Raw genomic sequence first — 60,948 nt, forward strand, 5'->3', positions numbered from 1 at the left:
CCTTTGAAATATAAAACCACCACTAATTAACGCAGCCTTTAAAGTTCTATATCAAATAACAACCGTTTCCAACCGTATAATTACTCAGAGTGACAAAGAGTCGTTTAAAAATGAGGCTTTGTTCATTTCTCAGTATTCAGTGTCTTATTAGTGAGCAACAGGTTGTGTATTCAAATGTACCCCCAGACTGAGGTCACTATAATCCTTCTCGTCTGGCAAGTGTGAGTGGGGGGGGGGGGGGGGGGGGGGGGGGGGCGAGGGGCATGACTGAAAGTGAAATCCTCCTCGGTAAAGACCCGTGTTAAATGTAATGGGTGTTGGCAAAGGGGTCTAATAAAGATGACAGCACACATTCATATGCATTCGTTTGTGTGCTCAGCTTGACGAAGTCTGCCCCGCAGGCTTAACAAAGGGGAGGAAGGAAGCCAGGGGCTGTGGAGAATGCCTGGGGGTGTGGGGTGGCAACACACACACACACACACACACACACACACACACACACACACACACACACACACACACACACACACACACACACACAGTTGAGCGCACACTGTGGCCCTCCAGCTTGCATCCTGCAGTCTCTCAAGTCTGAAGTTATAGCAGTGACAGCTGGGCTAGCACACTCTGCATGGGCTCATTCTCTCTTTAGCAGCCCCCCTGACACACACACACTCCACACTCCACACCCCTCACCCATGCATTGCACACACTCACACACACACACAGGATGCTCCATCCTGTTTACTGTTTACATTTCACAGTGGCCAGCCAACTTGGGAGGGCTCTACAGTGTGATCACAGGCATTACAGCTGTTTGTCAGGTAGCGGTGCAGATGGTGTGTGTGTGTGTGTGTGTGTGTAGGCTATAATGTATTTGTCCATTGTTTGGAAAGAAGATTTTTATCCTCTTCCTCAGCTGTCTTAAAGGGATAGTTCAACATTTTGGCAAATTGACCCATTGCCATAATCTCTATAGTCATAGCAGTAGGTTTGTTACCTTTTATTGTTGGTGCAAGCTGTTTTTAGAACGGCGGAACAGAGCCGAGAGCTGCTCAGAGCTACGCTACGGAGGCTAATGAGATTTCTTGGTTTCCCTCATCAAATACACACCGTAACGCTTTCGTGGACAAGTTGTGACCTGCACATTCACCACGCTATGAGATAATAATGGAACGTTACGAGATGGAGTTGTTTTTTGAGGTAAATTCATGCAAAACAGCTGATGCGTGTTCCTGTCAGGGGCAGTTTTCCGGCAAGCAGTCTCTGCATTTGCCTAAAAAACAAATAGGGATTATGGCAATGGGCCAATTTGCCAAAATGTTGAACCATCCCTTTACGTAACGTAAAACAGTACGTTTTTCTGGGCACCTTATCCTTATTTTGGCTTTGTTTAAAAAAAAAAAAAAAAAGGTGTTTCAGTAACCTCTCATGCATGTTGCCAGAAAAGTTGAGGCTGAGAGTTCATCTGAGCATTGAGAGCAAGTAGAAGGTCTTGTGATACAACTGAAAGCTCTGAAACAGCGAAGTTCAAAAGTCTCCTATATGAAAATCAAGAAGAAGAAGAAGAAGAAAATTCCAGTTGGGACAGAAAAACAAGTGGCACCCACCGATTGTGGTGTTAAGATTTTAAGTATGCTGCAGAGGGGATAAGTTGTCCCTCAGCTGCTCGCCCACATTATGTGAGTTAGTCTGCGACTCGGCACTGTGACGCTGCTGAGTCAAGGTCTGTGCTGTAACGACCACAACTGTTGAGAGGAGGACCAGGGAGGAGCGGGGAGCGCGACTGGCCGTGTGGTCCACAACAATCAGATCATTATTTGGCCAAAAGGGCACCTGCTTTGTTTGAGGTAGGCCTGGACTCAGGAGGTGGTGACACCAGACAGCTGAACAATGCGGCACAAACAGGACATAGTTTATCTTCTGAAATTCAACTTTTCATTCCTTTTGCTAAAATCGAAAATCTATGAAAGCTGTTGGCATTTATTAATGGTGGCATGAGAGGCCTAGACTGCTTTGTGTCTGATGGAGGTAGAAAGCAGTTATACCACAAGGAGACCAACAGAGGTCCTTCTTGTTAAGACAATATACTTCAGTCTCCAGCTGCCCCCAAGTGACAGCAAACAGTCAGGGACATTAAATAGCCTACAGCTGACTGGAGCCTCAGATTAAATATAATGAGTTAGAGCAATTAACACATCGCTGGGAAAGTTCATTTTTAACAAACAGTTTGAAGTGTTTAAATGTGATCTTTTCCATTTTGTGTAGGTCTTTTAACGTGAGCTTTACAGATCAGTCCATAAAGTCCACCTCTTGTCCATGTTGAAGTTTCTCACCTGGTCTAATCTAATGGGCAAAGGTCCCAGAGGCCAAGGTGTCGGCGGCGTTGTAAACATACTGCAATCACAAAAGGGACAAAATGATCACAAAGAGAGGGAGATATACAATCACAGAGAGAGATGTCTCACTTTCAGTCAGGAAGTTTTGCTCCTTTAGTTTCTTATGTGAAAATATCAAAATTTAAGAATGAACCTGAGGTCAGCGAAGTCAGGTCATGACAGACTCATCTCAGTCATTTTTTTTATTTATTTATTTTCTTCTTCCTTGTTGTTTTTGTAAACTGTACTTATGTTTTAATGTTTTTTATCTTGTCTGTATTGCCTTTTACTGTACCATTCTTTTACCCTGTAAAGCACTTTGGGCTGCACTTTGTGCATGAAAGGTGCTATTCAAATAATGAGAAGTTTTAGATTTGACATTGACTGAACCCAGTTGGGTCTATTTAGATTATATTTAATTACATTATTTACATCATATTAGTTTTATTTTATTCATATTTATCTTATTTATTCTATTTATACGGCCAGTTTATGAGCAACCAGGAGACATTTCACCTACATGTTACTCTGTATGTGACAAATAAAATTATCTTGTTATCTTGTGTTTCTGGAAATGCAAGTACAACGAGACCATTCTGTAATTATTACACTTTGTGCCTCCTAAGCTACGGATCTGAACCTTATATAGACTTATCCTGCCTTTGTACACACACACACACACACACACACACACACACACACACACACACACACACACACACACACACACACACACACACACACACACACACACACACACACACTTGACTGTAACATCCGAGTAGGATCAAGTCACGTGACTGTTGCAGGAAGCGGGGTTTAAAGGTGGAGTGTGCGCGCTTCATGGCTCCACGGAGCAGGTTCGTATCCTGTTAACTTTCTACGTTTCTGTCTCCGTGTCCTCCGGCCGTAGTTCAGTCCTGTCCACTCGTGTCGGCGACATTACGAGAGCAGGTTTAACTTAACGATCATAGAGAACTGTGTGTGATGTGTGTGCAGTGTGGTGTGTGTGCAGTGTAACAGCTAGCAGGTGAATCGCCGTGTGTTAGTCACTCGTGAAGCTGCTCCATCTCACTCCTGCATGTGGATCATCTGGTCCCGTCGCGTGTCAACAGCCTGCTGCTCCTGTCACTGTGTCAGGATCATAGACTGTGGTCAGGATCAGTGGAGGCTGATTTTGTGTTGTTTCGTTTCTGGTCGACCACAGGAAGTAGCTAGAAGACACATTTTGTTAGGGGTGCAGGATTTAGCGCAACACGTGTGAAGCCGTAGAGACAAACCAGGTCCATTCACACCGGCCGGGTGGGTCCAAAACACACAGTGTCTGACCCAGACCGACAAGTGTGTGTGTGTTTCATGAGAGACACTCAGGTCAGTTCAGACGTTGGTGAATAAAACCTGGATGTTTGATCTGATGTGTGTTGTGAGCAAAGTTTCTGTGTGCTCCTCTACAGTGGTGAACTCCTGCACACACTCAGATGGCAGTTTATCACACGTTGATAAGCAAATCCAGTTTAAACAGCAGCAAAGCAGCAGTTTTGACATGAATCCTAGCTACCACCCTGAATGGGACGGACCCAGTGATGAGAACAGCTCTCTTTATAATAATATAGCTAATATAATAGCCTACTATATTCACATTCAACAGCATCATGATCTGTGCATAATAAACAAAAAACATAATATTGTTACTTATATGGGCAGAATTCAATAGAAAATAGAATTGATGCTATGATGCATGTCCCTTTTGTATTATTAGGATATGATAAGTTGGCCAGGGAGCAACACAGCACTGATGGTGCTAATAACACACAACAATGCTGTGACACATTTTACAGTTATACATTTTAATATCACACTTGACCATATGATTTCGATTACATTGTGATAAATTGAGCTTCACTAGTTTAAACTCATTCTGATCATCAGGGAAGATTCATTACAGGACTGATATAATGTGTAATGTATAATAGACTGCATGTAATGTATAATAGACTGCATTAGTTTTAACTAGTGGGTGTTTCTTTTCTTTTTTTCTCAAATATGTTTATTGAGCTTTTTTATATATTAACATAACAATAACGATTCAACAACAACGCTCAGTACAACATTGGTCTAGACAGCCTGTACATACATCTCACATGCACCTGACCAGTACAATGAAAAGGCCTTCCCTGTGGAAAAAAAAGGACTAGACAGATAAAATAGTTAAATTAATTAATTAAAATCAAATCAAATCAAAATTAAATTAAATAAAACACCCCAGATCACAATTCTGGAAGTTTCAAATGACCAGGTTGTATTATGAGCAAGATGCAGGAAAAGAGCCAAAGGCTAAGGACAACACTCAAAAGCACTGAAGCCACTGTAGAGTTGGAAAAGTGAAGATATAGAGTCCAAATGTTCATAAACTGTCCTTCTGAAGAGTGAAGCAGACAGGTCAGGTACTCAAGGGGAAAACATTCCATAAATTATCTTATGCCAGTGTGATTTAGTGAGGTTTGTCACTTATCCAAGACAAAAAGATGTTCTTTCTTGCTGCGTATGTGAGGATGCAGTCTGGTAGAGTTAGCATCCACAATAGTATCTGGGGTAACCCAGGATTAAGAAAGTAATAAAATAACTAGGCTATAGACTGCCTGTTGCCTGTGCATGTGCACATCCCCTTGTTAGTGTTGTAAGAAAAATATCCCCATGTTAGGCAACAAGAAAACTGTTTCCACTTCTCCCCTGTTAATATTTACATAGTCTTACTGTATGTGAATCTTCCACCACTGAACTATACATGAAGCCAGTGACTTGATGATTAGTTAAGTTAGTTAATTAAAAGTTAGTATCTATTTCACCTTTGGAGATTTGCATGGATGTCAGTGTGTTTGACTGTCACTCACATTCGTAGTGAAGTTACTGTTCAACTGCCACACTGTATGCTCCCAAAGTACACAAAAAATGATTAGAGGACTACATAAAAATGAGACAATGACAACGTTTCGAGCATTAAGCTCTTCGTCAGGTCAATTAGGGCCCTAATGCTCCAATCCTTATCAGAAAATGTATAAGGATTGGCTGCTTTCCTTTTACAGTTTATTCAATGATAGTAAAGTGACTTGATGATTAGTAGTGATGCAGTGAAGATGAAAAGCCTCATCTGTTTTTTTATGACAGCCAGTGGAGAGTGGTAACATCCTTGCCGTAATGTCTGAGGACGACGTGCAAATGTTTTTTCCTGTATAGACCACTGGGCTGTGACAAACAGGACACAGACATGTCTCTGTAGCGTCGTCTCCAGTCATGAAGGAAGGTGAACATGTGGACAGTTTGTCCTGCTGTGCTGTCTTCTCTGATGAGTCCTCCTTAGAAAGAGTACCAGGAAGTTGTGTGGTCTGTTCTGTGTGGTGAGAGATCATTAAACAGAGGATGCCTTTGCTAACTGCTTATGGCAAATTTAATGGATCCATGATATGAGTCGATTTTGGAGCATGAACATGAGGAGGGCAGATTCTCTATGGTAAAGCAGAAGCCCCTCGTGACAGGGGGGGAATCATGTGTCGAAATAAACCGGGAAATTTCTTTGGTGCAGTTGCAGAGGAATAATGTCAAATCCTGAATGAAGATAGTGTCTCTTCAGATAATACACCACTTTATTGATTCTTCTGGGGGGAAATCAGCAGGGTAAGTAAAAGCTTTAGGAGTTAACAGAGGAAAAAGATTAGAAGAGTTCCAAAAGTTAATCAGTTTCAAAAGCGTAATTAAGTAAAATATAACGGGTATAGTGTCACTTCCCACTAGTGTGAGCTTTTAATCTTTGGTGGCTAAGTATAAAAAGTGAAAAGTCTTATTTCCCATTATTAAAATAGTAATAGCAGAGGTCAGCAGTCAGCTTTCAGGAGGTGGCCTTTGCTGTTTGCGATGTCACTGTGTAAACATGAATGTGGAACACAGCGAGCCCAGATGTTACACTCAGCCATAAAAGTATCTCGATGCTGTGTCCTGTTCACTTGGTAATATTGTGAATCAAATTAAAGTACAACTGCAGGTTTAATTCATCAGAATCAGTGTAGACTTATAACAAAGGTCAGTGAGAACGGTGAAGATGTCACCTCTACTACTACTACTATCAAGACATTGACTATCTGATATGTCCCTCTGCATTATATTGGGACTTTATATTCTACTCTGTGGTGAGCGGAAGATGTAGAAGTGGGGACATTAAGGAGATTTTGACTTCCCATTAGAATGCACGTGACAGATGTTAATACAATTTTATAAAAAAGCCAAATTTCCACCAAAAAATGCATGAAGTTAAACAAGATTTAAGAAGAAATACTCAAGTTAAAAGTCTGAAAGTCCTTCTAATTTCTCCTCTAGCTTTTCTAAATAAATGATCTTGGGTGCTTGCAAAATCATCAATGAATTGGTCAGACTTTCCCGGTAGCTTCTGTCAACAGAATTCTTGAAGCTCAACGCCCTTGAGCAAAGTGCAAAGTCTACCGAGCTGCTGCTCCAGTATCCAGCAGTCACTACGCTCATGAGCGTATCACTGCAGCACAGCGCTCAGTGATTCTGAGGAGGAGCGGCCGACAGAGACTCTGCTAAGTAATTCATCGCCTATCTATTTATTATGGGTGTCAGTGTGTTTAACTGTTGCTCGCATTTGTAGTGAAGTTACTGTTCAACTGTCTTGATGGTTAGATATTTAAGTTTGCCTTTTAAGTTTAGTTGTATTAACTTGTGTGGTTGTTGTATGACAAATGAGGACTTATACTTTTGACATTGTTGAGTGAGACTGCTGTCATTTAGGCGAGCTTTTCTCAGAGGGCAAAGTAAAGATATGTTTTCATTATGTATGTAGCTTTTGAAACGGAGAAACTGTCATGTTTAGTAGCTTTTGACAAACTGAAAAGATTAGTTTATTATTCGATTTGTCAAATCGATAGACTGTTTATTATAGTGATGATGGAGTTATTGTGTCATTTTTAAGAACGTTTGCCAGAAAATGTATAAGGATTGGCTGCTTTTCTTCATTCAGTGATAGTAAAGTGAACACCTTTGGGACAGAACATCACGTCTGAACTTAATACATTTCATTTCTGACATTTTATAGGTTGAGCAAGCAGCTGTGGTAGGCCTATTGATTATCAGCTGGATGGTTGATAATGAAAATAATCCCATATAGAGCTGCAACAATTCATTGATTAATCGAACAATAATCATTATGATTGATGATTATCAATCATAAATTATTAAATTAATCATCAACTATTTTGATAATCTAATAATCGGTTTGAGTAGTTTTTTTTTTTAAAGAAAAAAAGTCCAAATTCTCAGATTTCAGCTTCTTAAATGTGAATATTTCTGGTTTCTTTGTTTCTTTATGACAATAAACTGAATATCTCTTTGGTTTGTGGACAAAAAAAAACAAACGTTTGAGGATGTCGTCTTGTGGTTTGGGAAACAATGATTGACATTTTTCAACATTTTTTTGACCAAACAACTAATCAATTAAATAATCAACAGATTAATCGATAATGAAAACAATAGTTAGTTGCAGCCCTAATCCTGTATTTAGATTTGATTTGATTCCCTGGTTGCTCGCTGATCCTTGTTATTCCGTATTTATATAAAAAAAAATTCTGCTTGCTTTTGTCCTTCAGGAGTTTGGACGGTTAAAACCAGAGGATGACTGCAACGGTGTTCCTCCTCCTGGTCGCTCTGTGTGCCCAGGGAGGATATGGAAAGGAGAAGGAGGAGGCGCAGAGACCCGGCCATGTTTCCGTAGTGATAGTGGGGGGCACCGGTGACCTGGCGAAGAAGTACTTGTGGCACGGCTTCTTCCAGCTGTACGTCAACCAGCTCAGCAGCGGAAACACTTTCTCCTTCTACGGCGGAGGACTGTCGCCCCCCGACACGGCCACGCCCGTCCTCTTTGAGATCCTCAAGGCGGTGTCGTGCTCCAAGGACGTTCCTCAGGAGCGCTGCGCTCTTCTGAAGGACCAGTTCCTCCGACTCTCACAGTACCGGCAGCTGAAATCCCCGGAGGACTACCAGGAGCTGGCCAAGCACATTGGGAATAAAGTACAGCAAGAGGGGATGACAGAGGCAGGGAGACTGTTCTACCTGTCGGTGCCAGCTTTCGCATACGCGGACGTCGCTGATAAGATCAACAGCAGCTGCAGGCCGGCCGCCAGGGGGGCGTGGCTGAGGGTGGTGCTGGAGAAACCTTTCGGCCACGACTTCAGGAGCGCTCAGGTGCTGTCGTCTCAGCTCGAGGGCTTCTTGAAGGATGAAGAGATGTACAGAATTGACCATTACTTGGGAAAGCAGGTGAGGACATAATATCCTCCACAGTGAGGGTGTGTGTGTGTGTGTGTGTGTCTTTCTCCTGTGAATCTGTGATTGAGATGTCTGATTCCATGTGTCTCTGCTTTTGTGAGAAGGTGGTTGCCAAGATCCTTCCATTCAGAGCAGAGAACAAGAAGTTTCTGGATCCCATCTGGAACAAGCACCACATGGAGAGGGTGGAGATTGTGTTGAAAGAGACCCTGGATGTTAAAGGTAGGAAATGGAACCTGTCCACTTTCAAGTGTCTGAAAACAACTAGATATTTTATATGTTGCTTATTATGTACAGTCATGTGTCCTCTGTTCTGGTGTCCAAATAATTCAATTTTAGACTAATCTGTCCAAAGAACATAATTCCAGAAGTCTTTGTCTACGTTCTGTCTGGCAAAACTTCAGTCTGGCCTTCATGTTTCTCTTAGAGAACAAAGTTTTCCTCCTTGCACTCCCATGCAAGTTACACTATTGTTCAGTCTCTTTATGATCATAAAGACATGCACTTTCACATCAACAGTAGCAACAGCCTGCTCCTTTTAGCATCTTGCGTTCTGCTCTTGGGGTGAACTTGCGCAGACGGCCAGACCTGGGCATGTTGGCAGTTGTTTTGAATGTCCTCCATTTGTAGACTATTTTCTGGACAGTGGAATTGCAGACTCACATAGTTTTGAGACCTTTTTGAAAACCTTACCAGACTCATAAGCTGCTACAATCTTCTCTCTGAAGGCTTCAGGCAGCTCTTTCCATCTCCCCATGGGGTTCACTCTCAGTTTTGAGGTTTTTTTTTTTTTCATTTTAAATTGTTTAGCTATATAACTTGAATCTCCCAGTATTGTTAAAAGTGATATTAAATATCCCGGATCATATGTCTAAATTATTAAACAACACAGGCTTTCATAGGGTGTCCTTATTTTTTTCATATGACTGTAGAATTATGGACATTATCCCAAATGTTTCCATCATGGCCATGGTCCCTTTCATTTGATTGCCTATGAACATTTACTAACTTAAAAAAAAAACTTTCTTCAAGTTTTAATCTCATGGTCTGTTTATACAGGAATGGGCTGATGCAGATAATTCAATTCTACTGAAGAACCTCCCAAACATCTGAATCATGACTTACCGTATCAGAGAAAAACGCCGTAATCTTATCCGTATCCACTGCAGCTGATTGATTTTTAGTTTGTTTTAGAGATGAGGATGATGAGCTCACAGCCCCGTCATGATTATAATTTACATGGTCCAGCTCCATTCAGTGTTTTCACCAGGTTTAATCACCTGGTCAGCAACTGACACTGAAGGATCTTCAATGAACTGGGAGAAGCTAACCACACTGACAGCAGTGGTTGTGAAGACACATGCTGCTGTGTGTTTATTAAAGGTGGTCAACATGTCTTCAGCACTCTTGGGTGTGCTATAAGATGTGAAAAAGTCAAGTTTGAATTCCAAAGAAAGCTCATTTTCCCCTTGTTTTCATCCTCAAGGTCGTATCGCCTTCTACGATCAGTATGGGGTGATCAGAGATGTGCTACAGAACCACCTGACTGAGGTCATGACGCTGCTGACCATGAAGATTCCCATGAATATGAGCAGCAACGAGGAAGTCACGGAAAACAAGCTGCGCATCATCAGCTCTCTGCTGCCCTTAGGGAAGAGTCAAGCTGTGATTGGCCAGTACCAAGCATACATGTCAGAGGTTCAGCAAGAGCTGAATAAAACCAAAGGTCACCTCACCTTCACACCGACATTTGCAGGTGAGAATATGATGGCTCTTCATTTGAACTGTTCTGGTTTAATGCATCCTTCTTTGTAGAAGGATTCCTCCAAAAAAAGTTCGGAAACCTTTTTTCAGTCAATCGTTTCTCCCCTTTAGTAATACCAATTGGTGTTGTATTTTACTTCGTTGGAATGCCTGATTAGTCACCTTTACCACCAGGTACAATTTGTAAGGATCATGCATTCGTGGAATGAGCAACACAGCTAAACGTGTGGGTAGTGACCCCCAAAAAATGTGCCAAAATCCCCAAAACAGAACATCTCATCACTGAAGGCAATCTCAATGCAGTAAGATATCTGAATGAGATTCTGGAGCCAGTGGCGATCCCATATCTCCAGGATCTGGGACCTACCTCCAGAACCATGATCATCACAGAGTACCTCCACAGTTTGGGAGTGGAGAGGATAGAGTGGCCTGTTGTGAGTCCAGACCTCAACCCAATTGAACACTTTTGGGATTAGCCTGGGTGTGTTGATTGACCTTCAACAACTCCTGGTTGGTCCCTGACAGTGTCAAATGAAGAAAGTTGTACTTCATTGTAAAGGTGACTAATCAGGCTTTCCAACGAAATAAAATACAACACCAATTGGTATTGTTAAGGGGAGAAATGATTGACTGAAAAAACCTTTTCCGAACCTTTTTGAGGAGTGTATAGTTGATAAGCTAATGAGGGATTGTGTTTGTGTATTTCAGCTGTGTTGGCTCACCTTGACGAGGCTCGGTACGAAGGTGTGCCCATTGTTTTAACCTCAGGGAAGATGTTAGATGAACGGGTGGGGTACGCTCGCATACTCTTCAAGAACGACGTGTTTTGTCTTCAGAACCACAACAGCGTCCACTGCAAGCCCAAACAGATAGTTTTCTATTTCGGTCACGGCAGCCTTGAATATCCAGCCATTCTTGTCAGTAAGAACTTGTTCAAGCCGGCTTTAATGGATGGTGAATGGAAGGAGGTGACGGAGCCAGCCGATATCAGTGTTTTAGGTTTGCCTCTGTCCGACTACTATGTGCAGACTCCAACAGAGGAGAGGGAAGCTTATGCAGAGTTGATTTCTCACATCTTCGCCGGACATAAGAACAGTTTTATCAGCACTGAGAACCTGTTGGCCTCCTGGGGCATGTGGACGCCGCTGCTCAACAGCCTGTCCAACGCTTTTCCCCGCATCTACCCCGGTGGGGAAGATAACGGGGACATGCTGGACGTTCGTCTCAAAGGGAAGGACGTCAGCTTCAACAGCGAGGTGGTGATTATCAGCCCCGATCAGATGGGCGGCACGTCGGCCAGAGATTTCCAAGTGATGCAGGGTAAGTTTCGCACTCATAGCATGGTGTCGGCCTGGGCTGAGCAGCTGGTGGAGCAGCTGGCCGCTGACGTGCAGGAGGCGGCGGAAGTGGCCGTGCGCGAGAACGGCGTTTTCCACCTCGCCCTCTCCGGCGGGTCCACACCCCTGGCTCTGTTCCACAGGTTGGCCCTGCACCACTTCACCTTCCCCTGGACGGAAACCCACGTGTGGATGGTGGATGAGCGCTGCGTGCCGCTCACTGAGCTGGACTCCAACTTCTACCTGCTGCACGGCCACCTGCTGCAGTTCATAAGGATTCCCTACTTCAACATCCACCCCATGCCAGTGCAGCTCAACCAGCGTCTATGTGTGGAGGAGGATGGCGGAGCACAGCTGTATGAGAAAGAGATCAGACACTTGGTGAACGGCTCCAGCTTCCACTTTGTGCTGCTGGGAGTCGGCCAGGACAGCCACACGGCCTCTCTGTTCCCCGGCGTTAAGGTGGAGGAACTCGGGGACAGACTGGTGGCCCTCACTGAAAGCCCTGACAAACCTCACCAGCGAATGAGCCTCACGTTCACTGCCATTAATCAAGCCCAGAAAGTGGCTCTCCTAGTGATGGGTAAGAGCAAGCACGAGATGATCACCCAGCTGAGCCGAGTGAAGGACGACCCCCAGAAATGGCCTGTCACCGGTGTAAAGCCCACTAAAGGCAAACTGGTGTGGTACATCGACTATGATGCACTTTTAGGATAGAGGCTGTAATCCCAGCTCTCAATTAGACAAATATCTTCGAAGCTGGATAAAGAATGTATGAGCACCAGTAGTTTTACATATTTCTGCTTATTGATTAAATGGATTGTTCACCATTTTGGCAAATTGGCCCATTGCCATAATCCCTATAGTCATAGCAGTAGGTTTGTTACCTTTATTTGTCGGTGCAAGCTGATTTTAGAACGAAAGTCCACCAGAGCATTTTGGAGTTGTTGGATTGTGTATTTGATGAATTTGATGTGTGAAACCAAGCAATCCCATTAGCCTCCGTAGCGTAGCTCTGTGCAGCTCATGGCTCTGCTCCGCCGTTCTAAAAATAGCTTGCACCGACAAATAAAAGTAACGAACCTACTGCTTTGACTATAGTGATTATGGCAATGGGCCAATGTGTCAAAATGTTGAACTATCCCTTTAAATACTGATCATTCATGCTGCATTCTTTTGAAGTATTTCAGCAGGTTTCTGAGTGATGTCCTACACTCCAACCTGCCATCTGTTAAAGTAGGTACAGTGGCATACAAACATTTGGGCACCACTGGTCCAAATTTCTGTTGTGAACAGTTCAGCAAGTGGAAGATGAAATGATCTCCAAAAAGCATAAAGTTAAACATGAAACACTCTTTTGCAATATTTTAAGCAATATCAGTGAATTATTTTTGTTTTCTACAGTTTTAGAGTGAAAAAGGGAAATAAAGCAGCAACCTGCAGGAGACTTGAGCTCTCAGATAACTTTGACCATGGTATTACACATTGTGATAGTTTCCAGCTCCTAACTATGGACCTAAAGCTTTGCTGCATGCCATTTTCCTTTTCTGTCATTTTGAAAATGTAAAACAAGAGAAAAAAAAGTTTAAAATGTAAAGGGAATGTGTTATCTGTAACTTTATGCCTTTTGGAGATTATTTCATCTTCCACTTGCTTAACTGTTAATATTAACAGAGATTTGACCAGGGGTGCCCAAACCTTTGCATGCCACTGTACAAAGATGATCTTTAATCAGAATGAGAGCTCCATTATATCTATCATTCTGTGGTATGGCAGCTGAAAGGAGGAAACTGTTTTTACACAACAGTCTGTTCTTGGTTTTCTTATGGAGGCTCCGTGCTGAGGGCATCATGCAGTTTGTGGTTTCTCACATTTAAAGAGAAGATGATTTCCTGCACATGATTTCTCCTGCAAGAGAGCGTTGCAATTACGAAAACTTGCAGTCAGGAATGGTTTGAAGTCTAATTAACACGGTTTGAAAACAATAGGTATGGTCCTTTTTACTGAAAGGTGTGTGTGTGAGAGTGTTAAATGAAGTTGGTGGTTTATCTAAGGCTAATTCAGTGTGAGATGAGTGAAAATCTAGACCAATATATGAAGTACAGACAGCAGTTTACAGTTTACAGGGTGCAGAGTATAACTGTAGCACTCTACGGACATCTGATGTTGTAAAATATGTGGTGCCAAAAGACAAATTTCATATGTGCACTTAATATAATCAAGGATGATTGTATGTTTGAATTCAATCAGATCTCAGGTGATTTTTCTTTTCTTTTCTTTTTTTACTGTGTAATCTACACTTCTTGATTGTACGTTTCATATTGACAGTGAACCCCTTAAAAGAAACAAATGAAAATGACACTGGTTCCATAAATAATTTATTTTGTTTAAGAAATAATGGAATTGAAATATTTAGTATAATTTCTTATACATGGTGCTTGACCAATGAAAACACATTCCCAACCCCAACACACATTCACATTCCACTTAGGGAAGTCAGGTCTTTTTTTTTTTTGATTTATTTCAATTTGGTGTCACAGCAGTCATTTTGTTGTCCATGTGTTTGATCCATACAAGAAGACTGCAGGCATCTGTTATGTACAATATATACCCCTTTTCTATGCATTGTACGCAGGGCACACTCTACACATCACACAGGCACCACATGACCTCCTCATGTGCTGCCACAGGTTTAGGGGATCATTTTCAATATGTTTGCATCTATAAGTGATTTGAATTTTCTTTCCACAACTTTATAACTTCAACTTATTAGATGTGAAAGTTGCAGTGATTTGTGGTGAATTCATACAAAATTAACTCTGGTTTTATGGACATAGGGATCAGTTGCATTATATGGGTATTTGTGAGAATAGAAAATATCAGGTAAAACATAATCACATGATTTTGCAGTTTATTCATGAGCAATAATTTGTCGTCACCAAAGCCAGCTAGTGACCTTTTTATAAGACCACTCAGATGATGAGGTTCACTTGTGTTTTGGTACAGAATCTGCATTTTTTATTTTTTTATTTCACAATTCAACCTGAAGTGCAGTGCTCAGTGTAACGCTTTACTTTTCCAATGAGCCAAATATCACCATCAGTACTGTATACAATTTTCACATGTGTATTTTCATGTGTATAAATATACACAGAACCTACTGTGTAAACACATATTTATTATCTTCCTATTACCAGCTGTTACATGATGCCAATTAACAAAATAAAGGTGAACTGTTGTGATAATCAAGACAAACATCTGCTTTTGTGATTCTTCTCTGAAGTGACGGAGCTTTAAACCTTAGAGGGATTAGGTCACTTTCCCTTTTTTTTTTTTTGTTGTTCCCATGGTGTTCAGTTCCCAGCTGCTGGTGGCATGGAAACCACATGAAATCTTAATATGTGTAGTGTCAGATATCAGCGTGGGACAGCTGGGCTGTTTTATCGCTCATTGTTCCTGCTCTGCTCCGTCACAGGCCGCCTCTCAGTCAGCCACATTCCTCCCCTCACTATGAAAAAACCTTGAACAGACACAAGCAGGTGTTATTTCCTTTGAACCGCGTATGAGCGGTCCCGTACAGTAGCTATTCATACGTTCAGAGGAATTGTGTTTCACCTGTGCTGAAAATAGAGGCGACGGTCAGAATAAGAGACATGTAGTACAGCTCTGGAGTGGTTTCAGCCTGTGAATGCACACACGTATACTAAATCATCTTGATGGACTTATCCTATTGAACCAAATGAGCTCTAATACTCCTGTCATTTTCTTACACATGCTGCTGCTGTTAGAGTCAGGATGACAGTGCACAGTCCTTGTCCACATGACAGTAGCCCAAACACGTGATAGGAAGCCCACAGGCTCTGGGGGACTGGGTCTAACAATGTGAATATCACTGAAAAGCCTAGAGAGAGAGTTGAACAAGTTATAGTCACAATATTATCATTAAACACTGTGTGCACAATTATTAGTCAAGTGAGTATTTTGACCATATCATCATTTTTGTACATATTTTCCATAGTTTGTTGGATTTAAGCATAATGGGGGTGTGGCCTAAAGTGATCAACACCCTATTTTAAAGGGATAGTTCAACATTTTGGCAAATTGGCCCATTGCTATAATCCCTATAGTTTTAGGAGTAGGTTCATTACTTTTAATTGTCAGTGCAACCTATTTATAGAACAGCGGAGCAGAGCCGCGAGCAGCCCAGAGCTACACTACGGAGGCTAATGGGATTTCTTGGTTTCCCTCATCAAAATCATCAAATACACAATCCAACAACTCCAAAACGCTCTGGTGGACAAGTTGTGACCTGCACATTCACCACGCTATGAGATAATAACGGAACGTTACGAGACGGAGTTGTTTTTCGAGGCAAATGCAGAGACTGCTTGCTGAAAAACTGCCTCCAATGGGAACGTGCATCAGCAGTTTTTGCATGAATTTGTGTAAAAAGTATAAAATGACTTTCAGAGCAAACGTTTTGTTGCAAATAGTCAACAGGAATGTGAGGAGGACAGCATCAACAGCTGCAACATTTTACAATTTTTGACTTTTCAGAGTCAGTTGAATCTCTTTTTTGGCCCATTTTGTCTGAAGTAAAGATATTGCCTAACAATTATTCACACCTTAAAATGGGTTGTTGATCACTTTTGGCCACATCCCTCCTCATTACACAAATCCACATTACCCCATTATGCTTAAAACCAAAAAACATTCAAGTTAACATAGCTTGGAGGAAAATATGTATAAAAGTGATGATAAAGTCAAAACACTCCTAATTCCATTCCTAACAACTGTGCATGCAGTGTAATTCTCATTTCTATCTATTCATCTTTTGCTGTTTTTTTTAACCTGTGGAAGGAGGATTTTTGTCAAATCCAGTCCATGCATGTGTTGTGAGAGCTGTGTGGTTTACCTGAAGCGATGAAGGACAAGGCAATGGAGGCTGACAGGTTGTTCAGCAGAGGCTGTCGGCAGTATCTTGATGATTTAGGCCTTGGAACAAAACAGATGTGTGTATTAATACTACATGGCCCATGATCTGTATGGCTCCATGCCATTGCCTCTGTCCTAATTACCTTTCCATGACAAAGAACTGAGGAACCAGAACAATAGCCATGAAGACTGCATTCACTATCTGACTGCAAAAAAAAATTAAGCAAAATACATTAATTTAAATCATATAAAGATGTTTTTTACATTATTTATAGCAGAAATATGAATAGTTGTAATATCTCGCTTACAATTTCAGCCTCTTATCCCTTGGTATCCATCTGCTGCTATGATATGCCATGAAGATTAGCATGTAGAGAAACATAGATGTTAGTCATCCGGCTCACAGGCGTGTGCCGTAACACTACTCCTGGAGCAGGGAGGACGTGTTCAGATGAAGAGGTGACCGCAGCTCCACATGCGAGTGGGAGGAAGGATTGTGTTTCACGCAGCACAAGCACAGAAAGACATTTGCCCCATATTGTTTCCCCCGAAGGCTTAACTTCAGCACACAGACCTCAGCTGCAGGGCGAGGGTGAGGGTGTAGGTAAAGGTGCAATAGTTTAATGTGTTTTTAGAATAACATCCTGTCGAGAGCCTTACCCTTAACAGGAACAGAAGAGTTTCCTCATATTGTAAAAAAAAAATTAAAAAAAAAGGTCCAGCCTACAGTGCTCCTCCGTGTGTGTGTGCGTATGTGTGTGTGTGTTTGTGCAGAAGAGCAGCAGCATATCACCCCTGCCCCATATTGACACATAATGAAGCATCCCACCTCGAGGGCTTAAAGTCTGCTCCCTCCTGCTCCTCATGCCTGTTGAGTCTTCCAGAGAGACAGAGAGACGTCCAGGATGCCTGTGGACTACAGTGGGACGTGGGACATGGTCAGCAATGTCAATTTTGAGGGATACATGGTTTCACTTGGTAAGTGCCAGTGCTTATTAACTCTTATTTATAGGAACATGCTGGCGCTCAACTGGAGCGTCGAGTTAAAAGTTATGACACAGGGGAAATCTGTGTGTACAGTCAACTGAGAAGTTTAGATGGTGGGAATATGACAGCATCATTTATGTAGAACATCTATTTAGACGTATAAGCAGCACCATCATCCATCATCTGCATACTTGTTTGATGTCTTGTGAAAGTAAATGTTCATGTAGCCTGATGTCCTGCTGATATGAGAGCGGGGTGGGTTTTTCTAACAGAGGCTTACGTATCATTTCCACACACAGGCATTGATTTTGCAACACGCAAGGTTGCCTCCATGTTGAAGCCTCAGAAAGTGATTAAGCAAGATGGAGACTGTTTCACAATCAAGACGTTCACCACCTTCAGAAATTACGACGTTTCATTCAAAATTGGAGAAGAGTTCAAAGAGATGACGAAAGGATTGGACAACCGCTCGTGTCAGGTAGCTACACTTCTTAATCACAACGTTGAAACGTGTGTCAAATGTTGCTGTGATCACAATGGCACAACATAAGAAAATAAAGCCATGCAAAAAAAAAAAAAATCACATATTATTGAAGGGTTATGGTCTATTTCTGATTTCATCCTACATTAGACTGTGGTGAACTGGGACAAGGACAAGCTGGTGTGTGTTCAGAAAGGGGAGAAGAAGAACAGAGGATGGGTTCACTGGATTCAGGGAGATGAGCTTCACTTGGTATGACTCTGCAGTTCTTCTCCTGGAGACTCTTCCAGTTAGTGTCTGATATCTTATGATGCTTATTACCATGTTTTTGTACATTCACATTTTTCCATCCAAAAGGTAAAGTACATACGACCCGATCACTCAATTCATTGTCACTATTACAATGTGACAGTTATATACTGTGGTACACCCCCCCCCCCCCCCCCCCCCCCCCCTTTTTTCCATACTGTAAAACTTATTTTATCTTATGATACATAGATTTATTTATTTATTTATTATTGGAAATATATCTTTAGTATTTTGTTTTTTATTCTATGCATACGTTTGCACTGAAGGAGCTGCTCTTAATCTCATGTGTATAGTGACAATAAAGGCATTCTATTCTATTCTTTCCAGGAAATTACCTGTGAGGACCAAGTCTGCAAGCAAATCTATAAAAGGGCCATGTGATGGATTGTATATGAATCTAGTGTATCACCATTAAATGACTTCAGCCACACAATGCTGTTATAGTAAATATAGCTATAATATGGCTTTCTGTGGTAAGGAAAAAAAGTCTTTATACCAATCCAACAGTGTATTATTGTTCTTTTATATAATTTCAGTTCATTAATAGGCTACTAATACATAAACAAACAGCAGGATCCCCAGTGCCAAAAGATGTGTTATGTTAAAAACTTTGAAAAATAATTTATGCTGTATGGAAATGAATGACCTGTATCAGTATATAAGCATCAGTATGTGACACGTGTAATTAATATGTGATATCTGAATCATCTTGGAAACAACACGTTTTTGTTCATACCAATAAAGCCATTTGAATTTAATTAAACTGTAGTTTGTCAGCCTTTGTAGACTTCTTTATGTTTGAATCATATGAGATTCTGAATGTAAACATGCAGAGTAGAGGAGGAAATGAGCGGTCCAAGACAAACATCCAAGGAGTGATTTCATTCTACATATACTGGGACATCATTAGACGGCAGCTGTCATCCAGCTGTAAACTCACCACAGATCCCAAGACACAGGGAGAGAAGAACAGAGCTCCCTGAGAGGAAGTGGAGAAACTGAGGGCTTCATACCAAGACCCTCTGAGGTTTGAAGCTGAGGTCACTGGCACCAGACAGTGGGGCTGTGAACAAGAAACATCTGAGCAGGAGCGGGTCCTGAAGAGACCGAGCTGAGAACTCAGCTCGACACTCAGATCTCATGAAATCCTGAGCTGAGCGAGAGTCTGAAACACCAGCCTCCAAGAGAGGGCCAGAGGCCAGGAGAGCCAGCAGGGGGAGTCTGAGGAGGAGTCAACATCAGCCAAAGGACCGTCCTTTCCAGCCTCCAGACTCTCAAGTCTTTATTTTTTTCTATATCAATAATAAACTTAAAAGCAATTACAGTCTTGAAGATGTTCCGGTGTATATTGATGTTGTAGGCCTATTTTAAAGTTTTAACCTTTTTTTTTTTGTCAAATGTGGGGCCTATTATAGCTGTTCTTTACTTCAGTGTGTATGATTTCCTGTGAGGTCTCAGCATCTTCGTTCATGTGATAGAAAGAACAAACACACATACGGTAGGACTCCAAACAGAGTCAAAAATGTAATCATCATTCCCTGAATTTATTTAATTCACCATGGTACAGTCACATGACCACTTCAATTATGGGTGCCTGGGTGGGAAAAAATATACTTTAAAAAAAAATGCCGCATGAAACCTTGGGTCAGCAGGGTTACAGGTAACAATACCCACTGAAAGAAGAAGAAATATGAAGGGGTATCAAATGGGAATATTTGATAAAGGCACAATTATTATTATTATTATTTTTACCGGTATATTGTATTAAAGTAAATGTACAAAGTTACTTTACTCAGATAGAGCAGAGAGTGCACGTCACTTGATGTTAACGATTGGCTGACGTTGTAGTACCTCCGCCACGCCACAAGATGGCGCTATACAAATATACATATTTTAAAAATGAGACCAACTCGACAGTTGTTGGTTTGTTTGGTAAATTTATGCCGCGAGATTTCTTTTCCAGCGAACAATCGCCACACAGCAAACACACTGGGAATGTGTCGTTTTTGTGTCGTATTTTAATTGTGTGAGACTTCCCCTGCGTCGTTCCTTTGTGTTTGTGTTGTGAAGTGTCAAGTCGCTGTTGCTCCAGTGGTTTGTTCAGGTTTCCACGTAAAAAATGTCAGTGGACAACGAGGAAACGCTTCAGGTAAGAACAGTTTTAGACACACAGGGTGGTGTTAACTAGCTAGGTTTTAACTTGAAGTTGTGGAGACTCGTGGTGGGACGCTCATAATGTGCTGATTTTGTACAGTAACTTACTTCAAATATTGATGAAGTTCTCATTGTGGTCTGTGTAAAAGAGCAGTGTCTACCCAGAATCAACTCACCATCAACCCACATTAGTTTGCTATGACACTGCTGCCTGTGGTGGAAAAAGTATTTGTTACAGTGTATTACAGTTATTTTGTGTAGTTCTTCAGATTATAAATATGTGTAATGTGTATAAATGTGTTGGGAATGTCAGAACATGGCTTATTTTGCAATATCTTCCACAAAAACTAAATAAACAAATCACAAACAAAAAAGAAAAGGGGGGAATAAAAGTAGCACCATTTAGTTTTTGTTTTGTTTTTACTACAGTCAACCCCACTTAGTAAAATGAATCTAATAACCAACGGGTCCCTGATCATGCATCTATAAAAGTCCCGCACTCCTCATGCACATGGGACCCCAGACTGTTAGAAAATCATTTCATTGTCATTTTTTGACCAGTTTCAGTCATAGTGTCTGTGATAGTTTCTGTAAACCATACATGCATGGGCTCACATCTCATTAAATTATTCAATTAAATATACAACTTGTATAATACTACATGTGTTTATGTACAGTAAAATGTAAAATAAATTAGGCTTTTTTTCAATGTTTGACTGCTGTTAAAGTGAAAGTTATTGAATTGCTTTTAATCGCGTGGAATCAGATTTGGTGAACACTGTGGAAACCCTGAAAATGTCTGTTACATCATCCTTGTGTGCATTTTTAATGTGTAATTTCAGAGGTTGAAGGCAGCAGTGCACTACACCGTGGGTCGCGTCTGTCAGCAGACGGGAGAGGAACACCGGAGAGAGTTCAGCCCTCAAGTCATAGCAGCGATCACTGAGACAACATTCAGACAATGTGGTGAGTGTGTGGGCTGCCCTTCATCAGGTGTCATCCTGCCCTAGAGGGAAATTATTTTAAAACTCACTAAATGAGTTTTGATACATACAATTTTTACAATTTTATTAAAAGAGAATCTTTGATAATAGTTTTACAAATTGAGGGACTCAATTATTTCTATTAACCAAAGAGTGTATAATATTACTTGTTAGGGCCCTTTTACTTTATACCCATGACCCCCGACTTGATAGTTTGGAGTTGGTTCTCTAATAAATGGCAGCTCCATCCAGTCCAAATGAATGGCTAAGTACTTAATGATACAAGTGTTAGAAAATGTTTATAAAGCCATTAATGACAGGTTATAAAGCAACCAGCAGTTTCAGTCACTAGAGTCAAAAAAGTTTTCAGTGTATTGTTTACATTTGTAAGAGACAGACTAATGACATGTAACACCTTTAAAATTAAAATCAATTAATAGGTTTTTTTTTTTTTTTTTTTGGAACAGTGTTTCTTCATTGTAATTTTGGTGGTCACAGTGTTGTCACATGAATTGAATCATTTCCTGTTAACACAGTTCTCTATCAGCATGCAACATAACAAAAATTTTGATCATGATATTTGATCAATCACAAATCAGTATCTGATTGTTGGCATTCACTTTTTTTCCCAGATGTATTTGCTAAAGACCTGGAGGCCTTTTCAAGGTGAATTTTTTTTTCTCCCTCATATACATATCAACAGTGCTGACCTACAAGTTGAAATATCTGGTTAGGTCTTTTGTCCCTTTGTGTAACGCCATCCAAGTAAAACTGGTGTCATCTCATAACTTTTTCAGGCATGCTAAAAGAAGCACAGTGACTGCAGAGGATGTGAAGCTGGCAGCCCGTCGCAGCAATGCGTTGGTGAGTTATTCCCACTGAACTGTCACAGGGGAAGTATACACCACTTAAATTGTGTGTGCTCTTTACATGTGCTAACCAAGTCAGAATGTTGGATGCTCAATAACAGTGCAGTAGTGCAGTTTCTTCTATGCAATGCAGTGTAACTGTGTAGTGTATATATTCTACAGCAGACAGCAAACTGAATGTTTAATTTGCCTTTATTCATTTCAGTACATCCACATACAAAATAAAAGTGAAGAACTGAACCAGGAGCAGGAATTGAAAAAGAAGAATACTGCAAAGAGGAAGAGCAGAGACACTGAGGAGGAAAGCAGAGAATAAGGACAAGACACAGGCAGGCCTGCAGTGTCTCACTTGTGCCCAACATTCAAATAAACATGAAGACTGACTAATACATCACAGTACGTTCAGTTCATCAAAAGTGCCACAGTCATTCTTCTATGGTTGTAATTTGAATATTTTACAGTACATCTCTGTACACTTTCTAAACATTTAGACTTAACTTGAGACTTTTGTTTTTGAGACTGATGAAAATGACCAATGCCAAACAACTGATCTAACAGTTTTGAGCATGGCCCAAGTGGAACATACTACAGACTGTAAAGTTTACTTAATAATCTTGGATTAAAAATGATTTACTTGTTTACCTAAAAATGTTATCAATGTGTCGTCTTGCACTTAAGGACAGCGTGACACAGTCAAGACTATCAGGCAATTCTCCATAACGTACAAGGCCATCTACAAATCCCCATCACCAAGTACAAGGTTCAGCTATGAGTCACTACTTCTTACAGCCAAATTAGGGACAAATATCACTTGGAGAGGTGATGCTACTTCTGAGTTAATCTACTGTGGTTAAAAAGAAGACAAACACCCCTTGATCCCAAAGAAGATCCCCTCTAACCCTAAATATAGCTGTGAATAATGTAGAAGAATATTCACTCTGCCAAGCCATTGAAAGCAGCAAAAAGACAGGTACTACCCCATGTCATGTCTGAGAAGGCCACACACTGAAAGTGTTGGAACTTCCGTCTTCGTCCTTCAGTACAGACTTCAGTCAGGGTTCAAACGGAGACCTCGACCAGCAGAGCCCAAGGTCCCTAGATATGTGAATCGAATTAGATTTGTTTTTTTATTTGACAAATTGACTCAAGTAATATCAACTAAGCATCTATTCAAATGAACTTTATTAGAGAACTCCCTTCATTTGACATGTTTTTAAACACCCCACAAACAACAAGAGCTACTGGGAACCATTGGACACACCACTCCACGTTCTCACACTATCACTCGCGTCCCCCAGAGTCTTCAGCAGGTGTCATCCACATCAAGTACACACTTACAGATCAGTTCGGTAACATGAAAGCACACACCATACAGCATTCAAATCAGATAATATAAGCAATACAAATATTCATCACAACATTCCACTACATTTTGATATTTCTGCACTTGATCGACATACTTAAGAATAAGGAAAAACTTGCAAAGATTAAAAAAAAAATCTTGAAGTACTAATTAAAGAATGTCCATGTTAGGGGAGGCGCTCGTAGCATCTGCAGCTTCCACTCACACACTCAAAAAGCAGTCAAATTGGGCTCTTTCACCGCACAACCAGTCCGTTTCACGCGTCTCTCCGTTCGCTCACTCATCGCTTCACTCTTCGCCACAAGCCATCCTCAATCGCACTCATCAGTTCTTAAAATGTCAGTTGCGCAGTTCTTTCCATTTAAAAGTGGATAAAAGTGAAAACACCCACCGTCTCTTAGAACATGCGGAGTGAAGCCGTTCTTTGATGGCATAGCATTTACAGGTGGGAAGAGGGAGAATGATACCGATATCACCCCAAGAATGCTGCCAAAGAGGAGCTTCCTCACAGGAAAATGGAAGAGAGGTGAACTGCAGAAGAGATTTCAATGAAGGCTTTTCCACAGAACTTGACTGCAAATAAAGTTGCACTTAAAACATTTAGGTTTCAACCAGATTCTTCTCAATGCAAGATTGCCTTTTAGGTCGATGACAAAGCCGGATAATGGTGACTCACAAACATTCATGCATTTTTCAAAATGGTTATATCACATTTCACAATACATGCATTAGAGAATCCAGTTGAAATGGATACAAACAAATGAGACATCAAAAATAGCACTTTAGTCGGACATCCTGGTAAACAACTCACTTCAACACTTTCTAAATTAGATCTTTAGCATTTTTTCCGAATGTACAAAACATCTTCCACAAAAAGTGTTAAGTTTTCAGATACGCATCAACACCAGAAATAAATTTTGAAAAGACTCATCTTTCTCACAATACTTACCATACAAACACTTAACTTACATACCCCACCCAGATGACTTTGACTCCATACTGGAACCAAAACCTGAGCTAAACCCACTACCACTGGTTGTAGAGTTTGACCCTGTTCCCCAGCCGAGACTGGCCGAGCTGGTGCCGTAGTTGCTGTTGCCTGTACTGAAAGACTGACTCTGGTCCCTACTGGAGCTTGTTCCACTGGACGTGCTGCCTGAGGTCGATGTTTGCTGCTGGCTAGCCAGCATACCCATCATCCCCCAACTACTCTGCAGGGCAGCCTGAGCAGCAGCCATCATGGCAGGGTTCAGACTGAAGGAGCCAAAATTTGCCAGACTACTGTTAGTGCTGCTCCCTAACCCACTACGGCTGCTACCAAATGCTTGCGCTCCAAAACCATTTCCAAACCGTGTTGTGCGGTCAAACTGCCTATTGCCGTGTTTGGGTTCAGCATTTGAGATGTGAACGCTGACACCTTTGATTATTAAGTCCTCTCCGCAGAGAGACTGGGCCACCTGTGAGAAAAAAGACATGTATCAGATCATGTGGAGATGGGTACCGCCACGGCAAGAGGCCACTTTCTACTACACGCTCTACCATACCTGATCGTCCGCAAATGTGACAAAGGCAAAAGCTCGGAATGGCTTGGGAATGAAGACGTCTGTGACTTCTCCATACTGCATAAAAAACTGCCTTAGGTCATCTGTGGTCATGTCTTCTGTGCAACGGCCTACAAACACTTTGCGGCTCCTCAGGGGCTCGTCCGGGCCCTGCTGTGAAGAAGAGATGGAAAAAAACAACAATAACTGGTTATACTGTGCTAAAGACAACATTAACTCGGTGTACATTCCCATGAGTGTGGGTATCTGCATGGACATTACCATATCTACCTTCGAGTTAGGGAGCTTGCAGTCGCACCATCTCCCGTCGATCATGTGGCGCTGGGAGATCACCTTTTCTTGAGCCTCGTATTCAGTGAACCTCACAAAACCAAAGCCTTTAGAGTTTCCAGTCTTGGCGTCTCGTTTCACCTGAAGAATAAATAAATACACAAACAGCATCATTCGTTACTACATGCCACCCAGACAAATGGATAATATATGCAGGCAATATTTGAGATGTTATACCTGAACCATGATGACTTCTCCAAATGTACTGAAGTAATCCTTTAGGTCCTGCTCAGTTGTTTTCCAAGGTAGACCCAGTACAATCAGGTCAGATGTCTTCATATCGCCCCTCTTCATTTTTACAGCAGAGGAGGCATCTATTTCCTCCATTTTCCTTTTATTGTCTACATGATCAACAGAGAGAAATTAATTTATAGATTTTAACCTTTCCCCTTAGCGCTTTGACCAGATTACAGAGGCTGTAGCTGGCAGTGCTAATTAATCGTCTGACTTTGTTAAGTGTTCAGTAATGTTCTGAATAACATAATTTAATACACTTCAGCTATACCAACAACTACTGTCCTGTTCAATTACCAGGAAGCTAAATCCAAACATCTCAGTAAGTTTCAACTAAACATAACCTCTGTGAAGGTAGTGTTTATGGCATATCTCTAGGTTTCAGCAAGTTAAATTTAAAACATTTTTTTTGACAAATGCATTTTTATAGCCATTTCTTAAACTTAAAAGTACATAGGATATGAAAGAACACTAGTAGAGGTTATTGAGGCCTTGATTTTAATGCATGAATTTAAATATATATATTTTTTAATTATATCATGTGGCAGTACTTCACCTTCGTATGCACTATTTATTTGTAATGATATAATTAATGAATCAGATCTGGGTACGCAGTAAAATGTTAATAGTATCGAGATCCGTGTGTTTTTTTTTAACATATGGTCAATCGATACAATCAATAACCTACGCTAGGCTTAGAAAACACTCCAAAGCTCTGTAAGTAAATACAATTTACAAAACCGCATGGACACTAATTCACTGGAGTTCTGCTGTATTTACTTGGTCAAGATGTGGATAGCAGGCACGTTGATCTTGTTTTGTTTCCTACGTGAATGAATTTAGCGCCTCAGAGCGCACTTCTGTGGGCGTGGGCAAACTACGCGTCAAGTCATTCTCTTCTATTTTCAGGATACTGAGGCTACATCATGAATTATAAATAACATTACATCTGACCACCTGTTCGGACAAAGGATCTAGTCGGATTAAATGTCCACAAAGTACCCATATCTACCTTTTGGATAGTTGACGACATAGACGACATTGCCCCATCCGTTCTCCGGTGCGTGCAGGACCCCTTCCACAAGACGCACTCCCCGCATGCACTGAGACACGGGGCTCCTGAACCGCAGGCCGCACGCTCCTGGAAACTGAGCCGCCACAGTGGAGAGCAGGACGGTACCGTCATCCTCGGACGGGATCTCCATGGGTTCTTCATTCTCCTCCTCCGCTACTCGAATGTACACTTCGGCCATTTTCCCAGAAATAAAACTCACTGTTTGATTCAGTGCTGAAGTTAGCCGTTAGCTCGCTACTTGTCCACAATTGCGGCTAACTTTAGCCGATGTTGCTAATAGGACCAAATGAGTCCGGGTAACTGGTTGTTGTTGTTTTAAATGGAGACGTCAGGAGTCGAAGTGCCGTGACAAAACTTCGCGGACATAAATCTAAATTATTTCCTAGATATTGTTTCCCCGGTAGAGTTACCAACGTGCATCGGCCTTACTGTTCCTTTGTTCGCTGGGACGGGGATCTGTGTCGTCAACACGGGACGACGACACTTCAAACGTGATTCTCAACCAAAACTGCGCACAGTCTCGCCCAAAAAACGATTTCTTCAAAATGGCTAGCGCCGACCTAATAAGTTCTACAACTTCAACAAAGCGCTCTACTCGTCCTCAATGCAAAGCTTAGAAAAATGTTTTTCAACACGAGGTGAAAAATGAAAGCGCCTTGCCAGGCCTACAAAGATGGCATTATCTAAGCACGGACGGAACTACGTCATTAGTTTGGACGGGTTCATTTAGTGGCGGTTAATGTGTGCAAGGCGCGACGTAAGAGAAGGAAGAAACCAAATCAGTTTTCTGGGTGAATTTGTAAAATCAACATTGCTATTACATTATGTGTTTATCCCTGTGTGCAATATAACACAACTCGTTTAATTCTAATAAAGAATAATACAATTTGTCTGGCAATCTCCCCCCTGAGGAAGCACGGTCGGTCGGGTTTGGTACATCCACGACAGCAGCTTCCGCGACTTGCTACATCTGTTGGCAAAGATGGGAAGATGGCGGTCCGCGGGAGAGCACTGAATCAATGGAAAATTGTAACGCCGCATCCATAGCCTGTTACGTTTATATTATACATTTTAAGGGTTTACCTCTAATTTCAAACATTATAGGGTCGGAAGGGGACCATCACCGTCAACCGCTGCATCATAGTAGCGGTGCAACTGCCAGGTGCATGTTAATGTTCAATAATTGAATCAACTTATTAGTTGAAAAAAATTACTGTTATTGTTACAGTAACTCGGGTCAGACGCAATGCCACATTTTCACACTACCTCGTTTTACTACATTGTGTCGTTGCAGGACTGGTTCAGTCTATGGGTTTACCTCAATAATACATTACTCACTCAGCCTATATTCAGTCAAGTATTAATACTACAGTTTTCTCAATAGCAACCCTAAACGTTTGAAATATTTGAGACAAATAATCCAATTGTTACAAAAAAAAACACTTACAAGAAGAAACAAAAAATAAAGGCAAAGCTGAGTTAAGTCCAAGAAGTTAAATTGATCCAGTGCTATCCAGGAAGATTAGTTTGTCATCTGAAACCACATTGATGTCCTTTTTGATTAGAGAATTGCAGAAAATATACCTAATCAACACTTGTGAAAGCATATTGTAATGCAAGTGCCATGCCTGCTGCAAGAGATCAACACTACTCATCTATAATTTGGTATATAACCATTTCATACTGTACTGTTGTAAATAGCTAGTTGGTTTCTATTTTTAAATTTGGCCTGTGCCGCTGGCCTCACTTAAAACCTTGTCGTCCTACCTTAACAATACTGAAACAAGTATTTCTGCACAACTATTGATAGTCACTGGTCAAAGATGAGAGGAGTGGAATCTTAATTACACATTAATACGATGAGGGGTATGTTATAAGCTTTACAAAACAGCCAAGCATCCACTGCAGCTTTCGGATTCAACTCAACAACAAAAAGAGATCTCAAACAGCTTTTTATTACATTTTTCAATCAATAACAGTACAATTTAGTACAGTATCTATCTTGCATCCAGCTCACCGTGGAACACCAACAGACTGAAATGAAATACAAAAAGTGAAAAGGTACATAAGGGTGCAGAGCTCTATAATAGTAATGGAAAGAGAAAAGGGAATCCATCTCAGTTGAATTGCATTTTCACTTGTGGCCACACACGAATACATCACATTTATTGTACATCATCGCAGAAAAAAGAAAAGTGAAAATATGTCACAACTTTAACAAAAGTGCTTCTGTATACAGTGAAATGTTGTCATTCAGATGCTCTGATTTTCAATTTAAGACCAAGAAAAAAATGTACAAAAGTTTTAGAATGGACAGTATGTGAGGACATTATTGTTCCATTGAGTGTGAAGATTTGAAGGAGAGAAAAGGACTTCTCAAGGATAGAATTCTCACAATGATTGTTATAATTATTACAAAAATTGGCATCAATAGAACTGGTAAGCATAATTTACACTAAGTATGCAGTCAATGTTAAGTCTTTCTCCATTCTTGCTCACTCTGGTGCATAGCATTACCAGTATTAGTACATGATGTATGCAGAGTTTGAGCCAAAAAAAATTGGCTTCTATTAAGTTCAATCAATAGGTTACTCTCCTTTTCAGAAACAAAAGAAAATCTAGGATTTTTGCACCATTGAAAGCAAGTCTACAGCATGCACATCTAAATTAACTCATGGCAGACAAAATTAAATGTCTTAACTTAAAACATCAGACCATTATTTTCAGACATTGATTTGTACATTTCATTCACAGAGTTGCAACTGCAGTCCCAAGCAAAGGAAGTGTCTATTTAGTCAGGTGAGGTGTTTCACTCAAAGTGGATACTAAACACAATCCCCCATCCATATAATAAAATTCAGCCATGCCCAAATGATCTCAGCACCTACCTTGCTACCCCACCCCTTCCCACCCAAAGGCATGTCCAAGAATTAAGGGGGTTAACTGGATAAGTTACTCGTAATAACTCCTTTTGTACTGGAATGAGCATTCATAATTTATAGCATGTGCTTGGTTAGTTAACATAGTATTAGTTGAGAGGCAAAGCTTCTTCATGTGCAAAAGGCTGTGATGAAACAAAAACAGCTAGTATATAAATACATCATGGACATTTTGAAAGCTGCTCGTGTAATATCCAAGTGATCCAAGCTTTTACTTCTGCATGTTTTCTTTCATCTGTCTTATATGATTTAACTGGATTAGAAAGACAAGCTGTAATTCAAACATATCTAAAACCACTAAAGAAATATGACAAAAAAAAGAAAGCCATCAAGAATAACAAACCATCAGAATAGAATTCTTTAAAAAAAGAAAAAAAAAAAGAAAAAAAAAGTTAAATAATTTGTACAATTACACTCCAACATTTGCTTTCAAAGACGCACACATTTGCATGGGATGATAGTGTTGTTTTCTCTTTCAAGGTAACATAAAATGGTCCAAGAAGGAATGCGCAAGTTTCTGATTTGATACCACAGGAGATCCTTTCTTAACTAGGTGATAAACAATTGTGCTCTTCTTTGTGTAGGAAAGGCATTGGTTTCCCTTCGTTTTTGTGGTGTCCAAGTCAGTTTAAACAGTGTTGAAGAAGATGCTGTGAACATTCTGAAGTTGTAATGGTCTTCCAGTCAACTTTGGAGTTAAAAGAACATCTGGGAAGCAAAGACAAATGAAATTTAGAATTTAACTACTCTAACCTGATCTACAGTTGAGATCATTTTTGTCTCCTGTCAAGTGTAAATTTAAGACCTTGTGGGCAAAGTTCTATCAAAACGCTTTCTGATTACATGGACTGACATAAGAATGCAGAAGGCTGCTTGTGTTCATTCTACACACATATCCGACAAGCTGCAGTGTTTGGCCTTTTGTGAAGCCTGCAAAATGTAATATTTACAATGAGTCCTCACTTCTAGAATTCAGTGTAACAACAACAAAAAAGAGTTAAAACCATGTGTCATTGTCGAATGTTTCTTAATAGGATTCTTAGGGCAGTGGCGTCATTACAGCAACAAACCTCAACTCATTTAAATCTACTATCATCTGAGTTTAGCTTGAAGTGACTGAATGGCTAACAATCAATGCCTTTCTGAAGTGTGCTAAATGGCCGCTGTAATACAGTACGTGTATATTCATCGGATGGGTTTGTTTTCTGTAGGCCTACTGCCTGTATATCCTGTATAGAAAAACATTACGCTTAAACTAATGCTAGAAGTAGTTGAAGTTGCCCTGACGTTTATCGAGTGTACTGTTAAAGTAGGGGCAAGAATGTTTTGTTGATCACGAGAGTCAAAGGAAAATGCAAAGATCCATTCAAGCTAACAGTGCAGACCAGCAAAAGAAACAGAAAGACATTTCACTGAACCCACAACTCTTTTAAAACCTGTAAGGCAACTAAAGTAGCACAATCAGCACATCACCTTCTACTCTAGCCAGGCAAAAGATGAGGCTATGGCAGACGTGCAACTACAGGTTTTTTTTTTTGTTGTTGTTTTTTTTACGAGGAATAGCTTTAAGTACAAATGTAGGAAAATGTGAAACAATATAAAAAAAGAAAAAGAAAAGGAAAAAAAGAAGAACCTTCAGGCTTCAATTCCAGATCTTCAGAAAACTGTCCCAGGATCCCGTTGCAACTGCCATGCCATCATCAGTAACTCCCAGGCAGCTAACGCGGTTGTCATGTCCAGCCAACACACCTGGGAAAAAAGAACCACCATTATTACTTACTCTTCAGGCCTGCAAATAAGTAAATAATCTTTGTTGCTTTCTATGTCAGAGGATTTTTGTCACATGACACAAATGGAGCTGCTGTTTGGCTTCATGGTTCAATTACTAACCAGCACGGTCAGCTTTTAGTGTGTCCCACACGTTACAGTTGAAGTCATCATATCCAGCCAGAAGGAGACGGCCACTCTTTGAGAATGCAACAGAGGTGATGCCACATATGATATTGTCGTGGGAGTAGATCATTAATTCCTGATCAGCACGCAGATCGAACAGCCTGCAGGTGGCATCGTCGGAGCCCGTGGCAAAGGCGTTGCCATTAGGGAAGAACTAAAAATGACAGAAGAGAGATCATTCATTTAAAACAAAGGAACTGCACAAAAATGTGCATTTACAAAAAAAATAGTCATTAAAAAGAATAACATTTCAAGTACAGTCCTGAATTTTGTTAATAACTTACACAGATGGCGTTGATGTCGGACTCATGGCCGGTAAATGTCTGTCTGCACATGCCCTCTCGAACATCCCAGAGTTTAGCAGAGGCATCACAAGCACCAGAGACAAATAACCGAGAGTCGGGGGCCAACGACAGGCTCATGACATCGCCTGTGTGCCCAGCAAATGTGGTCGTCTGCTGGCCAGTCTCAATGTCCCAAAGTGCACTGTAAAATGAAATGTAATTAAAACATCTGTCTGGCATATTACCAACTTCCTCACTTTGGCACAAAAATGTTGATTAAATAACCAACACAGCAAAGCAACTAAACATTAGCTATTCTTTTCCTTACCAAGTGGTATCTCCAGAGCTTGTAACAATCTGGTTGTCATCGAGGAAGCGACAACAGGACAGGTATCCTGATATTCAAAGAAACAACAGATACGTTTGTTAATATGCAACTTTGTATCAGACATTTACTACTCAAACAAGTTAATACTAGTAACTGACGTATTTAACTGCAATTTGGGCAGTGCAAGTTATGTAGTTTTAAGTATTGCTCTCTGTCTTAACTTCATTTACTTTTGGCATCAACAAATGAGAGATTAGGTTTTAAAAAGGTCAAATATCATTATTTAACTACATATAGAGGGTGCTTATAAAGACATTCGGAAATTAGGTTTAACCAATGACCCACTCATTCTATTTGTGAATTTTAAGTGTTCATTTGTGACATATAGCACGCCTGCATGTTGAACTGAAACTCTAGTTTTGCAATCCATATTAGCCACATGTAAAGTGACAACCAAACCCAATCAAACGTGCTTAAAAAACAATGTCAACACAGTGTGTACATCATTTACCTGTATGTCCTGCAAGCTCACGGCTCACACGTACATTCCCCTCACGGGTTTTCAGGTTGTAAATGGAACAGATGTTGTCTAAGCCACCACAGGCCACATAATTTCCTGAAGGTGCATACGCGCAAGTCATGACCCAGGAAGATCGAAGAGGAATGGCATGAACCTGTGTAGGAAAGGTGACAACACAAACACATTTGTTAACTCACTTTTTTTTCCAAGCAAAACATAGAAATTTTACATCTATCTTTCTCTCTATCCATCATATAAATTAGAAAAGGTTTAACTAAATTCTATTGATAGACATGTGATTTCGACACCCACAAGCTCAAAATCAGAGTGACGTCCAGGCCAAGTTACAAAGTGACGCGCCCATGACTAAAGTAACAAGAGCAAGTCAACTGAGAGCAGAGTCTACAGTGTGCTCCTTAGGCACTGGACAACATTGTGTGGAATCATTATGCCCATATCATTTCCATTTTGATTGAAACATGATAGTATGCATCAGTCAATATGCTGCTACTTACTGCTACTGATAGACAGCATAAGATGGCAGCTTCATTTAACAAAGGCTAAAACTAATAGTGTTTCTATTTGTGAGCCCCTATGCGCATTAAGGTATCCCATATACATTTCTGACCTCAATCTGGCCTGCAATCTTCTCAGTAGGTCTACAGATAGATTGGAAGAATGACCCTTTAATCTTTTAATTGGACTTACTGTCAGCTGTATCATTCAATGTAAATGTTTCTTTGTGTCACCACATAAAAAGTCTTCCATATTCTAACACCTAACAGCACAATTCACCATTTATAATTTTCTGCCTGTGATGAGGAGTTCAAATTACTTTACTAGACAAACTGCGCTCCACTTCCACCCACCCCCCACCAACTACACACCAAACACATCGGGCCCAAGGCCACAAATGCCTCTCTCTCAGCTGATATGCAGCCCTTTTGAATGTATTCCAAATGAAAGCAGCATGGACGGAGCTAGTTAGTTTCTTGTTCTAATTCTAATACAACTGTATGACTTCCACAAGAATAGGCACAAGTCTTAAAATATAAAGCAGCAGACAAATATGGAACTCTTAGAAGGTGTTACTGATGCAAGGCACAAGAAACGAAGTACACATCATTCATTTCTATCTTGGTCAAACTTTTTTCCTTTCAACCATAAGTACATAAAGCAGCTTCTAAAAAAGACAACTTACCTTATTCGTTGTATAGCTGTCCCAAATAATGAGTTTGCCATCTTGAGAGGCACTGACCAAGAGCCTACAAAAATAACAACAGCAATATAAACACCGCCACAACAATCGCAGTTGTCACACTAAATCTATTTTTATCTCTAATCATAAGCCAAAATCTGAGGAGGAAGGAATGCAGGCTAAAGATGCTCCTCAAACTGCTCCATAAAAATCATGACGCAGTATGACTTATCCATGTTAACAACTAACTTTTTCAAAATTCGACATCAAGCAAGAACAAAATGCAACTTCAATTCAAACCATAATCCATTCAGTTTACCTGGAATCTGTTCCCCAATGCATGGCATAGATTTTAGCCAAATGACCCCGCAGCGTTCGTCTTGTACGCATCTGGATTCGTCCAACGGGGTCAATATTAGCTGTAATCTGGAAAGATATGAATTTAAAAAATTAAGCATTCTAGTGACTTTCAGACCAAATGCTTATTAACCTAAGAGAAAGATTCTCATGTTACCTGTGATAGTGTGGCATCTGCGCATGCTTTCCTGGCATCCTAAAAGGAAGAAAAGTCAGATCTGTGTTACAAGTGTTTAATTTTCAGATATGTAAGTACTTCACTTGTAAATGGTATTTTTAATTACTGGTAGCATGGCACATAGGAGAATTGTTACTCACTCTGATCTGATTTTTGAGCTGCTCTGCCTCTTGGCGTAACTGGTCCAGTTCACTCATTTTAGCCTGCTTTTTCAATTACCTTACTCCAGCTACGGGGGCACTTGTTGATCTAAAAAAGAATGAAAAGAAGCACTTAAATTAATCACAGATCATTTTCAATTTAAAATCAAGGTCATATTTTTAATGAAATGCAATATAGATCTGAACCCATCTTAGACAACAGATTTTTCCATTGACTTAGCCATTTACCTACGATATGCAGTCTGTGGTTCAACCTTACTTTCCCACCTCAATGTCACTAACATAATCCTGACACACAATTTAGATTGCCAGACAAATCCTGTTAAGGCATGACTTTCCAATGATCCGAAAAGCGGTCATTATCCTGTTGACCTCAATCCCAGGGATAGTCAGAATTTTAGCCAAGTGATCAATAAGCCACTTATATTAATACAGAGCCTTAAACACACTCAAAGTTCATCTAACAAAATATGCTGAATAAATAAGTGATAAAGGTAGAATGTTCCCAATGTTAGAAATGCATCTTGAACTACACCAAGGCAATTAATATAGAGAAGCCACCCCCAGCTATGATTACCTGCCCTATGCATGGCAATGACATCATCTGTACTGTGATGTCAGAATAAAAAACAATCGATTACCAACAAGACATCCCAAAACAAACAAAAAAAGCAAATTGATGCAATATTTCAGCCCCTTTATTTAAAACAACACAAAATCTATGTTTTTGGAAAAGTATCAATGCAACAATACAGTGGTGTCCATGAATGGCTTCAGTAGTTGTCAACATAGTCATTGTTAGTTTACCGACTCCTGTTATCCTTAAAAATGGATCCTGTGTCAGATCTATCCCATTAATAATTCAAGTGCATTGAACAGGAACACATTAGCAAATAAATGTCTATTCATGCCCTGAATGTGTGTGTGTGTCTTTATAATGGTACACATTTTTGTGGTAAACCACAGTCATTTCTAACTACTGGCGCCTGATTAAAATTGAGCAGTAAAGCACAATTTAGACCCTAAACAACATCTATTAGAATTTTCTACGGATTACGAGTTACATTAAGACCCTTATTGAATCAACTCAAAACTTGACAGTGGAAGGGTGAAGCTCAGGGACCACATTCTTAAATAGTGCCATGCATCACATGCTATGTGTATACTCATGTCTATGCAAGCTGTCTCCTATGAGACCCTTGTTAAAAAATTTTAAAAAACACAAGACGATAAATCTTTGCTACAACAAAACTACAACATAATACTGTAAAAGCTCTTGGCAGACCGAGCTCTTAAAGGAAACTTCTAATTTAATGCAGATTTAAAATTGTTTGTAAATTGTACCATTCAGTTTTAACAACCTCGCCTTCCCAGTCTTACCTGGTGCGTTTCAGTCAGTAAGCCTATGTCACAGGAGGTTTCAGGACAAGACTGAAACTCTTCTCTACCTGACTACGTTGTCCTTAAGGTCCTCTGACTGGTTGACCTTTTTAACGCAGGTTATCCTCTTACACCCATTAATCTAATAATAAACGTGTCATGGAATGTAATTATCAACAACATACAGCAGAAAGCCATTCTCACCTTGAAACCTCTGAAAATATACTTCACAATTTTTTAATATTATCAAAAGCTAAACTGTGATTTAATAGTAAAATATATTCAATTGTTGTTGTGATTGATGAAATGCAGGGCTTTTGATTTAAACCTCACAGATTTATGTCACCTCTTAGTGGTGAATTTATAAAATGTATAAAATGCTCTACGGTGACATGAAGGTAATACTTTGTAATACTCTTAATCAAATTACAACATGATGCAACCAACTTGGATTTTTTTTTTACTTCTCCTAGCCGAACTCTAAAACTGTAATGATAAATCAAAAAGGTGCAGTGAGTTTAAATGTGTAAGCTTTAAATATTCAAAATTCTGAAATATCATTTCCCATTGACCTCTGTGGATGCTTACAGTTAAGGAGTTCCTCTCCCTCATCACTTCTCCTTTCCAAGCGCCTGATCAGGGTCAGCTGACTGCATGATAAACAATGAGCAGTGGCAAACAGCCTGGAGTTGTAGCTCACTGGCTGTTCTCAGGTCCCTTAAGTGCAGTCTGTTCCTGCTACTTTCAAAAGGTGGCTTCTAGACTTTCAGTCAAAATCCAAAGAACTGTATCTTTCTCCGCACTAGTTAAGGATACATATGTTCTCAAAAGAACAAGTTGGCTCTGATCTGCGCTGTTAAACAATGATAAATGCAGTGTTTCACGGCTAAAGCTGGATCATAGAAAAAGCCATAACCAGCAATATCACTGAGCAACTCCATAATCCTAAAAGCTAAAATCCTCAGTCAATGAGTCTCTAATCCTATCCATGTCCACTAACATAAACAGCTGGCAAAGCCATCCCCAGCATTAGAAATGTGTTTTCCCAATCATAAAAGGATGAGTTTAATCTTATTTCTTTTACACACAACATGCTTAGAGCAAGTGCCTGGATTTCCACATCGGCAGTGAAATCCCAAGCTTGATACGGCGCTCTTGTCTAGTGTGACCAGCAACTAGGATGAAGCTGTAAAGTACATAAAATATATATAAAATCATTGAATCATTCCTAACATACGTTTCCTTGTGATTTGTCTGCACAGGTTTACACAAACACTATGTGGTGTACTAATATTTGACTTAGCGGCTGTGTGCGTTACTGTGATTTGCCTTCAACAGTAGGATGGTTTGCATTGCATTTGAATAGCAGGCAGATAGATGTTTTTAGTCAGGCTGTGGCTGCAATTTGTTTATTAGGTTCGTCTACAGAGGTTACATACATTTAGAGAAATTTCATTCCAATTCAGCCCCATGATGAAGCAAAATAGTATGGGTTTGAAGTATTGGTATCTGACAAAGTGTAATCTAATTTGTATATTTACTGAACGCTGCAGTGTGTAACGATAATATGACTTGCACTGATAGAAATCTGAGAAGATGCAGCTAAACGCCATCTTGCAGACTGCTGTCCGCTAGTTAGCTTGCTAGCAGGCTTGATAGTGTAGGCCTACAGGCAGGGCAGAGCTAGTACTCAAGAAAGCAGAGTACTCAGTCACCGCGTTAGCAACAAAATTCACTAGTGATTTAACAATAATCAAACGAACAACTAAACTGATCCAATTGAAGAACCGCTGAATTTCTTGACACATCGACTTAATAGTTGTCTACATCCTTATAAAATAACGTAACCACAGCTACTTTTGGGGTAGACTCTGCTGCTCTTCCGCAATTACATGGGAGTGCTGCTATGTAGTTAGCTTTTAAGCCAACAGTGGTTAAACCTGGAACCTCGCTGGCGGCTCGGCATCCAGAAATCCACTTACTTACATACTAACAATCTCATTAAACCCGACGGTGACTAACTGATTTGATTACGGTGTATCAGTATATTTATCAGACTGCCCGGTCCTTCAGTGGACCGGAGCCTGTAAAATCTGCAAGGTCGGGCGGCGATGGCCTGTTTGACTTCAGTTAAGCAACAAATGCAATAGATGCGGGTAATTTTTTCACAAGGCAGATGATCATCCATCATCCGTCGCTAACTTACATACCTGACAATTAGTCCGCTGATAATAAATAACTAACCTTACTAACCCAAGTTGAAGTCGGCTGCACCGGCGCGGCCGTTTCGTTGCAGGAAGGCAGCAATATGCTAACTTATTAGTTCGGCTTGTAAAAAAAAAAAAAAAAAAAAAAAAAAAAAGGGTGTCAACGCGGCTACAATAACTCGCGCAAATAAAGTGCATCTGTTACGTGTATATTTATATCATGTGCAATGTTGAAGTTCACTAGGGGTGTTGGATGCTCTACTGTTGCCAATAACCAATATTTGCTGTTAATTTGTTTACGGGACGTTTATTGTTCCAGCCCAACCCAGTGTGTCATCATCAACTGACAGCAACATTTTTAAATGTAAGATTTCGAGTAGGCCAACAAAGCCACTCGACACTAACTACCAAGCTCCGGGGGTTTACATTTTCATCACAGTCAGCCTAAGCAGTAATTAACTATCCACGACTTTACACACTGTATTTTAGGCCGTGGAGCACCTCCGCTGGGCCATCCCTGGCACCAAGCCTCCCTGGCCAATATTAACGTTACTTCTCCGCCAGGCAGAAGCTCTGCTAGCACTAACAGTAGTTAACCCAACTCAATCGACTGGATGTTACGTTATATGCGAGTTATGAGTACATAAGTTTTGTAGTAATCTGATTATCAAACGCAAACAGTGAGCGACACGGGCCACTGCTGCAGTTGTTCTTGTGCGTTAGCTGCTTGTATTTGCTTATCATAAAACAGGCAAGTTAACGTTAGCTCACCGCTGCTAACTAAACGGCCAGGAAGGTAGCCATCGCTCACTACCCCACCCCCGGGCAGTTCGATTCTTCCACAATTCAGCCGCTAATGCTATTAATAGATAATGTGAAAGATATAAAAGTAACGTGGTCGTCGATTTATTTCACCTTACCTTATTCAATTTGCGTTTGTTTTTGCGTTTTGGCATTGACTGGAAAACAAGACGGCGTATATCTCCGATCCACGCATCAACGAGCACCACAGCGCTAGCTTTCTAACTAGCTAGCCAGCTAGCGTTAGTTTTCCGAGGAGCAGCCCTTCCCGAACGCAGGCTACAGCTAGGGAGCTTGACAACCTCCGTCAACCAACCGGAGAGGGAGGGGGAGGTGGTGGTGGTGGAGAGAGAGGGGGGGGGGGTCACACCCACTAGCCTTGTACTGGAGACACTGCCCAGGCGGACAAAAACGCTAATCTTCAAAGTTCCTACAACTCAACGCGACAGTCTATTCTGTCTTTTTCTGTTGTCAAGCTTAACATCTGTCCTTTCCGTAGTGACACTCTCGTGCGGCCATCGAACGCCGAGATGGGCGCGGTAACCCTGCAGTTAGCACCGGGAAACCCCACGCTGCAGCGATCGGAAGAGAATCAACGATAGGTGTTTCATGTACAGTTGGATATGCTCTCGTTATCAGTCACTTTAAACATAGCCCGTTGGCACTATGCATTTGATTTATGGCCATTTAGGACAGGTACGGTAGACTAAATGCTTATTATGGTGTTCGGTGAGCTGCCCCCCTATCGGCAATACAGTCTGAGTGAAAGGCTGAGTCAGTCGGGCCCCAACTCGGCTTCTAAAGTAGGAAGTGGTATACGTTAAGCTATTAATGATTTCAGCAGGGTTCTCTGTTATAGCAGTGGAAACAACACAAAATGTCCATAGCTAATCAGGACAGTGTAAGCCTATTTAGATATTAATGCGTGTTCCCTGTGGGATTTTTTCACAATCACAAATTATTTAGTGTTTCAATCATACAAGCACTGATCTTTTTTCAAAAGCACCACTCCCTTCAGCACCTCACTGGCTCACAGGCTATTAGTAATTTTTGTGGTTCAGTTCCTGTAAGCTGATGCAGTTAGACCGAGTACGATTGAGACATTAGCTTTTCCATTTTTTAATATTGCAAAAAAAAAACAACTATACACTGAAAATAAGTGACTTTTCATATGCTGTTTAATTTATTTCTATACTAAGTTATTATTGATGAATACCATTTATTATTTGTTTATTTTTTCCACAATCAGGTCATAAACATGAGTTGCATTTTTAACATTGTCCCGTCTCAACCATACCCCACGTGTACAGTTGAGACGGTCCTACCATGGTGAGACACCTATGACTGAACATCAATTGTAAATGCAATAAAATTTAAATTTGACAAGATATTTCAATGTAAATTCCTCTTTATTAAAATAAAAAACAATGGAATATTATTGTATTATAAATATTATATCATAATTATATAACATTAAATTATATTATTAATAGTATAACACTGTTCAGGTATCACAAATATTAGGTTGTTTTTTTTTTCATTTTCTTTGTTTTTTTGGTCTTCTTATGACTTATAACATGTTATTGTTAGCCTACACTGCACAACTTAACAGTGATGTGATGTAATAGAATTCTATCAGGGTACATTGTGTCTCAACTGTAGCCTACCTCGCTGACCACTTTGTGTATTCCTCTAGATTGTGCAGTGACCTAACAGGATAGCATGAAATATGTGAGTTTTTAGGGCACAAAATAATGTTTGCAATGATGTAAGTTATGTTTGATTTGTCACAAAAGGATAATAAGCTATTCATTGTGGAAGGGACATGGTAAAGTTAAATTCTTACCTTAGTAAAAAAGACCTTTGCTGATATCTTTGGACTGGAGTCTGGAGATGCTAAAACTCTTCAAATTTCCCACAACCAAAGAGGATGCTAATATGCATGTGCTGACTCTGAGTAAAAATGGTGGCTCAGCCTTGCAGCACGGGCAAGATATTAAGTGTGTTTCAACTGTCTCAACTATACTCACTCACTCCACCCCAACCATTCCACTGGCATACCACTTAACAATTAAACATTATCAGTATGCAGTACAGTTACTTATGGCTGTTAAGAAGTTGAATAGATATAGGCCTACTGCAGCCTTTTTGAGTAATTGTCTGAACCAGAAGAACTTCTTACATATAGCCTATTCACACATGTACATCTTGTCACAGGTCAAGTCACAGTTTAATTGTATTTTCTGGAAACATAGGCTATGCCTATCATTAACCACAACCTACTTGTCTCAGCCTTATGCTAAATTTATCCTATTCCCAACCTTAATGACCAAACATCACCCCACTCTTTTCCCACTTGGATAATCTTGGGTCAAATGCTGTTTAGGTGTCATTTGTGATTGAGAAGATGTGGGACTGAGATCATGGAAACAAGCAGTTGGTTAAACAAACCCACCATAAGACTTGATAGTAAGATGTAGAGAAGTAGCTACATGCAGGATATATAATTTTGAGTGTAGCCTAAACATATTTGAATAATAAATGGAAAATCTTTACAATGGCTTGGTGCCAGTCCTCTCATTAGTAGGGCTTGTCAGTGGATTTTTGATAACCATTTGACTCTATGACATGTGAATTAATTTGGTTGCCAACATGCAGAAGCAGGAGGAAAACTATATATTCTTAAGTACACATACTACATATATGATCCAAATTTGCTTTATTTTGTCATGGCTAACTGGTCAGGCAGTACAGTAGGTCATCCTCACTTTCATACTGAACGTTTTTCAGTCATACTATGTCATATTTTTTGATGAAAAAAGTTCAGTTTTGTCATGGCTACACAACAACAACAACAAAAAAGATGAAAAGTATTTCTATTTTTTTTATTGAATAGTTAGTCCTCTGAAAATTAGTTAATGTAAATTAAAATAGTGTAAAATCCAAAGTAAGGTAAAGTAAAAAAAAAAAAAAAGAGAAATTGTAGTTGCACATTATTTTTCCTGTATCTCCCTTCAAACTCTGTGGACTGAGGATCATTTCAGACATATGGCGTACAGAGAGTCATAGCTCTTCCCCTTGCAAACAAATGTGAAATTCTTAATATTCCCATTGCAATGTTGGAAATAACTTCTTGGAGTTAAGTACCTCCTTATTTGGTTGTCTGCTTTCATGAGATACACTGGGGGCTGCACAAACACCTGCTAATGGCTTGCAGTAAGCTAATTGCATCTCCCATAAGTGTTGAGGTCACAGAAAATCTCATTGTTTACATTTCTTCCATCTTGTCTTTATAGGCCCTCCAATTTAGCTAGTTTGAGAATAACAATATGGCATGGTAAATACATTTTATAATTTAATCTTATGATATTATCTAGTTTAGCTACTAAACCCTCGCCTTTCACAGTTCCAATGTAAGTGTGCTGTCTACGTTTTGTTGGTTGAGATCAGTGTCCAAATATTCCTCGTCCATGATTAGAAAGCCCATCCTCTAAGTGCCATAAAAGGTCTTGAAGAAGGCCTTTCTGAACTCTGGGGAAAGAGCATTAGAAGAGCAGAAATGATGAAGCTGAGACATCCTCTCATTCTGTAGTAACTGTTGTCAGAGAGCTTGTCCTCAGCTTGTGCTACCAGCAAAGACATGGTGAGTACCTCAAGATAAAGTAGCCAACTTCCCATTCTAAAATGTTCTAATATACAGTATGTTGTTAACATTTAATTCAATGTGAAGTAATTCCACATGCTTTCATGTGTTGATTTCTACAAATTTTCATACACCCTGCCAAAGGAAATACTGCAACCCCTTTATTTTCTTCTAGGCCAGCAAGCTGACGCAAGAGCTGATCAAAGAGTATAAAGGAGTTTTTGAGATGTTTGATGAAGAGGGAAATGGAGATGTGAAGACGCAGGAGCTGGAGAGACTGATGAGCTTAATGGGAATCAATCCGACAAAGAGAGAGCTCAGCCAGATGGCCAAAGATGTGGACAAAGATGGTGAGTATAAGCAATGGCTGTAAACCAAAATGAGCCTAAATATAACTGTACATACATCTAGCTAAAAACACACCAATGGTTTTACAGACGTACACACCAGTGACTCAGAAAGCCTATGTCTGCAAAGTAAAATATAATCCAGTACAATAATAACCATGCCATACCTTTTTGAAGCACATTATATTATTTTGGCCAGACAGCAGCTGATTCAACTTTCATTTTGCAACATTATGGAGTATTTGACTGTAATAAGTTGTGTCTATTAAAATACACGAGCAACTGCATCAATATGTCTTTAAGTAATGTTCTGTATGCATGATATGCACCTGACATTACATTGATGAATTGCATCTGTTCTGTTCTATTGTTGAATATGGTTGTAATGGTTGTATGGTTCATACAGTAGAGCCATGTGCAACTTTCCAAGGGAATAATGCCTTCTTCCAAAATGCATTATGAAAGAGCATAACATTATCTAATACTGCAGTATTCTGTTACTGTAAGTGAAGGAATTCAAATTCATCACTAGATGGCAGCATTTCACCGTACAGTAAGTTTTATGTACAGTGGGATTTATAAAAGGACTGTTGGCATTTCCCAGTCACTTTCACACACACGCACATGAACTGTCACTTGAATCTATCATCTACATCTATGACAAATTATCTATGACTCTAGTATCACTATTTCTTGTCTGAATTCCTGCACGCACAATTATGCTGTAACAATCATTACAATAATACAGTAATAAATGTAAAAAATGATGACACAGAGAAGTTATAAAACTAAGCTACTTTTTAAGAGATGACAAATTATAGTAATGTTTGTATTATTTCATTTATTATGCCCAAGGATATAATTGCCTTTATATCTACTAGAGATATGTTTCCTTATTCCCGATAGTTTAGCTAGAATTTCCATCTCCAGTCTCATTTATCCAAATGTAAAACCAACCTGCAACTTTGAAAAAACTTCTTGAATGTTTTATTGAATATTTGCAGTTGAATCAATATGTTCATGCTAATTGTCATTAACCATTAAAAGTTGAAGTTGATTGCCTTCCTTTTACTACATGTATGTTGTTCTTTTTCTCTGCATAGAGTCCACTGTCAAATGTCACCCTGTCAAACTAAAGAACATTATTTCTGTGACATTTCAGGTAAAGGGATATTCAACTGTGACAGCTTCCTAGGTCTGATGGCACTATATCACGAAAGGACAAAAAACCAGGATGCTGAACTGAGAGCTGCTTTTAAAGTGTTTGACAAAGAAGCCAAGGGATATATTGACTGGAACACACTCAAGTAAGAATAACATTTATGTTAAAAAGACAGAAATACATTTTCTCCCTCAGTAAATGAGTGAGTGAATTATTTGTCATTTCTTATGTTGACCTACTGCTGAATTGCACTGCACAATAGAAATAAATGCTTATTTACCTTTTTTTTTTAAAATGCACTATATATAAAGCAAACATGACTGCCCCTAGAGTTTGTCTTCACTTAATTCTAATATGAATTACCAATCATGACCTTTCAGTGTTTCTTGTTTATTTAACATGAATCCCCAGATATGTACTGATGAATGCAGGAGAACCACTCAGTGAGACTGAAGCGGAACAGATGATGAAGGAGGCAGACAGAGATGGAGATGGAACCATCGATTATGAAGGTAATATTTATGTTAAGATATTAAACCACTGTTATTGGGAAATGTCTCGGAGCATAATGTAGTATCAATGTTTTTTTTTAAATCATTTTGTTGTTTGATCATTTTTTATTTAAATAATGTTTTTCCTTGTTCTTTCTTGACAGTTTCAGTTTGTCAGAATCAGAGCTGTTCATATGAAAACGCGTTTTTTAACAAGATTATTTCAACAAAATCAGTGAAGAATGAACCCTGCAGAATTGATTATAAATTCTATTTTTCATCTAAAATGTACATCATTTGTCTTTGCTGACATTCTAGCTTGATTGCAGAACTCATTATTAACCCGTCGGTAGTTTTTGTAGGCTATGTGAAAAAAAAAAAGAATTAGCAGAATTTTGTGCATTTCATTGATATTTCACTTGAATCTCCAAATACACAAGAATATTCAAAAATGTGTCCTTAGATGCCAAGAAAATGAAAAAATATATATATTATGTGTATTTATTGATTATTTTCATTCTTTCAGAATTTGTGGCCATGATGACTGGGAACTTGTTCAAAATGAGCTGAGGGAACACAGTTGACTTTAAACCTTGGGGATACTCTGCTTAATTAAGTTCATACTCCTGTAACAAGAGGACTGTTATTTTTAATCCATCATATTTGCAGAAATTCAAATGGAAATGTGTACAATCACATAACAAATAATTGTAGAATCCCTTCAGAGAAAAATAAAAAAAATAAATTGTTTGAATAAAGATTTAAAGTTATCGCTCCTTTATTTCCTTTTTGGTCCTACGTGTTTCCGATCAAACAAATTCAAGCCACTGAGGGTCAGAGGAAAGACAGTATAGGGTTAATATCCTCAGACTTGCCACCCGGATGCAGTCATTCACATGGGTCTGACAGCATCTGGTGTGCAGAGCCATTAAATCCCATTCTCATCCCTGCAAAACCAGATGGACAGCCCAGGGAGCCAATCGTATCTATCCTCTTGAAGCCGGTGGACCAATTGCAGAGTGAGAAGGGAGGGCCCCTGCCGCACTGATCTCTGTTTGCAGCATCCCTAGAGCTTCCTCTGTTGTGTGAAATATAAGAAAGGGCAAGACGGAGAGGGGGGGAGTAGATTCTTGGAGGCAATCATAGAACGGAAAAGGGATCTCCTGGAGGCTGCTGGGATAGGGTTACGTCGGTGCGCGGAGTCCATCTTCAGAGAAGATGGCTGTTTTGTCAATGTAAACAGCCTGTGCAGTACCTGCATTGCTAAAGGGGGAAGCAGAAGAGGAGGAGGAGGAGAGGGAGGAGGAGGAGGGACAGACACTGGAGGAAATGCTGCCTCTTCCAATGAAAATTTCCCTTCTCTAGCTAGCCCCAGCCTGCTGCAGCTCACCTCTGAACTCATGCATGTTACATGTTAAGGTACGTCTGTATCTCTAATCTAAAGAGGACACATGGAGCAGGAGCTGGTCACGTTGGCAGGATTAGCAGTTCAGCTGTTTGTGCAGGACAGCTGAGATACAGCGCATCTTGACTAAAAATAACATGTTATGTATCAGTAACACACAGCAATCAGACCATGAACTGATTGAGATGAGCATGTAAAAATGTTGCACGCCGCTCTCTTTGTGCAGTGCAGGGATTATTAAACGGACAAGAGCAAATGACTGGATCCAAGCCTTAGGTTTTCATTGGTTGTTTGCTTCAGCTGCACATGTTCCTCATTAAGAGCACAAGCAGACAGGATCCACTAAGGAGAGAGGAACGAATCATGTGTCTATTTTCACATTTTCACTGCCTTCCTGTGTCACCGTATAACACCGGTTTAAAATAGAAAGCATATTTATGTGTTTCCTTTTCAAACTCCTCATATGTATGTGAATCTTCCGGGAGAAATTGCTCTTCACTCTCGTGGGATGTGCTCAGTATGTGTGTGGGTGGGAGGCACATGTACCGAGTCTTTGGATGCAGTGGATATTTATGGAACCTGTGTGTGTGTGTGTGTGTGTGTGTGTGTGTGTGTGTGTGTGTGTGTGTGTGTGTGTGTGTGTGTGTGTGTGTGTGTGTGTGTGTGTGTGTGTGTGTGTGTGTGTGTGTGTGGGTATATGTTTGATTTTGACGTTTGAGCTCACTACCAACACATTTCCTCACAGTGCACGTTACAGTTTGAGTGGTTAGTATTCCTCTGTATTTTATCAAGTTTCCTCCTGTGCCTTTGCTACCCACATCCTGCCCAAAACACCTACCACAACCCTGCTGCCACAGCCAGCTATGGTTAGAATGAAATCGAGGGTGGGATATGCCAAAACTGAAATGTTTCAAAGGATTTAGGCAAATCATTAGTCCTCAGAAACAAAAAAGTAGACATAGAATATTACCATATAACACCTTAGGTACAGTAAAAGTTTTATTTTCTTTGGGTTTTTTTTTTGGCAAAAAACACAATTTGCTGTCTTTCTGTTTTGTCCTAATTTTAGCTTTTGTTCTTCACCAAAGTTTCAACAGTTGCCCAGCAGACCCCAGACCAGAGGGAGGACATCTTTTTCAAACATGAGGCGCATTAAAGACTGAGCGGCACAGCAACATCCAGAAAAAATTTAAAAAATACATCATTTAGTGGAAACGGTTACACCTGACCATGGCCGTAACTGCAGCCAAGACGACGACGAGCTTTGTCTCATCAGCTGCCACCACCACCACCACCATCCCCTTCCTCTCGATGAGCACGAGCGCTAGAGACAATGTCACAGCCAGGACAACATTAATGACTGTTACTATAACAACAAACGAGACCAGCTTCAACGCCACCGCCTTTCCAGAGGAAATGATCGAGGGCTCGGGGATGGGAATGGTGCTCGTGCCCTTTGGCATCATCACCGTCATCGGCTTAGCAGTGGCAATAGTAAAGAATCATTCATATATTGTCTGCTCATATTCTACCAGTATCCTGTTTAGTTTCTTCAGTCTCTTCCTGAACACCTCAGAGATTGTTGCACTGCATTATTTAACTTGGACAACACTGCTTGTTTCTTTTTCTGATCATATCTGTCTTTCTCCATCCCAGATGCTCTATATCCGGAAACGGAAGCGGTAAGTTTATCATGACTTTATTTTCTGATCTTAAAGAATCAGGCAAAGCAGGATTATTAACCAGGAAAGGCATGCAACCATGACCCAGAGTTCACTGCCTGTCTATTGGTTTTGATAATTTGATTTTTTGCAAATTTGCAAGGAAATGTACACTAGTAAAATATACTATCATTTAAACACATCCTGCATTGTTAGATCATTTTATGGCCACACGTAGAAGATTCCCATATTAAAATGCAGTTAAGGGTTAGTAGGAGCCAAACATCTTTTTTTTGCCCATTTTCTACCACATAATGTATAATTCTCAGCTCTGATCTCTCTCATGAAGGCTGGAGAAGCTGAGGCACCAGCTTATGCCCATGTACAACTTTGACCCAGCCGAAGAACAAGATGACCTGCTGGAACAGGAACTACTGGACCATGGTCGGGAAGGCAGCCTCACAGGTCCCAATGCCAAGGTAGGCCAGAGGGCACCGACAGTTATACTGGATGATCTGATAATCATACAAGCCACAATAACCTAATCTTATATTGATTATTGTTCTTAAATTGACATAAAGAAAATTGAGCAGAGACTTGAGTCTAGACAGTGTTTTCCCATCACCAACAACACAAACTTCTACTAGTGTGAAAAGTGGGATGTAACATTTATAATAGGCTACTGTCTTATGCCCCAGTGGTCAGTGTTATATTTTACATATTATTGTTATTGTGATAAAGTGTCTTCTTTAGTTGTATTATAATACATTCATGTAATTTGCGTTGTTAAAACTTTCCTAGGTCACAATGATAATTGATCCTTTTTTTTTTTTTTTTACTTTATTTTCCTAAAGTTTTGACTATGGCGTAACAGTAAAAGGCAAACATGGTAAAGTATTACCTGTGTGACTCTTGGACCATCTCTCTAAACCTCTTTTTTCCCCCACTATCCTCGTATTGTCACCCTATCATTTTCTCTGTATCTCAAACGAAAACCTCATCGTTTAGTCATTTACTGTTAACACTAAAATTGTCATTTTTTATATTAACTTATCTGTCTCACAGTGGACAGACACCAGCACACTGAAAGTCTTACATTAGTCTTGTCTTATTTCCATCCTTTCCTTTGTGATCCTGAAACTTAATACTTACACAATACATATTTCAGAGGCCACATGTATAGCCAGCACACAAGCATAAATTGTCCATTATCTTTTAAAAATGAAAATACTATTACATTTAAAGAATTTCAGGGGGCAGAGTCTCAGTGGAGTCTTATTATTTTTTTCTAAAGTCAACATGGGAAAAAAATAGTGCATTCACAGTTGTTGTTTTTTCAATGCTTTAAACTGCTACTAAGTAAATTTGCTGATATGGTTATAAGTTTAAAAAAATGTCAGTATAAGTTGACCTTTGAAGTTATAAAGTTATAGGTTTAATTTTTTCATTAAATCCCTATTTCTAATATGCATTGCATTGTGGGACAAAGTGTAAATCAACCAATTTTAGCGTCAGGTTGACATTTTTTAAACATACTATGATTTTCACCACATATACTTCCTATATCAGTTGTTCTTGTTTTATACATATGGCCTCTGGTTTCAGTAGTTGCTTAAAAGTTAAGCTGATGCAGCTGCTCTAATTGTTCTGAAAACATCAAGTTGCACAGGCAGTCATGTTAAACCAGGACAACAATCATGTTTCTTCTTTCTACGTACTTGGGTTGGAGTCACTAAGTGATCTTAACGTCACTAACAGGCTTATCTCTTATCTGCCCCGCTGCCTATCTCCTCTGCAGACTCTCACAACCTCCCAGGGGACCACGCAGAGGCCCAGTCGTCTGGTCTTCACAGATGTAGCCAAAGCTCTCAACGCTTAACAGCTCTCTTCCATTAGTTTATTTCAGTTTGCGAGGGGTGGGGGCCCACTGGCCTCATCAAGACACAGACTGACGCTCAGGAAGGAAAACAAAGGGAAAACTGGACTGTGTTTTGGGAACAACTGGAGCTTTGGTGAACATTTTTTTTATCACCAGGGTTTTTGTCGGTGGTTTTTCAAACTTTGAGGAAAAAAAGTAGGGTGCATGTTTGATAAGAGAGTATAATGGGAAGCATCACATATGATCTTGCACTGTTATCATTTGGCACACAAAATGCAGTGTGATGCACTTTTCTTAAACTCATGTTGTGTCATTGTCGTTAAAATGTTCAGTAGCTTGTCAGTGAAGCTCTTCAGAGCTTTGATATCTACTTCCATGTTTGATATAAGAGGAGTGTAAATTTGTGTTATACTGATTTTGTGGTCTTACGTCTGACAAGCTTGAACACTGGATGTGTTTCCATCCTTAAGTGAACTGTCCCTCTCCGTTTTGTTTCTTCTTTATTGAGTAATGGAGGATTGATTCTGTCTGTATACATTAAAACTATTTAAACCAATTTGTGTTTTGCTGAACAGATCTGTAACAAAAGAGAGTTGGTACGTGTGATATTTTATTGATAAGCGATTAAGAAGCAGAATAACATAAATCACATGGTAAAGAATCATAACAAAATATATATCACAGGTTTGTGAGTTCTATTAATGAAGTGGATGAGGACACGTCAATAATATAACTACAAAGGGGTGTTAAAGGTAAGGCATAAAATATGATTTCTCAAGTTACACTTCAACTTTTCAATAGTTGAAAATGGATCAAGTACTGTATGTAACTATATCACTATCAGTAAGATCACATAAAAATGTTGTCCCCATATAGACTAAATATCCAGACACAGCTTGTGTAAAAATAACAAACATTGACTGAGCTGTAGTTAAATTAAGAGGCACCCTTCAGGTTGATTTCCATTCATTTATGGTTATATGAATGTAGTGAGATGAGATGAGTGGACTACGACAGTACGGGTTTGACAGTTAGTTCAAGAGTTCATCCACATCGCCTGCAGGTCTGACGGAACTACAGTATTTTCGAGTACATGTGACCAAAAAAAAACCTTCCTCACAGACGACCCAGGCTCGTATGTTTTCAGAGGTAGTCCAGAGGGCAAAAGAAGAATGTAAAGTCAATGCAGCTGAACAAGAGAACATACATGTGTGTAATTCAACTGAACTCATCTGGCAGCAATTTAGTAAACAATGCTGAAATACATACAATTATTGGGATACAACATATCATCAGTGATAAAATGAGAACATGTTAGTGAAACAACACTTGATATATACAGTAAATGATGGGTGGTGATATTCAAGTCATGTAAGTGATATGTAGTCCATGTATGACCACACACGGACAGAATCTTAGGAAGTTTAAGTTTTTAAGTGCTGAAATCCTGACCAACAAAGTCCTACATTAGAAGCTGGAAACCTTTTTAGCTTTGATTTTTTTTTTTTTTTTTTTTACAACAAAACAATTTGGTAACAACATTCCTCCAAAATACCAATTACTATATATGATGAAGTTATTATTATTATTACTGATAAAACAGACATTTTTTAATTAGTTAGCTCTAGTGGTAGTTTTTTTGATCAATCTTCAAACCTGATCAAATGAAACTACAGCTGGGTACCACTGGAGGTTAGTGAGGAAACACTGTGTGTTTTTACATTTTACACCTTGAGCGGACCTTTTAGAATAAGACCATGTAACTTTCATAAAAAACTGCACAAATGAAAAGTTAAATTAATTATCAATTAAAAATAAAGTTCCCTTAGTTCAATACACTCTGTTTTTTTTTTCTACCACAGCCACTCTTGGTCTGGTGTGATGGGTTCGCTGACTGTAAAACAGCATCCTACTTGAGCTACTGTTATGCTTTATTTTAGTATTCAACATTTACTCATTACTGTCACATTGTGGCCACAGTGGTGTTTGTTCACCAAATGTTACTGTTAGGAAGGTAGGGCGGTCAGACAGAGATGGGGTTACTGATGCAGTGTTGAGTATTTACTGTAATTACCCAGAATTTATTTAGCAGTTTAAATACAAGATGAGTGTGTTTGTTGTTTTCCATAACTGTCATGTATTTCAACACTGTGTGGTTATTTGCTGCCCTTCCGTTCAAATCACATGAAGTACGAGTGTCACACATACAATTTACAGTGTATGAATCTGAAAATACATGATGTAGTAAAAATGAGAGAGGAGTATCAGACCCAAAAAATGAACATCAAAAAAACAAAACAACTAAATATAACAGAACAAACAACAAACAGAAAAAAACAAGTATTTCATACTGAACTACATCCTAAAAAGCAAGTATTTCATCAAGTTGTTGTAAACTATTGGCTGCATTTTACTTCCCCGGAGAACATACCAAGTCTCTTTTAGCTTTTAACAAATACAGTTTTTTTTTATTTTAATAAATGACATTGATGCTTTTATCTGTACACCGATAGTATAAAATCCTACGTGTGTGTGTTTGCTTGTGTGTTGTCCTGAAAGCCCTTTTGCCTGTCTGTGTTGTATATCTGCGTATGAACCTGTGTGTGCGTTTATGCTAAGTGTGTATGTGTGTGTGTGTGTGTGTGTGTGTGTGTGTGTGTGTGTGTGTGTGTGTGTGTGTGTGTGTGTGTGTGTGTGTGTGTGTGTGTGTGTGTGTGTGTTACTGCTGACGGAGTGGAGAATTACTTTGTTGGAGATCTTCTGTCTTTTGTGTTACTGAGGTAGAATGAGAGATTAAGAAAGTGAGGGTAACTGAGGTTTAAATGAGGTCTTTGTGTCAAGGCATACTGGTAATGTCAAATACAGATCAGAAATGCACAACAAACACAGCACAATAATTATTACTGAGTAGAATGACAACATGTTCCTGAATAGTTTTGTACCTGAGGTTTCAATATGGTGTAAAAAGCACTGTAATAGTGAAATCCTGAGTGTGGTAGAATGACTTGTCAACACTGTCGTTGACTACAGTATATGTGAAGGACCTTGTTTCCAAAGTGACATATCCATTTAAACCTTTGGATTATTATTTTTTTCATAAAATCAGCTGCTGGTTGGAAGGACACAAAAAAAAAAAAAAAAAAAAGCATTTCACTGAGGTTATTACATTGACATTTGAGCTATTTTATTCAATGACCCCCCTCCCCCGTCCCCCCCTCCAAAGTTGGATATTTCATATTGGAGTGAAACCTATCACACCTACTTTAATACTAATGACTTCAGCGCACCATGTTTAGATTGTGACGTCACTAAAAATGTCACCGTCTTGCTCCCATTTCGTTTCATATGAGGATTCATGACACTAGAGTCAGAAACATGTTTTCAGTTTGGTTCCTTTTTTTGTTTGTTTTTTTCTTTACCCCCCGCCCCACCCCTCACCCCCTGCTCATTTTAAACTTCAAACCTGCCCCCTCCTCACAGAACCAGCACACACACACTCACTCATGCACACAGACACACTCATGCTGAGGGGTTCAGGAAAGCAGGTATCCTCAGAGGAACAGATTGGGAAATATTCTCCTTAGTTTTCTTGCAGAGCATTTGAGCGCATTTCCCAAAATGTAAAAACGGTACCACTTTAGATTAGGGAACACATATTCACCATTAACCAGGTGCTTATTAATATGCATATAAGTAGCTTACTACTGTAGCTCCTTATTAGTAATTATTAAGCACATATTAACACCTTATTCTACTACTATTACACCATGAATTAAGATTTTTACTGATATTAACTCCTAATTATCGCTTATTCATTGTAAATAAATGCATTGTTGTTTCTGAATAATGATGTGAATTGGGGCCTTGTACAGGGGCAGTAGCACAAGAACAGTAAATCTTCACTCTGAGTCAGTATAGCATTAATGCATTAATTTACAATGAATAAGCGATAATTAGGAGTTAATATCAGGAAAAATCTTAATTCATGGTATAATATAGGTAGAATAAGGCTATGTAGAATAAGGTGTTAATACGTGCTTAATTATTACTAATAAGGAGCTAGTAAGCTACTTATATGCATATTAATAAGCATATAAGTTAATGGTGAATATGTGTTCCCTAATCTAAAGTGTTACTGTAAAAACTATTACATTAAAAAAAAGAAGGAAAAAAAAGCCCCATCAATTCTTTCAATGTAACACAGATGTTCAACTAACTCTAGTAGCAAACGAACAAATCCAAGTTTGAGTAATCCATTTGAGAAGAAACCACTTTCTGCAATGATTTTGGATGTGTGTGTACAAATGTGTGTGTGTGTGTGTGTGTGTGTGTGTGTCTGCGTGTGTGTTCCTGAATCCCCATCACAGATAGGAGTCAGACTGTGCCCCTGTTTGTTTGAGGCCAAACCTTGAGGTAGGTAGAGAGGTGTCCCATCTACTCCCCTTCCTCCTGCGCTGGAACCTGAGATGACGAGGGCTGTGAGGGCCCCTCCTCAGCCTCCTCAGCCTCTTCTGAAGGACCCTGGGACAGACAGGGGACCAAAACCAGTTTCTCTGTTATTGTCTGACTTAAGCTCAGTGACTCATTATGCGCAAAGGTTCTGAATCAACGCTAGATAAGAACACGAGAGTACAAGAATGAGTGTAAAAAAATGTCATTAAGCGATTGCGTGCGGGGAAGTAGGTCCAGCTGTCAGACCTAGAAATGTGAGGAAGATGACGGTTATGTCAGGAAACCAAGAAGACAGAGGAAGAGAGCAGTTAGATCAGGTTTCCCCTCTCTACATTGACTCATTCTTCCCCTTCATGTGCGTGAGTCTGAGAAAGGGAGTCTGTCTCAACGGTTTCAGTTCTTGAAGCATCTTAACCCCTTTGACAAACTGCTCGGTGGAGAGGATGCGATAAGGCAGACGAGAGGGGCATCATAGAGAACCGGCCCGCTTTGGTGGCAACTGTTGTGCAATGTCTTTTTTTTTTTTTTTGAAAAAGTGAGCAAGATGGCTACGTTTCTGAGAAAAAAAAAAACACTCCGAGTGCGCGCGTTCACCAACAACTGGATGCCATGAAAGGATGTTTGGAGGTGTCTCTGGGGAATTCAACGCGGCCATCTGTGCGTTTCCAAGAATTCGTCATATCCTCATGAAGTCAGTTTACACAAAGCAAACTGAACATGTGCACCGGTAGTTTTGTGTTTACCACAAATGTACCGACGCAACAGATATTTGAGCAATTTCACGCATTCTTTGCCTTTATATTGATCAGTATCAGAGTTCAGAGCTACGCAAGTAATAAATGTGGCCCAATGCAATGAGCCATGTGCGTAAAGACTGAAGACATAAATGAATGCATAAATGCAATAAATGAAGATTAAAAAAATTCTAATGAAGTACTCTGTATTGTTGTTTTTCTCACTTGTAAAGTACTCGTACTAACATAGAATTCTGGTCAAGGCTAACGGAATGAAGATGAGGATTGGACTTATGGGAAATATGAAAAAAAGAACTTTTAAAGAACTTAAAGCAAGTAAAATTGTATATAATATACATCTCCTCTGTGTTTGTTAAGTTTGTGTTTGTATGTATGTATATGTCAAATAAAAAATAAGTTAAAAAAAATTCTAATGAATTCAAAAGGGTAAAAATGCACATACGCGACAGCAAGCATGGAGGACAAAGTTTCTCTGCAGATACTTATATACGTTACGTACACACTCAGTTGTATGTTACCACTACACTTTCCTCTCTATTAATAACAGATAAAGTATAATTGTCAAATAAATAATATTTATAATCTTCTATATTTGTTGAAACTGTTGAAGAGCGGTGCTGATGGAGCTTCACGCTAATTTTGGAGACGTATATTTATATTCTGAGAACCGTTTCCATCATTTAGTCCATTGCATTACATCAGTTAGGGCAGACTAAATACACACTGCATAGTTTTTAGCCAGGTAGAGCTAATATAGTTGGCAGCTGTGTGTACACTCCAGCGGGGATCAGTTGTGAGTTGGTTTGTTCACTGCGACCTCACTGTCATATGTACAAACAAGTGTGTGACCATATAGCTTAGGTCTGATGCTGAGCGTAAGCCCTGTGCTTTACACCAGCTTATGATACTCAGAGGAGATCAACTGTGCAGATCAACACTGCTTTTACAAGTCACACACTATAGATGCAACTGCCATTAGTCAAAAAGGTAAACCTGTGACACAGAATGAGGTTTCTGTGGAACTGCAGCAGACACGGCACCAACTCTCACACTCACAGTGAAGATCGGTTTGATGTAATAGTAAGATCATTATAAATACAGAATCACTTAAAGGTGATAATAATTTGGCAAATCTGCAGTGAAGGAGCATTACATTGTACAAACACACAAAGCTTCATAATGATTTTGAGATTGAACAAACCCACTGCTCAGTTTATTAGATTCTGAGCCATTTGATATGAATGTTACTTAATAGGGAGCGTGGCTGTGAAAGTTCAGTATTTCACTTTGTTTCTCAGCTCAACATAAAAATATCTCAAGCGTCTCCTCAGGCACAGATCATACTTCAGACATTTAAAGCCTCATCTGAATCGGCACAGTTGGTTTTCAGTTGAGTAGAGGAAACCTGTGGCCTCAAGTGCTGCATGAAAACAAAACTGGACCACCCTTTCTGCCTTTTAAAGATTTCGTTTTCCTCACCTGCTGCTCTTCAGTTACTTCTTGAACTACTTTCTGAGGCTGTGGAGAGAAAGAGGCGACAAACTTAATTAAACACAGTAGCCCTTTAGGACCCCGGAGACATATATTTTTGAACAATTAACTCCGTGAAGTCTGCAAGCAACTGTGATTGCTCCATACCCATTTCCTCGGTCGCCCACGTGGTCGCCTCTCTCCAACGGGCTCTACTTTCTGAGGAAGAACAGAAAGAAAAGACTGGTTCATATATAGTATTTTAACAACTTTTCTTTTGAATAATGCAATTTCTACATCAGGATTTATTCTCTAAATAATTGTAGCAATAACGACTAAAAATAAGTTGTGGTGCTGCCAACCACTGCATCATTATTTTTTTCTCCATTTTAAATCATCATATAAAATAACAATATGGTCCAAAGTTATTAATCTCTATTTTCAGGTTCATGCATGAAATACCTCCCGTGGCTGTAACAAGTTCTGCAAGTTCAGTTGCTTGACAATAATTGTTTCTCAGGAACAAGTGATGAAAATTTAAAAAAAAAAAAAAAAAAAATGACAGCCAGGTTTACCTTGTGAGTGTCCTCTACGCCTCTCTCTCAACAAAACAAACAAATGAGAGACGTGTGTGTAAGAAGGCCGCTTGGTTTACTGGGTTACACTGTGCATCTACAACATGTTACGAATGCAGACACGGTTCCTGCCAATCTTGTGATTTGAGTGGAAAGCTGCCAGCAGGGGCAGTGCGACAAGTCCCGAGCGCATGTTTCACAACCTCTGAGTGGTCGATCATTTGATCAGCAGTGACTTTGATTGATTTGATACTTTGATTTGTTGTTAAAGTGATTTTTACTTCCTAACTGTAACTATTTGGGTCTTCCCTTAGTTGTATTTAATAGTAAATTAAAGGTACTGTAAATCAGTTGAGTTTAGGAGCGCTGGTAAACCTTAACCTGGAATTTGTAACTATTTTCTGGCATTTTACAGACTAAATGATGAACTATTTGACTGAGAAAATAAACAATTAAAAACATTTTTAGTTGCAGCACTTAAGTAAATCTATCTAGTATAAATAACTGACACAGAAATGAGTGACAGCAGTGACAGGGTAAGAATTTACAACATCAGTACAACAGTGCTTGTTTATACTATTGGATAATTATTACTGATGCATTCATGTGTACGCAGCATTTTAATGTTATAATTGGCTCAGGTGGAGCCAGTTTTAACTGGTAAATATGTTTCTGATATACAGCATGACATCTCAGAAGGATCAAATGTTTTATGGTAGACTGCAAAGTAGCTAGTAGCTACATCTTTAACACTATAAAAAGTGGAAAAAGAATAAAGTAGTAAATGTAAATGTGAGTAAAGTACAAGTAACTCCACAATGTCTGAGTAAATGTACTTTCCATCACTGTGCAGCAGACATGGTTTGTTTTAATGGTGTTATAGTGACAGTGCTATATTATTCTATTTCTGTATAAGTCAATCTTTCATTGGTCAGAATAATAATAGCTACCTCTGCACTGACCAGTCCATCTGTGAGCACTGACTAACAGCTTGTCTTTTCTCTATTTTCAGATGACATTTGGCCTCCCCATGACTGCTGACTGTCTTACAGCGCCCCACAAAATACATAAATCCTTACATTTCAACACATATTACTAGCAAAGCTCTCAGATGCACTAGAAAGATAAACCTGTGAAGCTGTTATACAGTATGTGAGTGTAGTGTAATGTAACAATTTATCAAAAATGGGTGTTCAGCAATGTTTCACTGACAATAAATAGTTTAAAGGGACAGTTCAACATTTTGGCAAATTGGCCCATTACCGTAATCCCTATAGTCATAGCAGTAGGTTTGTTACCTTTAATGCAAGCTATTTTTAGAATGGCGGAGCAGAGCCGCGAGCTGCTCAGAGCTACGCTACGGAGGCTAATGGGATTTCTTGGTTTCCCTCATCAATCTCATCAAATACACAATCCAACAACTCCAAAACACTCTGGTGGACAAGTTGTGATCTGCACATTCACCACGCTATGAGATAATAACGGAACGTTACGAGACGGAGTTGTTTTCAAGGCATATGCAGAGACTGCTTGCTGAAAAACGGAAACGTGCATCTCCGTCTCGTAATGTTCCGTTATTATCTCATAGCGTGGTGATTGTGCAGGTCACAACTTGTCCAAAAGAGCGTTTTGGAGTTGTTGGATTGTTGTTTGATGAGGGAAACCAAGAAATCCCATTAGCCTCTGTAGTGTAGCTCTGAGCAGCTCACGGCTCTGCTCCGCTGTTCTAAAAATAGCTTGCACAAACAATTAAAGGTAACGAACCTACTGCTATGACTATAGGGATTATGGCAATGGGCCAATTTGCCAAAATGTTGAACTATCCCTTTAAAGTTTAAAGTAAATATTGAATATTGTAGGTAGACTGGTCAGTTTCAACCTTCAGTGCAGTTTTGGGGCCTTTGTTCTTGCTGCCTTTTGGTCGTCCTCTGGGCCGCTTTGGAGAGGGTGGTCCTACAGGCTCCTGTAGAGAGAGGTTCCACGAGGAGCCATGATTAACCAAGGAAAGACTTTTGCATGAGCTGTTCTTCAGCTGTTCAGGAGAGCTTATACATTTTTTTTCCAAAGTACTTAATGACTTAAGGTGAATGAGAGAGCTGGTTGGATTCACCTCTCAAAGACTGAGGGCCTTACCTGCTGCTGTTTCCGTGGCCGACCCCTCCCCCTGCGCGGAGGCTCAGGAGGCGACTGGGCAGTGCTCGGCTGGGGTGATGGCTCTTTGGTCCCACTGTTACTCATGCCTGTGTCTGTCCACCTGCTTTAAAGAGTGTGGGCATCAAAGCCTGGAGGAGCGGCCTCAAGGGCTTAAAGAGGAGAAGACCTGAGTATCAGGAGCTGGAGATGTGGCCAGAGAATTGTGGGGAAAAGAAGAAGAAGTGGCAATTAACTTTGATGAAGTTGGGAAATCTGAAGTACAGCTTTTCCTTTTGCACAATTACCACAGTGAGTTTCAATCACTGCTTAATGTATAAAATAATTAATAAAAGAAAATTCAGAACCACACAGGAATCTTTTCCAGGAGCAAGCGTGGGAACTGCTTATGCATAAGCCTTGGCACCAGGTTCATCGGAACACAGTCAGGGGTCTGGCAAATGCAGGGGAAACATGAGAGTGGTGTGCAGCGACTAAAAGTAGCACAGATATTCACAACTCAATCTACCATCCAAAATCTGCATCTACTGTACTTTACACTGTCTTTCCATCTGCCCTCTGCGAGGTATTTCTCAATGGGGTCGTGCATGTGGTGGGTGTGCTGATGCTGCGACATCTGTTCCTGCAAAACTTGTGCCACTGACACAATAATTCAACACACACACACACACACAAACTACTACGACGTGCCAAATCTTAATGGAAAGAATCACGACAACATGAAATCTGAACTTTGCAGCGTATGGTAAACGTCAGTGCTGCAGTGATTTGTAAATCACTTAAATGACTGAATGAATCTATAGCCACTATGATGATTAAACAGTAACTTAATAATACGTCTCAAGCACTAATGCAAAACTAATGTATTACTGTAGCATCTCTGATTGGAGGATTTATGTTCCATTGAATCTGAAGTTTTAATTGTATATAGCCTACACCATTTTCTGACACAGACCAAAAGAATAAAAGATATATCTGTCGCTGTCGTTGTCAAATATTTATATTTATATGAGCAATTTAATGTAATATATATATATGTTTTAAAAAAAGTGATCTGATCTGACCAACAGCTCAGAAACAAGTTCAGTTTACTATCACAGAAGGAGAAGGAAAAGAAGAAGAAGTAGAAGAAGTAGAAGAAAGGCACTGACATTTGAGAATGTGAGAGGAATGGATGCTTGCAAAACGACATCTATTATCAAAAGAGTTTATATATTACCAGTCACCTATTATTATTAGGCTATTATAAGAGAAAATCAACTTGGTGTTCATGGACTAATTGATTAATCAGTTATTAGTTTCAGCTCCAGTGAATCACAGGCCTGATTACTTGCACCCCAACTGTTCACACTGTCTCTCCTTTGGTTCTGGTAACTTCTTCAAAAGTAAATGCACATTCATTGTCTTTGCATTAATGGAATATCTATAACATATGCATGATGTGTCTACTCTTTCTGGTGCTACCGTCCCTAAGCGGCCGTTTACCATAACGCTTATAGCTCTGTCAGGAATGTGCCAAACACTAATTGCCAACACAGCCTATCAAAAACGGCCGCA

General features: G+C 39.7%; 8 protein-coding genes across 14 annotated transcripts; 5 read left to right on the plus strand and 3 right to left on the minus strand.

Moving 5' to 3' along the window:
* Window positions 1-3,148: 3,148 nt before the first annotated feature.
* h6pd (hexose-6-phosphate dehydrogenase (glucose 1-dehydrogenase)) lies at window positions 3,149-15,067 on the plus strand. 2 transcript variants are annotated; one of them, XM_083972044.1, is made up of 5 exons: window positions 3,149-3,238; window positions 8,033-8,702; window positions 8,816-8,933; window positions 10,198-10,467; window positions 11,184-15,067. In XM_083972044.1, exons 2-5 carry the CDS (start codon window positions 8,058-8,060, stop codon window positions 12,527-12,529), a joined length of 2,379 nt encoding a protein of 792 aa, XP_083828170.1. In that variant the 5' UTR covers window positions 3,149-3,238; window positions 8,033-8,057; the 3' UTR covers window positions 12,530-15,067. The 2 variants fall into 2 exon arrangements, with proteins under 2 accessions (XP_083828170.1, XP_083828169.1); XM_083972043.1 differs by lacking the exon at window positions 3,149-3,238 and adding an exon at window positions 5,512-6,974.
* A 2,435-nt stretch (window positions 15,068-17,502) lies between these two features.
* Window positions 17,503-19,238, plus strand: rbp7b (retinol binding protein 7b, cellular). The gene is made up of 4 exons (XM_083971327.1): window positions 17,503-17,725; window positions 18,034-18,212; window positions 18,366-18,467; window positions 18,852-19,238. Exons 1-4 carry the CDS (start codon window positions 17,653-17,655, stop codon window positions 18,903-18,905), a joined length of 408 nt encoding a protein of 135 aa, XP_083827453.1. The 5' UTR covers window positions 17,503-17,652; the 3' UTR covers window positions 18,906-19,238.
* Window positions 19,239-20,430: 1,192 nt separating this feature from the next.
* On the plus strand, window positions 20,431-22,846 carry cenps (centromere protein S; the record flags this gene model as incomplete). Its single annotated transcript, XM_083972634.1, has 5 exons — window positions 20,431-20,673; window positions 21,521-21,644; window positions 22,294-22,327; window positions 22,459-22,525; window positions 22,736-22,846. The coding sequence occupies exons 1-5, from the start codon at window positions 20,644-20,646 to the stop codon at window positions 22,844-22,846; spliced, it is 366 nt and encodes a 121-aa protein (XP_083828760.1). The 5' UTR covers window positions 20,431-20,643.
* Window positions 22,784-27,775, minus strand: tardbpb (TAR DNA binding protein b). Of its 6 annotated transcripts, none has more exons than XR_014595418.1 (5): window positions 27,032-27,775; window positions 25,963-26,126; window positions 25,438-25,866; window positions 24,285-25,350; window positions 22,784-23,625 (listed from the first exon to the last, which is right to left on the minus strand). XR_014595418.1 is itself a non-coding variant. In XM_083972631.1 (5 exons), exons 1-5 carry the CDS (start codon window positions 27,270-27,272, stop codon window positions 24,859-24,861), a joined length of 1,215 nt encoding a protein of 404 aa, XP_083828757.1. In that variant the 5' UTR covers window positions 27,273-27,775; the 3' UTR covers window positions 22,784-24,858. The 6 variants fall into 6 exon arrangements, 5 of the variants coding, with proteins under 5 accessions (XP_083828757.1, XP_083828756.1, XP_083828755.1 ...); XM_083972631.1 differs by having other exon boundaries at window positions 22,784-25,350; window positions 25,438-25,605; window positions 25,717-25,866; XM_083972630.1 differs by having other exon boundaries at window positions 22,784-25,350; window positions 25,438-25,608; window positions 25,717-25,866.
* Window positions 27,776-29,036: 1,261 nt separating this feature from the next.
* Window positions 29,037-39,899, minus strand: gnb1b (guanine nucleotide binding protein (G protein), beta polypeptide 1b). Its single transcript, XM_083971372.1, has 11 exons — window positions 39,520-39,899; window positions 34,992-35,100; window positions 34,831-34,869; window positions 34,636-34,742; window positions 34,320-34,383; window positions 33,110-33,272; window positions 32,599-32,665; window positions 32,271-32,472; window positions 31,924-32,140; window positions 31,667-31,782; window positions 29,037-30,741 (listed from the first exon to the last, which is right to left on the minus strand). Exons 2-10 carry the CDS (start codon window positions 35,046-35,048, stop codon window positions 31,676-31,678), a joined length of 1,023 nt encoding a protein of 340 aa, XP_083827498.1. The 5' UTR covers window positions 35,049-35,100; window positions 39,520-39,899; the 3' UTR covers window positions 29,037-30,741; window positions 31,667-31,675.
* Window positions 39,900-43,017: 3,118 nt separating this feature from the next.
* LOC310985949 (calglandulin-like) lies at window positions 43,018-45,613 on the plus strand (the record flags this gene model as incomplete). The annotated part of the gene is made up of 5 exons (XM_083971629.1): window positions 43,018-43,043; window positions 43,219-43,393; window positions 44,553-44,697; window positions 44,964-45,064; window positions 45,570-45,613. The coding sequence occupies exons 1-5, from the start codon at window positions 43,041-43,043 to the stop codon at window positions 45,611-45,613; spliced, it is 468 nt and encodes a 155-aa protein (XP_083827755.1). The 5' UTR covers window positions 43,018-43,040.
* Window positions 45,614-47,678: 2,065 nt separating this feature from the next.
* cUnh3orf18 (chromosome Un C3orf18 homolog) lies at window positions 47,679-49,988 on the plus strand (the record flags this gene model as incomplete). Its single annotated transcript, XM_083971496.1, has 4 exons — window positions 47,679-47,942; window positions 48,105-48,130; window positions 48,459-48,588; window positions 49,908-49,988. The coding sequence occupies 4 exons, from the start codon at window positions 47,679-47,681 to the stop codon at window positions 49,986-49,988; spliced, it is 501 nt and encodes a 166-aa protein (XP_083827622.1).
* Window positions 49,989-54,001: 4,013 nt separating this feature from the next.
* LOC310985615 (uncharacterized protein) lies at window positions 54,002-59,478 on the minus strand (the record flags this gene model as incomplete). Its single annotated transcript, XM_083971234.1, has 5 exons — window positions 54,002-54,509; window positions 56,675-56,713; window positions 56,834-56,884; window positions 59,120-59,203; window positions 59,374-59,478. The coding sequence occupies 5 exons, from the start codon at window positions 59,476-59,478 to the stop codon at window positions 54,423-54,425; spliced, it is 366 nt and encodes a 121-aa protein (XP_083827360.1). The 3' UTR covers window positions 54,002-54,422.
* Window positions 59,479-60,948: the final 1,470 nt, after the last annotated feature.

The sequence above is a fragment of the Trachurus trachurus genome, assembly GCF_905171665.1.
Source record: "Trachurus trachurus genome assembly, chromosome: 5".
NCBI lineage: Eukaryota > Metazoa > Chordata > Actinopteri > Carangiformes > Carangidae > Trachurus > Trachurus trachurus.

What these genes read in the sequence shown, in the direction of transcription:
- rbp7b (XM_083971327.1), top strand. Translation starts at nt 17,653, where the DNA reads ATGCCTGTGGACTACAGTGGGACGTGGGACATGGTCAGCAATGTCAAT. An exon ending in GGGATACATGGTTTCACTTG is followed by an intron (nt 17,726 to 18,033) that starts GTAAGTGCCAGT and finishes TTCCACACACAG; the next exon opens with GCATTGATTTTGCAACACGC. An exon ending in TGGACAACCGCTCGTGTCAG is followed by an intron (nt 18,213 to 18,365) that starts GTAGCTACACTT and finishes ATCCTACATTAG; the next exon opens with ACTGTGGTGAACTGGGACAA.
- gnb1b (XM_083971372.1), bottom strand. Translation starts at nt 35,048, where the DNA reads ATGAGTGAACTGGACCAGTTACGCCAAGAGGCAGAGCAGCTCAAAAAT. An exon ending in CCGACATCAACGCCATCTGT is followed by an intron (nt 32,141 to 32,270) that starts GTAAGTTATTAA and finishes TGTCATTTTTAG; the next exon opens with TTCTTCCCTAATGGCAACGC. An exon ending in ACTAAAAGCTGACCGTGCTG is followed by an intron (nt 31,783 to 31,923) that starts GTTAGTAATTGA and finishes CTTTTTTCCCAG; the next exon opens with GTGTGTTGGCTGGACATGAC.
- tardbpb (XM_083972629.1), bottom strand. Translation starts at nt 27,272, where the DNA reads ATGGCCGAAGTGTACATTCGAGTAGCGGAGGAGGAGAATGAAGAACCC. An exon ending in TGTCGTCAACTATCCAAAAG is followed by an intron (nt 26,127 to 27,031) that starts GTAGATATGGGT and finishes TTGATCATGTAG; the next exon opens with ACAATAAAAGGAAAATGGAG. An exon ending in GAGAAGTCATCATGGTTCAG is followed by an intron (nt 25,867 to 25,962) that starts GTATAACATCTC and finishes TTTATTCTTCAG; the next exon opens with GTGAAACGAGACGCCAAGAC.
- h6pd (XM_083972044.1), top strand. Translation starts at nt 8,058, where the DNA reads ATGACTGCAACGGTGTTCCTCCTCCTGGTCGCTCTGTGTGCCCAGGGA. An exon ending in ACCATTACTTGGGAAAGCAG is followed by an intron (nt 8,703 to 8,815) that starts GTGAGGACATAA and finishes TTTTGTGAGAAG; the next exon opens with GTGGTTGCCAAGATCCTTCC. An exon ending in AGAGACCCTGGATGTTAAAG is followed by an intron (nt 8,934 to 10,197) that starts GTAGGAAATGGA and finishes TTCATCCTCAAG; the next exon opens with GTCGTATCGCCTTCTACGAT.